The following is a 72,089-nucleotide window of genomic DNA, read 5'->3' as shown; positions in this document are numbered from 1 at the left end:
TTGCTTGCGCCCTTTTCTTTTTTGTTGACAACGCTGTTTGGCGTTGAGTTTTTGCGAGGGCTCCTGTCCCGTTAGGGTTGTCTCTTCATTTGAGGGTACGGAGTGGGTGGTTGGCTCTGCTGCGATTCTGGATGCTTCACTCCTGATGTCTCCTGCTTCAGGGTTAGTGGTGCCCATTTCTTTAATTGCGTTTCCTCTGTGTAGAGACTTTATATCTCCTATTAGGTCAGTTAGCATTGCGGGCAGTGAGGCTACTTTGTCTAATGCCTGGCTGCAATTGCAGCTCAGGTAGGTGTTTGTTTGTGCTCTCAGAATCAGGTTGTTTAGGTTGCCTAGCTTATCGTTGATGCCAGCTGTAAAAACTGCCAGTGTATTGAGAAGATTGAGTTGGAGCTCCATTTTCTCTGATTGGCATTGCAGGGTATCTACTGCTAGTTGGATTGTATTTAGCAGTGAATTCCACGTTCCGATGTTTTGTTCCTTTCTCCGCTCATTCTCTTTAGAGTCATTGCCAGGCATGTTTGGATTTTTAGCTGCCGAAGGTAGATCAGGGGCATGAGTCCCTTTGGGATCAGGTGTATAAGTGGCTAGCCTATCTTCCCATTCTTGTGTGTTGAGGTTGGACGCTAGTGCTCTTGCTTCGGCTTTGCTAATGGATTCGTCGTGAGAACTTACAGCCTCCCCACCATAGGCTCTTTTTGCTGGATTTTGAGTTTCCTGGTCTGTGATTGATAGAGCGCACTCAGCCGTTAGATAAGACTTGATGGGTGTGCTATGGGTAAGGCTCTTCAGTTGCAAGTCCAGCTCCGAACATGGTGCGGTTTCTATTGCTAGAACCGATGCTGATGTCTGTAGGCCTGCCCCAGGAGCCTTTTCAGTGGAACAGCTGTCTAGTTCGTCAGCGGGTATTTGGGCTAAAATGAGTTTCTCATTCTGGTTGGCTTTGAGGTCATCTAGTGGGGATGGTAAAATGTTTTCCTGGCTGCAAAGGACCAAACCAGCTGGGTATACGCACGGAGTCTTCTGGTTGTAGGCAGCGGAGTTAGAAGACTTCCTCCTTTCGCTTAAGGTCTCCAGAGCAGTGCTAGCGCTCCCGTGCCCCGCGGTGCTGCCCTGCGCAGGATCCGATGAGGGGCCACCTTGTGTCAATGAGCCTTCGGGTGCAAGCAGTGGTGGCGAAGGGCATGCTGGTCCCAAGACAGCCGGAAGCAGTGGTGATTGCAGACCGGACAGATGCCTATTGCTCGAGAATATTGCTGCACCCGCATCCTTTAGGAATTCAAACTTTGTGAATATTTTGGGTTGATGGAGTTTTTTGGCGGTTTGAGATGTGCTTGCTGCAGTCTCTGGTATCAAGGCCGTTGCCGATCCTTGCTCTGTTGTATTATAGCTCAGTTCCAGTTCCTGATCTGATGCGGAGAGATTCAGCACCGTGCTGGAAGTCGAGTTTGCGCTCATTTTCCTTTTCTTTTTCTTATGCCCCTTCCCGTTTCCCTGTTTTTCGTTCGTTTTTGCTGTAGGCTTTGGTTTGACTACCAGAGACCCCCTGGCCTTGCCTGACCTCATGTCGTTAGTGGCGATGATGGTTGACTCGCTAGTTTTCTGTCCGTGGGTAGGCTGGATGTGAGCTGGCTGCGTTTAGGGTTGAGCGGAGCGGAGCGCGCAAAGGGGCCGCAGGTCAGTCAGACCTAGTCAGACTGCCTGTCAGACCCCCTGGGCTCTTTCTTAGCGGCCGCCTCTACTGGCTCTACCGGCAGCCGCGCTTACGCTTATAGGTTCGCCCTATTGCCTTGGGCGAATTTAGTCCCAATGTTTACTCCTTGTGTCCTCTGCACATAGGCCTTCCCAGCCGAGCCAACCACAGCAGCCTGGGCTTCGCTGTCACCAGGCCCTCACACAGGCAGGCTGCCAATACGACTCTGTGCACCCTCAAGGATTTCCCTGATACCAGGCGGAAAGGGCAATGCCTGTTGCTGTCGCTGCTGTTTCTTTATCTAGGCTTTGCCCTTTGCGCTTCTGCTTTTTCGCTGCTTCCTTCCGTGGGGAGGGGGGGGGGTGTGGACTGCTGGGAGTTATGTCTAGCCCAGTGCCCAATGCCGTTGATGCGGTACCTGGTGAGTGCCGGGCTCCTCTTACTCCACTTGCAGCGTCTCCTTCATTTCGCTGTCTCAGGTCGTTCCTCCCACTGCACCGCCTCCTTGTCGTGGCTCGGAAACTGTTCCTGATGCCGCCGGTCTCTCCCGCTCTCATGCACTCTCGCACTCCGCCGGTCACCCACGGGTGCAGAAGCAGTCCGATGATGCCTTTGCCTTTGCCGGTGTGCCGTGGAGCGGCTCTTGCAGCTCACGTTGGTGTGCCCCTCACAGCTTCGGGGCACATCTCGCGGATGTTAGGGAACCAGCAGCGGAGGAATGTGTAAGCAGCTGGGGCAGTCCAGGCGGTTCGTAGAGGAGCGATTTCTTCGGCGTCCCCTGCTCCCGCCCCTGCTCTGCTTCTGCTACCGCTGAGGCTCGTCGGGTTCGTGCAAAAAGCAGGACTGGAGTCGATGTCCGTCAGAAAGGCTCCGAGTAACAGCAACTCTTTTTGCAAAGGTATTGCCGAGTGAAAGTTTGATCGAATATGAAGTTGAGGATTGCTTGAGAAGCAACTGACAGTATGGTTTGTCTATTTTTGTGTCTTTCAGATTGAGTTCATATATGGTCCTGAGGAGAATCCCACCAGCATTGGGGATTCGAAATGCGTCGACCTTTTTTCTAGGCCAATCATGACCTTTCTTTCTAGGCCAATCATTAGTTAATGGTGATGAGTTGAAAATTTGTATGATGGCCCATTTGTATCCTTATGAAGAAGCAATGTTTTGAGAATAACGTTCATTGTGATTTGTGCCCCTCCTTATTAAAACAGAATAAGTACAGGGACATTCACACATAGTCCTTTTCACTTTCTTCCCTTTTTTCTTTTTTGAATTGTCAATGATGATTGAATGGATTGTGCGAATGAATCATTGTATGCTAGTGATTGTTGAGTTTGAGATTGAAAGTATGTATGTATGATCCTTTATCTTTTATACTTTCTTGTCACAATCTTGTAGATATGCACACACAAGTTTTAGAATAAGGAGATCTTTTCCCCCTCCCCTTGCTAATGTGTTTGATAGCCTATTTTTGACTCAAATACATTGTCAAATATCCAAGGCCTTTGAAAATGTACAGAAATTAACTATATTCTATTTTTCGAGCAAAATAAAATAAAAAGTTTTGAGAGACAGTTCTAGACTGAACGTGTGGTCAATAGAGATAAGGCATTCATTGCTTATCTTGTTGTAGGTATTGAAAAAGTTTGTGCAGTACTGGCATTTGCTTTGTTGATTATATTGTTGGCGCAGCCTTACTGCGCTTAAGCCAAACCCCCTTTTGTTGTTTATTAAATGTGGCAAGGCTGGATTCAATTCTGTCCGTAGTGTTGATGCAAAGCTGAATTGAAGTTGAGAACCCTGTTGTACGTAGTGAAGATTGAAGGCAGTAGTCGACACAAAGATCGATGAATGCTATCTTGCACACTTAACAAAATAGTTAGGAATTAGCATTTAAAAAACCTTAGAAATTCACTGAAAAAAACATAGGTTTTAGGAATGTTATAGTTAACTGGAAAATTCACTCATACAAAACCATCGAAATTCCTCTGATATAGTTAGGTGTACTAACTGTAACTCTCGCGCCCGCAATCCACTGGTGATGATGTCACATATTACATCAATCATGACATGGTCCCAGAAGGACCCCCAGGGCCCTCATTTTTTTTTAGACCCGGCAGGAGCTTCTTTTATAATTAGCCCCCGGGGGCAAAGTTAATAAATGTAAAGGGGTCCCAGAGGGGCTCCCCAGCCCCGGGGACCACCACCTCCCGGAGCTACAAAATACATTTTGGGGAGGGGCTCAAAAGCCCCTCCCAGTATAATTTGTGGGGGACTCAACAGCCCCTCAAGCCCCGGGGACCACCACCTCCTGAGGCTTTGTGTATTGTGGGAGGGGGTCTGTATAGCCCCCATCCTAGAGTCCTCGAGGGTCCTGTGGACTGCCACCCCCCAGGGTGGCTCCTGCAGTGTCTTGGGGTGCCCACCCCAGGACACTGTTGTTTGCTATGAGAGGGCAGGAGTGTTTGGTGCACGACTTCTACGTGTTGGGTGCATGACTCTAACGTGTTGGATGCGCGACTCCAAGCAAACAAAAAAATATTTTATTTCAGATATACTTCAAGTTTATGTGTTTAGTTCTTAGGTGGCTCTAAAAAGAGCCATTGTGTTTATTGAGAGCTTTTGGTACCTACAAGTAAGTACCTATGCAGAGTCTAAAGTTCAAGAGGAAGACTCCGTTACCGTCATCTGTAAAATGTACACCATCTCTCCTATAGATGCCATCCACATTGAAACACAGATTGTTGTGATAAATGGACCCCATTCTATAGTCTCAGAGAAAAGCAGAAACAGATTTATTCACGTTTCCTAGCTTTCTCAATCTGTGGACAAAATTGATTGGACCAGTTCCATTTCTGCCTTTGGTATATGTTAGAATAGACCATAGGTACTCACAAACTTTTTCTCGGGGGCCAAATTTATAGTGTGGTTTGAGTCCGAAGGCTGCACCGCTGGGGGTGGGGCTAGAGCAACAAAAAAAAACTGTGACCATGAGGTTGAACACAGGTCCCTGCAGCAGACACCTTCATCCACTGAGCCACCAGACCCGGCATACACACACTGTTAGTCTCCCTCTGTCTGTCTCCCTCCCTCCCTCTGTCTGTCTCCCTCCCTCTGTCTCCCTCGGTCTGTCTCCCTTCCACTGTCTGTCTGTCTCCCTCCTCACTCTGTCGTCCTCCTCAATCTGGTGCCCTCCTCCCTCTGTCACCCTCCTCCCTCTGTCTGTCACCTTCCTCCCTCTGTCTCCCTCCTCCCTCTGCCTCCCTCCTCCCTCTGCCTCCCTCCTCCCACTGTCTGTCTCCCTCTCTCTCCCTCCCTCTGTCTCTCTCCCTCCCTCTGTCTCCCTCTGTCACCCTCTCCCTCCCTCTGTTTGTCTCCCTCTGTCTGTCTCCCTCTGTTGTCTCCCTTTGTCTCCCTCCCTCTGTCTGTCTCCCTCCCTCTGTCACCCTCTCCCTCCCTCTGTCTATCTCCATCTGTCTTCCTCCCTCTCCCTTTCTCTGTCTCCCTTTCACTCCCTCCCTTGCTCTCTCTCCCTCTCCCTCCCTTTCCTCCCTCGCTCTCCCTCTCTCTGCCTCCCTTTCCCTCGCTCCCTCCCTCGCTCTCCCTCCCTCTCCCTCTCTCACTCTCCCTCCCTCCCTGTCTCCCTCCCTCTACCTCCTTCCATCACTCTCCCTCTGTCTTTCTCCCTCCCCCTCCTTCCCTGTCTCCCTCCCTCTACCTCTCTCCCTCACTCTCCCTCTTTCTGCCTCCCTCCCTCGCTCTACCTCGCTCTCCCTCCCTTTCCCTCTTTCCTTCCCTCTCCCTCTGTCTGCCTCTGTCTCCCTCCCTTTCCCTCCCGCCCCCTATCTCCCTTCCCCTACTTCACCCTGCCACCCTCTGTCATCTCACCCTGCCTGTGTGTACCCGGGATAAGACAGCTTTCCGGGCATACACACACATACACACAGCCGCACCTGAGCACTTCACAGGTCTTTAAAAGACCATTTGCATGTTAATGAGGCCTTGTTGTATTTCACCTCTTAGCGCTCCTGCAGCTCCACTCTGACTATCATTGGAATGCCGGGCCCCCACAGAGCAGCAGAGTCTCTCAGAGTCGCACAGGTGCGATGTTTGCAAGGTCCGCGGGCCGCCAGGGAAGGCTTGCCGGGCCGCTGGCGGCCCGCGGGCCGTACTATGAGTATCCGTGGAATAGACAAAGGCAGTTTTAGGGAAAAGTGACATCAATTCTGCAAAGGTGTCCTTCATAAGCATTCCCAGACCTACCCCAGTCAAAGTGCCTAGGTGATTGCCACAACAGTGCACAATTATGAGGTCAGGGTGTTGGAGATGCAAAAAGGATTTAACCAATGGCATCAATTGGTGCCACTTTAACCCTCTCTGTCCAAGCCATTTAATGTCTATATTTGGTAAACCTAGGTATTTGTGAATTCCTTTGTTTTCTGCATACCTTTGGCTCCAGAAAATAAAGCTGTGTTCCACAATCCGCGTTCTAAGCATCTTGAAGGGAGGTCTGGATGCCCTCAGATGGTCTCTGTAAATGAAATGGCAGTTTGAAAACTAACATTTCTCTAAAATGGTGGATAAGATGAAAGTTTTGAAAAAAGACAAGAAATCATTGGTTGTTTCACAACATTCTAAACTGAGAAGCAGGGTGCATGTTTCTGTTTTTTAAAAGCATCTTTCTTATTGGTTAACAAAATCTGATTAAAAGGAACATTACATAGGATAAGCTGATATGTTGAAAAGTCAAGCACTTTTAATTAGCAACATTGTGTGATGAATGTTTGACCTGTGTGCTCAGTTAAGTGTTCCATGAACTGTTTCTATGGTAACAGGCAGAAGGCAGATTGGGGTCAGTGTTCAAATTTATGTCAATTGGAAAGGGTTGAAATGTGTAACCTATAGCAATGTGTATTTGCTTTTAAACTACTGTAGGAAGCAATGTGATTTGATGTTCAGGTGTATATGTGTTCAAAATGGCAGGGAAACTTTGCCATTCTTTGGTTCTGGTGAGAGCTGTACAGAACAAAGATTCCGAATAAGAAAATCTGGTGTGTGACTGACATACTTATTATTGTACAAAACAATTTGAAAGGTGAGTTATTAATTTGTGGGGGGATGTATGTGGTGCATTTTGATTTTAATCAGACTAATGTGTTTCTCCAGCTAAAGTGCAGGGAGTAGTTTTTTTCTCTTTGGAATTTTATTGTGAGTGTGTGTGTGCATTTAGAAACCATTCTGAGATAACATTTGTGTATTTCATGTATTTGCAGGCAGAGAACTATGCTGTTCTTATGTTTTGGTAGAATTAGAAACCAGTCATCTTTTATGTATTTGTAAAATGAGTCAAGTTTCTACACTAAAATGCAGTACTCCTAGACTATGAAATGTGTTTTGGTAAAATGCAAGGGATAGTGTTTGTCTAGAATCACATAGTGAGTCTTGTGTGCATTTGCGAATCGTTCTGATAGAATAACTCTATACTAATGTGTAGAAGAACATTTTGTGCAATGTGTACAGTCACCTAAAGTCTTGTAGACTAGTAAATGTGTTTTGGTAAAATGCAAGGGATAGAGTTGCTTGTCTAGAATCACACAGTGAGACTATGTGCATTTAGGAATCACTCTGAGAGAAGCATTTTGGTACTTCATGTGTTTCCTGACATGTAATTGATTAAAAACGTATTGTGTTCTCACATTTTGGTAGAATTAGAAAATAGTTGATGGTTATGTGTTTCCAAAATAAGTTAGCTTTAAGAGCAAAAATGCAGTTATGAAATATGTGGAATGGATGCGTGATGTGTTTGCAGACAAATAAGTACATGTACTGTTGCAGTGAGACAGGCTTTAGGGCACGCAGTGCTTGAAACTCCTATGCACTATGCATGTAGTAGTCTAACCACCTTCACACTTGTGTTTCAGGCCTACATTTTCCCAGTCAGTATCAGTACACTCCATTTATAAGACATACTGTTATTTGTCTAGAATCCCTCTGTGAGTCAGTGTCGATATGGGAAAATTGAGAAAGAAGGATTTGGTTGGTTGATGTGTTTGCAGACATATAAGTACATGTACTCTTGCAGTAACACTACCTCCAGCATGACCCCTTACACTACCCAAATACCACTGCACTACCCTAAACCCTAAAACACTAGCCCAGAACAACCCCTACACTATCCAAATATCACTTCCCTATATTAAACCCTAAACACTACCCCAAAAACAAAGAAGATGCCCGGACCCTCATATCTTAGTATGGAACTTATTTGATAAAGACCAAGTGCAACTTTATGAAACCTGGTAAGGTACTTTTAATTTATACCTCTTACTCTTACTCTTGTTTTTTAGAATTATTTTTTGAAGAAATTTTGTTTTTTGGCAGAAATAGATACACATTTACACACTATTTTACAATTTTGACAAGAAAAAGCAAATCAAAACAATATCACAGTAACAGAGAACAATATCCTAATAAAAAAGTTTCCGAGCACGACCCCCTACACTACTCAAACACCATTGAACTACCCTAAACCTTAAATCTACTCCAGCATGACACACTACACTACTCAAACACTACTGCATTTCCCTAAAACACTATCAGAGCATGATCCTCTACACTACACAAACACCACTACACTACCCTAAACTCTAAAATACTACCCCAGCACAACACCCTACACTACCCAAACACTATTGCACTATCCTAAACCTCAAACTTACCCCAGCACGACCCCTTACACTACCCAAACACCACTGTACTAATATAAAAGAGTACTTCAGCAAGATCCCCTACACTACATAAAACACCATTGCCCTACCCTAAACCCTAAATCTACCCCGGCACAACTCCCTACACTACCCATTCACCACTGCAGTACCCTAAACCCTACAACACTACCTCAGCACAACCCCCTACACTACCCACCAACCATTGAAGAAAGGTAAACCCTAAATCTACTCCAGCATGACCTCCTACACTACACAAACTCCACTGCACTATCCTAAACTCTAAATCTACTCCCAGCACGACCCCCTACACTATCCCTTCACCACTGCACTACCCAAAATCCTAAAAAACTACCCCAGCTCGACCCATACACTACCCAAACACCATTGCAGTACCCTGAACCTTAAATCTACCCCAGCATGACACCGTACACTACACAAGCACCACTGCTCTACCCTAAACCCTAAAATACCACCCCAGCACAACCCCCTGTACTACCCAAATACCATTGCACTACCCTAAATCTTAAACTTACCCCAGCACGACCCTTTACACTACCCAAACACCACAGTACTACCCTAAATGAGTAATTCAGCACGATCCCCTACACTACATGAACACCACTGAACAACTCTAAACCCTAAATCTACCGTTAGCACGACCCCGTACAGTACCCATTCACCACTGCACTGCCCTAAACCCTAAAACACTACCTCAGCACGACCCCCTACACTACCCAAACACCATTGCAGTACTCTAAACTTTAAATGTACTCCAGCACGACCTCCTACACTACACAAACTCCACTGCACTATCCTATACTCTAAATCTACTCCCAGCACGACCCCCTACACTACCCATTTACCACTGTACTACCCTAAACCCTAAAACACTACCCCAGCACAGCCCCTAAACTACCCAAACACCATTGCAATACCCCAAACCTTAAATCTACCCCAGCATGACACCCTACACTACTCAAACACTACTGTACTACCATAAACACTATGACAGCATGACCCCCTACACTACACAAACACCACTGGACTACTCTAAACCCTAAAACACTACACTAGCACGTCCCCCTACACTACCCAAATACCATTGCACGACCCTAAACCTTAAACCTACCCCAGCACGACCCCTTATACTACCCAAACACCACTATACTACCCTAAAAGAGTAATTCAGCACAATCCCCTACACTACATAAACGCCACTGCATAACCCTAAACCCTAAATTTACCCCAGCATGACCCCCTACACTACCCATTCACTACTGCACTACCCTAAACCCTAAAACACTACCCCAGCACAACCCCCTACACTACCCAAACACCACTGCAGTACTCTAAACCTTAAATCTACTCCAGCACAACCTCCTACACTACACAAACACCACTGCACTACCCTGAACTCTAAAACACTATACCAGCTCGACACACTACACTACCCAAACACCATTGTACTACCCAAAACCTTAAATCTACCCTAGCATGACACCCTACACTACCCAAGCACTACTGCACTACTCTAAAACACTACATCAGCACAACCCCCTACACTATACAAACACCAGTGCACTATCCTAAACTCTAAATCTACCCCTAGTACGACCCCTACTCTATATAAACCCTACTGTTCTACCCTAGGCCCTAAAACACTAACCAGCACGACTCCCTACACTACCCAAACACCACTGCTGTACCCTAAACCTTAAATGTACCACAGCATGATACCGTACACTACTCAAACACTACTGCACTACCCTAAAACACTATCACAGCACGACCCCTACACTACACAAACACCACTGCACTACCCTATACCCTAAAACAATACCCCAGCACGACCCCCTGTACTACCCAAATACCATTGCACTACCCTAAACCTTAAACTTACTCCAGCACGACCCCTTACACTACCCAAACAACAATGTACTACCCTAAAAGAGTAATTCAGCAAGATCCCTTATACTACATAAACACCAATGAACAACCCTAAACCCTAAATCTACCCCTAGCACGAACCCCTACACTACCCATTCACCACTGTACTATCCTAAACCCTAAAAAACTACCCCAGCACAACCCCCTACACTACCCAAATACCATTACAGTACTCTAAACCTTAACTGTACTCCAGCACGACGTTCTATACTGCGCAAACACCACTGCACTACCCTGAACTCTTAATCTACCCCTAGCATGACCCCCTACAGTACCCATTCAACACTGCACTACCCTAAACTCTGAAACACTATACCAGCATGACCCACTACACTACCCAAACACCATTGTACTACTCTAAACCTTAAATCTACCCCAGCATGACCCCCTACACTACCTAAACACTACTGCACTACCCTAAAACACTAGCACAGCACGACCCTCTACACTACACAAACACCAGTGCACTATCCTAAACTGTAAATCTACTCCTAGTACGACCCCTTACACTACATAAACACTACTGTACTACCCTAAACACTAAAACACTATCCAACACGACCCCCTACACTACCCAAACACCATTGCACTAACCTAAACCTTAAATCTACCCCTAGCACGACCCACTACAGTACCCATTCAACACTACACTACCCTAAACTCTAAAACACTATGCCAGCACGGCCCACTACACTACCCAAACACCACTGCACTACCCTGAACTCTAAATCTGCCCCTAGCACGATCCCCTACAGTACCCATTCAACACTGCACTACCCTAAACTCTAAAACACTATACCAGCACGAACCACTACACTACCCAAACACCATTGTACTACTCTAAACCTTAAATCTACCCCAGCATGACCCCCTACACTACCTAAACACTACTGCACTACCCTAAAACACTAGCACAGCACGACCCTCTACACTACACAAACACTAGTGCACTATCCTAAACTTTACATCTACTCCTAGTACGACCCCCTACACTACATAAACACTACTGTAGTACCCTAAACACTTAAACACTACCCAGCACGACCCCTATACTACACAAAGACCACTGAACTACCCTAAACCCTAAATCTACCCCCAGTACGACCACCTACTCTACCCATTCACCAGTGCACTACCCTAAACCCTCAAACACTACCCTGCACAACTCCCACACTACCCAAACACGATTACAGTACTCTAAACCTTAAATCTACTCCAGCACAACCTCCTACACTACAGAAACACCACTGCACTACCCTGAAATGTAAATCTACCCCCCAGCACGACGTCCTACAGTACCCATTCACCTCTGCACTACCCTAAACTCTAAAACACTATACCAGCACGCCCCACTACACTACGCAAACACCATTGCACTACTCTAAACCTTAAATCTGCCCCAGCATGACCCCCTACACTACCTAAACACTAGTGCACTACCCTAAAACACTAGCACAGCACGACCCTCTACACTACACAAACATTAGTGCACTATCCTAAACTCTAAATCTACCCCTAGTACGACCCCCTATACTACATAAACACTACTGTAGTACCCTAAACACTAAAGCACTACCCAGCATGACCCCCTACACTACCCAAACACCACTGCACTATCCTTGAACACTACCCCAGCACGACCCCCTATACTACACAAAGAACACTACACTACCCTATACCCTAAATCTACCCCAGTATGACCACCTAAACTACCCATTCACTAGTGCACTACCCAAAACACTAAAAGTCTATCCCAGTACGACCCCTACACTACCCAAACACCATAACACTACCCTAAACCTTAAATGTACCCCAGCACGACCTCCTACACTATCCAAACACCACTGCACTACCCTAGAACAGTACTCCAGCACAACCCCCTACACTGCACAAACACCACTGCACTACTCTAAACTCTACATCTGTCCTGTTGCAAAACCATAGTGACTGTTTATGTACCATGTAGTAATATATTTACTAAAGTAAAAGTGAACCAATTATGAATTCACTCAGTGTCTCTCCTTATAGTATTGTGATCATTTAGTTAATATGCATGTACTCATACAGTGCTTCAGGTTTTAGTGTTATGGAGTGCTTCCAACTGCTATCCACTATGTATGTACTGCTCTTACCACCTTCACAGTTGTGCTTCAGGCCTACAATTTGTTAGTTAGAATTTATATGGAATGTGTTTGTATAGTAATAAAAAGTATAATTTAAAAAGTTATTAATAATATACTTATTTATGATTTTTTTTTACTGATACTGTTTATCATCATTAAAATAAAGTTATCATGCCGGAGAAAGAAAGAAGAAGAAAAGGTCCGAAAAAGGATACTTACTTGAAAAAAGCTCAACCACAAGTATTGGTAGACCAACATAATGTGGCTAAAAGAGAAACATTTCTAGTAATACCACAAAAGACTTTATTAAAAGTATTACTTGATTCAGAAAAAAACTGGAAATGTCCAAAGCACTGAAAAAGTTTGAAGCACAAAAAAGTGCAAAGAATAGGAAAGGAAAAAAAGGCAATGTACATACAAAGGATACAACTTATAGTAAAAGAAGAGAAAATCAATATAGAGAAATCCGCAAAAAATATTTTACAACAGAGTAGTCCATAATTTGATGAAACATACAAAGAAATATAGAAAGAGAACAGTATTTTATAATAAAAGAAGAAGCATATCGAATCTATTGTTGAAAAGGCTTTAAAAGTAAAGAGGAAACTATTAATTTTAGTATTAAAGAGAATTTGATCACAAGATAAACCAATCCATTTAATGAAGGCCAAAAGTAAGAGGAAAAGAGTAATTAACAAAAGTAATTTTTGTGATATTTTCTTATGGCAATGGAAACACAGTTCAACTTCTGAGCTTTTTTTTAATGAAGATAGTTATTTACAGACCAATGATTTGTTGCATGCAGTTGACACCACTGGTCGAGCTTATGAGGTTAGAAATGGTTGTCCATTTGACAAAGAGCAAATAGTTCTTAGAAATGCAGAAGAAGTGATAGCTGATGAAGTTCTAGGCAGACGTCCTAAAGCCTCAGTGTACACTTCAGATTGTAGTAGTATTTGTAGTGTACAACAAGAATCTATTGATAAATTACGTAATTTCATACAAGCTTATTGTAAAAAAGGTGTTAAACAAAAGATTAGGGTGTTGCAAGGACTACACCCTTGTTGAGTGAGAAAACATACTGGTTTGCCTTCCTAGGAAAGTAAGTCAAAGTGTTTTTAACCATTTCAGGATGTTGGCAGTACATCATACTCAAAAGCGGAAGTTATTGAGAAGATTGTATTATGCAAAAAGCCCAGCACTAAAGTTAAATGAGTTGAACAATGCTCTTTTGCGTGGGTCAGTATCAGATGTGAAAAAGGTTTTTGATGATATTGAGTTTTGTTACTTTGGTCCTGAAGAAGAGAGTGAAGAAACTCAGACATTAATAGAAGGAAATGGTGTAGAGAATGTTGAACATAGTTGTACAAAATATTTTGAAAATGAAATTACGAAGTTTAAGGTGATTTCAGGTGGTTTTGAGGTGTTGGAAAATCTGAGGCCCATCTCACTCCTACCTTTTCTGTCCAAGGTGGCTGAGAAGGTAGTGAACACCCAAATCATGAAGCATGTAGAGGAGGTGGGTTTGCTCCACGATGCGCAGTTCGGTTTCAGACCGCGTCATTCCACAGAGTCCGCCCTTCTCATGGCAACCGAACATCTGAGACAGGGCGTAGACGAGGGGCAAACCATGGCCTTGATCCTGCTTGACCTCAGCGCGGCGTTCGACACTGTAGCACATTCCACCTTGCTGCAGTGTCTGAGCAAAGGTGGCATCGCCGGCACCGCGCTGAGGTGGATCCAGTCCTTCCTTACAGGAAGGAGCTTTCAAGTGAGGCAGGGCGACCATTACTCCAAAGGGGTACCTTTGGGCCAGGGCGTGCCTCAGGGCTCGTCCTTGAGCCCGACCCTTTTTAACTTGTATGTGGCACCTGTTGCATCGATTGTGGAGAGCCATGGCCTCCAATTGGTAACTTACGCTGACGACACGCAGCTGGTCATCTCCCTGTCGCACGCGCCCTGTCTTGCTGCAGATGGCTTCCAATCGTGCATGAAAGATCTTGCCGATTGGATGGCCATGAATTGTTTGAAGCTAAACGGCAGCAAGACAGAGGTGCTGGTGGTAGGGAGAGCCCAGTCAGTCTGGTCGTCCGCCTGGTGGCCATCCTGCCTTGGACCAACTCCTGTCCTTGTCAGGAGGCCAAAAACCTGGGCGTTTGGTTCGATGCGGCTTTGACCTTTGGGCCTCAGATCAATCGGGTGGCAGGTGTTTGCTTTGGGGTCCTGAAGAGACTAAGGAAAATTCTAGATCTTCTGCCATTGGAAGCCCGCCAAACCTTGGTGCATGCCCTGGTGACCGCAAGGCTCGACTATCTTGAGAACATGTGTCTCTATGAAGTGCTGCAAAACTACACTTTTAAACGAAATACTACAGAGAACATCAATGATGGAAAATATGCAGTCATTGGTTCCGAGGGATGTTTGGTGAAACAAACAAAAGGAAATTTGATTAATCACAGGAAGCTGAGTTGCGACACTGCTGATGAAAGGGAATTTTACTATTTAGCCCTTTTACAACTATTCAAACCATGGCATTCAGACTGGAATTACTTTTTCCAGAGCTATGAAGATTCCTTGAATGCTTGTAAAGACAGCATACAATGCAGTGCTTTTGCAAATTATGTGAAAATGTTGGACTATGAAATTGATCAAGAAGCTACAATTGCAGCTGAGATTGCTAGAGACAGTTCTCAAGACAGTAAAAGTTCTGCTGCGGTGGGTCAAGATCCACTAGGACAGCCAATTGTTGAAAATGAAGCAGCAATCACCATGAATGAGGTGGAAACAGCAATGCATCAAGCTCGAGAAGATGTAACAAACTTAGCAAACTTGGAAAAACAACTAAATGTTAAACAGAAACAAATATATGAGCAAGTCAGACAACAGATTGACCATGGATTACTTCATGAAAAGAAAAAGTGCTCATGCACGTCATTTCAACCTATCCGAATGTACGTGAGTGGAGAAGCTGGAACATTAAAAAGATTTTTAATTAAAGTAATTACAAGTTATCTACAGAAAACAACTGAGTAGCATTTGTCTTGTGTTGCCACTGCTCCAACTGGGTTGGCAACACACAACATTAACACGTTGAGTGCTCATGATGAGGTCGGCTCGTCATGAGCCACGGCGCTCCGGTGCTCATGATGAGCTGAGCTCATCATGACCGCGTCCGTTTGCTGGAACGCTGGCACGCTGGGCTGATTCCCCTGCTGTACTGAGCGTTCCATTGGAACGGGGGTGGTCATGATGAGCTTAGCTCATCATGAGCACCGGAGCGCCCTGGCTCATGATGAGCTGACCTCGTCATGAACACGGGGGTGCTGTGCACGCCCCCTGCCCCCCAGCACAGTGGGGGAAACAGCCCTGCAGTGAAGCGGTTAAAGGAATTACTTTACATTGTTTACTAATGCTACCAGTAAGGCATGAAAACAAATTGGAATACCACAAGCTATCTAGAGAAGCTTGTTGTGAAGTTTCAAGAGTCTTGAGGAAAATGAAACTTCTCATTATTGATGAGGTAATCATGGTATCAAACTTAATGCTTGCCTTTGTGCATTTAAGAATGCAGCAAATTCTTAAAACAGAGTACGACGTGTCATTTGGAGGAAAACATGTCAGAATATTTGGAGATCTACTGCAACTGACTCCTGTAAAAGGACAACCAGTATTTAAAACACGTGCGCATGAAGACACCAGAAAGTCTCTGGGTAGTGTTGGAAGCGTGAACATTTGGTCATATTTTGAATACAAAGAACTCATTACAAATATGCGACAAACAAATGATGTTGATTATGGAACTATTCTCCAAGATATAAGAATTGGACTACTGACTGAACATAGCAAACAAGCTTTGCAGACTCGATTACTTTCCAATTTTATTCCAAATGAAAACGTAGTTCCTGAGAAAATATACATGAAAATTGCAGAAAACAAATCTGTAATCTACTTAATGACCACATTGCGTGAGTGTTGTATATTCAACGAAGAACTTTTGAAACTGGAAAGTGAAGAAATAATAAAAATGGAATCCATCGATAAAATTGAGCATGAAGGAATCACTGTTATTTTGACAGAACAATTGAAGACAAAATTGGATTCTTTAGAAAAATCAATATCTAAAACTGCTGCTTTAGAAAAGAATCTTTATGCATGTAGAAACTGTCGAATAATTTTAAGGCGTAATTTGGACGTAAAAAAAGGTTAAGTTAATGGAGCAATGGGCAAAGTTGTGGATTTTGTTAATTATCAAAATAAAGATGGTATTGAGTTCCTAAAAATTTAATTTGATCATATTGAAGAAGTTAAACAAATTGTTCGTTGTTCAGTTTGTTTTTTGCTTGGTGCAGATTTATATGTCCGTAGAAAACAGTTTACACTTTCTTTGGCATATGCAGTGACTATTCATAAATCTCAAGGTTTAAGTGTTGACAGTGCTTTTGTGAACATTGGAAATACTGTGTTTAAAGAGGGTATGGCGTATGCTGCTTTATCGCGAGTCAGAACATTATCTGGTTTGTTTTTGTTTGATTTTGATGACACAAAGGTTACTGCAGATGCAAACTGTGTCAAAGAGTATATTAGGTAAAGAAGAACATATGCTCCTAATTTAGGTCAATATCCTGTATTTGAAAAGCTTGTGGTTGGTCGAAAAAGAAGGTATGCTAATATCTGTACTGAGGTGTAGAGAAGGGAAAAAAACAAGATAATGTTGTGATTGGAAGCAAAAAGAAAAAGGACACTGTTGAAGAGATCGTTGGTTATATGTTTGAAAATAGTTCAGGTGTCAACTGCTATTCTAATGTAGTGGTCAATGTTGTTTTTTTTCTTGAAGGTTTGCAACAGCAAATTATGGAGAATCGGGAAAAAAATGTTGTTCCTTGTTGCATTCTGTTTATGAAAAATTAAGAACTGATACAAGTAAAATACAAACCTTTTCCGATGTTCGTAATGTTTTGGATGTATGTTCTGGTTCTACACAATTTACACAAAATATCCAACAAGGTGCTCAGGATTTTCTAATGTATATGCTTATTGTATTGGAAAATGAAGGTGTAGACAAAGAGAATATTTTTGGCCTTTGTTATAAATGGAATCATTATTGTGAAAATTGTATGTATACATGTAGCACTAATGTAGACACTGAAAGGGTTCTATATTTGACATTACCGGACTGTAAATCAGTGTATTTCAATAAATTAGTTAAAGCTGCAAATCAAAACATGGAGTGTAGCCAATGCAAATCAGAAATGTTATCAACATTATTTATACAAAGATATGGACAATATATAATTTTAATGATGCAACGTTGTACAGCTGACGGAAGAAAATTGGACACTTTAATAAAACATTTTGTATCTACTCAACTATCAATATCAGAAAGGACTTTTGTAGCAGTAGAAATACTTTTCCATGATGGTCCTTCAACAACATCTGGACATTATACTGCCTATCTAAAAAGTATCGAAGGCTGGATTCTTTTCAATGATGCTGAATTGGTTTTCAAAGAACCTTTGCCTTGCGAATTACCAAATTCCTACCTAATATTTTTAAAGCCAGAGTTTTAGGAAGATAATTCAGCCTCTGAAGAAGTTATCATTATGATTTAATAGGATTACTATAGGACAATTTACATAAAAATGACTGCAAAAATACAATTTGGTTCCAAGGAAAGGTATTTCTTTGAATTATAGACTTTTTTTGCACATTGTCTCAGTGTATAATTTTAACCGACGACATTTACATTGTTTATAAATTTAAGTTATAAATATTTTTTAGCAGTAACCATTTTATATATGTGTGATGTGTATTATCCGTTATTTCACTGTGGATAGATTTTTTTTTTTTAAACAATCTAATTGATTGGTTTTTTTTGCCCGCTGTTATGTGATGAGTACGATTGAAATCACTGTTTGATGTGAAATTCAATATATTCTGAGAACAGCAAAAAAGGCAAATAAATTACTTTGTAAAATGTTAAAATTATGCTGCGCTGTTAAAAACGTATTATTACATGTTATAACTATTTTTTCTTTTCTTTTACAGATCCTGAATCTAAAATATGAAATTTACTATATTTTACATTATAAAAAACAACTGAATATAATGTGTATCGTTTTTTAGTTGTATTACTGCTGAGGTAAGTTTAAGTAAGTCTTAAAATGCACAATGGACTGTGTTTGCACACAGTTGAAACAAGCACTGGCGTTGCCAATAGGTCTCGCAGTAGGAACGTTTGAGCTATTGGTTTTGTAAATGACAAAGCCCTTTAAGTTTTAAAAATGATAAAAAAGATAAAAGGCATTGTTATTTGCACTAGTAATGGCTCCAACTTTCCTACTGCGATACCTATTGGCAACGTGAGTGGTGTAGCGTGTGTGAGTGGCGTTGCGTGTGTGAGTGGCATTGCGTGTGTGATTGGTGTTGCGTGTGTGAGTGGCGTTGCGTGTGTGAGTGGTGTTGCATGTGTGAGTGGCGTTGCATGTGTGAGTGGCATTGCATGTGTGACTTGCGTTGTATGTGTAAGTGGCGTTGCATGTGTGAGTGGCATAGCATTTTTTTTTTGGTGTTGCATGTGTGAGTTCCGTGTCATGTGTGAGTGGCGTTGCATGTGTGTGTTGTGTGCGTGTGCGAGTGGCGTTGCATGTGTGAGTGGCGTTGCATGTGTGAGTGGCATTGCATGTGTGAGTGGCGTTGCGTGGTTGAGTGGTGTTGCGTGCTTGAGTGGCGTTGCGTGGTTGAGTGGCGTTGTGCGGTTGAGTGGCGTTGCGTGGTTGAGTGGCGTTGCGTTGTTGAGTGGCGTAGCGTGGTTGAGTGGCGTTGGATGTGTGAGTGGCGTTGCATGTGTTAGTGGCGTTGCATGTGTGAGTGGCGTTGCGTGGTTGAGTGGCGTTGCATGTGTGACTGGCGTTGCATGTGTGACTGGCGTTGCATGTGTGACTGGCGTTGCATGTGTGACTGGCGTTGCATGTGTGAGTGGTGTTGCGTGGTTGAGTGGTGTTGCGTGTTAGAGTGGCGTTGCGTGTTAGAGTGGCGTTGCGTGTGTGAGTGGCATTGCATGTGTGATTTGCGTTGCATGTGTGAGTGGCGTTGCATGTGTGAGTGGCGTTGCATGTGTGAGTGGCGTTGCATGTGTGAGTGGTGTTGCGTGGTTGAGTGGAGTTGCATGTGTGAGTTGCGTTGCGTGGTTGAGTGGTGTTGCGTTGTTGAGTTGCGTTGCGTGGTTGAGTGGCGTTGGGTTGTTGAGTGGCGTTGGGTTGTTGAGTGGCGTTGGGTTGTTGAGTGGCGTTGCATGTGTGAGTGGCATTGCATGTGTGACTGGCGTTGCATGTGTGAGTGGTGTTGCGTGGTTGAGTGGCATTGCGTTGTTGAGTGGCGTTGCGTTTTTGAGTGGCGTTGCGTGTTAGAGTGGCGTTGCGTGTTAGAGTGGCATTGTGTGTTAGAGTGGCGTTGCATGTGTGAGTGGCGTTGCATGTGTGAGTGGTGTTGCGTGTTAGAGTGGTGTTGCGTTTTAGAGTGGCGTTGCGTGTTAAAGTGGCGTGGCGTGTTAGAGTGGCGTTGCGTGTTAGAGTGGCATTGCGTGTTAGAGTGGCATTGCATGTTAGAGTGGTGTTGCGTATTAGAGTGGCGTTGCGTGTTAGAGTGGCGTTGCGTGTTAGAGTGGCATTGCGTGTGTGATTTGCGTTGCATGTGTGAGTGGCGTTGCATGTGTGAGTGGCGTTGCAAGGGTGAGTGGCATTGCATGGTTGAGTGGCGTTGCGTGGTTGAGTGGCGTTGCATGTGTGAGTTGCGTTATGTGGTAGAGTGGCGTTGCGTGTTAGAGTGGCGTTGCGTGTTAGAGTGGCGTTGCGTGTTAGAGTGGCGTTGCGTTGTTAGTGGCGTGGCATGTGTGACTTGCGTTGCGTGGTAGACTTGCGTTGTGTGTTAGAGTGGCGTTGCGTGTTAGAGTGGCGTTGCGTGTTAGAGTGGCGTTGTGTGGTTGAGTGGCGTTGCATGTGTGAGTTGCGTTGCGTGGTAGAGTGGCGTTGTGTGTTAGAGTGGCGTTGCGTGTTAGTGTTGCGTTGCGTGTTAGAGTGGCGTTGCGTGTTAGAGTGGCGTTGCGTGTTAGAGTGGCGTTGCGTGTTAGAGTGGCGTTGCGTGTGTGAGTGGCGTTGCATGTGTGAGTGGCGTTGCATGTGTGAGTGGCGTTGCTTGTGTGAGTGGCGTTGCGTGGTTGAGTGGCGTTGCGTGGTTGAGTGGCGTTGCGTTGTTGAGTGGCGTTGCGTGGTTGAGTGGCGTTGGGTTGTTGAGTGGCGTTGGGTTTTTGAGTGGCGTTGCATGGTTGAGTGGCGTTGCATGGTTGAGTGGCGTTGCATGGTTGAGTGGCGTTGCATGTGTGAGTGGCGTTGCGTGGTTGAGTGGCGTTGCATGTGTGAATGTTCGTGCGGGAAAGGCGTGTTCTTCTTCCGTTCTTGTTGCTGCGTCGTTTGACAGGTAAGATTACATTTTAATAACATTTAGTACATGAAGCTGAATGTATTATTACTTGTGTTTATATACTTAATAAAGTAAATAATTATTATGATGTATTATTGATGTTTTTGTATTGCGACTTGTGTATTTTCTACCGTGTGTACTTAGAATAGAGTGTTGTAGTGTTCTAAACGATAGATGTTCTTTTAATTGTAATGTTTCTAAATGTTATATATAGCAATATATATTTTTGTATGTGTTATGTTTTTAAATTTCGAACGTTGTTATATTTTTTGTATGTACTTGCTTATTATGTTTGGAAATACTAGAAGTTCTTGAATGGCAAAGTTTTGATTATGTATTTATGCAGTATATGGTTATGTTATTTCCTTTTATTCTGTATTTTTGTGATGTATTGGTATTCCTCCCTTAGCGTATGTGCGAGTTGGTGCAACATAGTGTTATTATTTTAAAAAATGCATTTTTTTAAAGATGTTGAATGTATTGTGTTTTACTTGGTATTTTCCTTTATATCTGTTATTTTAATTATTATAGATTTTTTATGAATTTATTAATATTTTTATTACTCGAAAGTGCTTATCCTAATAGTTTTCGTCGAATATTTGAATGTAATACGTTATTTTTGTGGGACGTTTTTGACGTTAACGTCAGTTACGTATATCTTCTGTGTTTTTTGTGCAGGTAAGACCAATGATTATTTTTTGACGTAATGTGTTATGTGTTAATTTTTATTGTTCTATATATATATGTATTTATTTATTTTAGCGAAAGTGTTGTCCCGCGTTTACTATGTAGCCAATTGCAGCGCTAAGTTTGGTGACGTAGCGTTGTGTTTTCCGTGCGTCAACTGAAATTTCCAGATTGGTGTGAATGTTCGTGCGGGAAAGGCGTGTTGTTGTTCCGTTTTTGTTGCTGCGTAGTTTGACAGGTAAGATTACATTTTTATAACATTTAGTCCATGAAGCTGAATGTATTATTGCTTGTGTTTATATTGTTATTAAATGTATTAATTATTAGGATGTATTATTGATGTTTTTGTATTGCGATTTGTTTATTTCCGAGCGTATGTACTTGGAATCTATTTTTCTACTGTTCTAAACTATAGATGTTCTAATACTTGTAATCGTTAGAAATGTAATATATAGCAATGTATTCTTTTGTATGTGTTCTGTTTTATAAATTTCGATCGTTGTTATATTAGTTGTATGTACTTGCTTTTTATCTCTTGAAATAGTAGAAGTTTGTGAATTGCTAAATTAGTATTATTTATTTATGTAGTATATGGTTATGTAAATTCCTTTTATTATGTATTTGTGTTATGTATTGGTATTATTTCCTTTAGCGTATGTGCGAGATGGTGCAACATACTGGGAATTATTTATAAAATCCATTTTAATTTAGATGTTGAATGTATTGTGTTTTACTGTGTTTTTTCCTTTTAATCAGTATGTTTAATTATTTAAAATGTTTTAGGAATTTCGTAATTCTTATATTTGTCGAAAGTGCTAATCCTAATTGTTATTGTTGAATATTTGAATGTAATACGTTATGCTTGTGTGACGTTTTTGACGTAAACGTCTGTTACGTATATCTTCCGTGCTTTTTTGCAGGTAAGACCAAGTTTTGTTTGTTGATGTAATCTCCAATGTATAGTTTTATATATATATTTAATTTAATATACGAAAGTGTTGTTTCGCGTTTACTATGTTAAATAATTAATGTGAATACGAGCGTGCGGGGGGGATTTTTTTGTTACGTAAAGGTCAGATGTCTAGTTATTTTGCCAATTGATGCAGGTAAGAACACCTTTTATGTGAATGTAATATAATGTATTTTGTTTAGGATGTAATTTTTTAGTGGTATTCATTCGATGAAGTTAGCTTCTTTGTGCTCTGTTTTGACCGTTTGGGATTTTACACTTGTCCGTCTCTGCTGCTGTGAGGTTAATTCCCGTTATGTTTCGCCAATTTCTACCGGTAAGAGTAACTTTTGTCAGTTAATGTAATGTGTTTTTAGGATGTTTGTCAATCAGATACCTGTTTAATGTTTTTATTTTTAGCTGTTCATTGTTCGAGTCCTTTTTTGCTCCTGATTATGACATGTAGGTAAGTGTTAAAGTCTTGTTGTTGTGTGATAATGCGTTTCTGTGTAATGGAAGAATGTTTTATTTAAGCGGTATTTTTAATCTTTGTAAAATTTGTAAGTATGTAATGTATTTGTTTTGCTTGTGGGTTTTGTACACTTAATGTCGGAGTTGCTGCGAGATACAGGTACTAAAAATGTTTTTTTTGTTGTCACCATTTAGTTATATTCTGTATTATGTATTGCGTTGCCTTATAGCTGTAATTGCATTAGATATAATTTTTTTGTGATTTGTATGCTTTATATATGTGCCGAAAGTGCATTTCATAATTGGAAAAGGAGGAGTATTTTATTGTAATACGTCACGGGTGTGGCAGATGTTTTACGTAAATGCCAGTTACCGATATCTTTGGTGAAGTTCTCGCGGTAAGGCCAAATGTTGTCTGTTGGTATAATGTTTTCTTTATTTTTTCTATACGTTAATATTTTTTTTGTTTTTTGTTTATTTTCAGCTTTTGAGTGTACCGTTCCTGTTTGAGTCCATGAAAGCCACTTTCCGATGTTTGTGAAATTCTACCGGTAAGGTAACATTATGTTTTTTTAAATAAATGTAATAATGTTTGTGTTTGCGAAGTAGTTGTAATATTTTGTAAATGTGTTATTTTTTTTATGTTTGTGTCATTATTGTGATATTTCTCGACTTCAATGGGCGACTTGCTGCAACATACCGGTAAATGTTTTATTTAAATAAATGTTGATATTGAATTTGCATGTATTGTGTATTAATTTTTTTTCCCCTTTTTATCAGTTATTTTATTTATGAAAAATGATCTTCTAATTGTTAACTGTATTTAGGTGTCGAAAGTGCTATTCCTAATATTTTTTGGTGATTATCTGATTGTAATACGTAACTGTTGGGTGATTGTTTAGACGTAAATGTTAGTGACGTATATATTTTGTGAAGTTCTGCATGTAAAAACAACTTTTGTCTGTTGATGTAATGTATTGTAGGGGTTTTTGTACATGTTTTGATGTATTTTTTTTGTATTTACAGCTATTGACTTTTAGGGTCCTTTCCGTCTACCGCTGGTGACATTTGTATATTTCACGGACTTATTTCAAGCGACATACAGGTAATTAATGTTATTTTTGTTTGATATTTTCTGATGCAGATTTTTTTCTTCTTCTACTTTATTGTATCTCTTTAATTTTTTGGAATGTTGTTTTAATAATGTACATGCCTACTCTTAGCCTTTTCACCATTGTGTCTTTAATTAATTGCAATGTTTGTGTTAGTGTATGTTTTCCTATTTTTATTCTAAATGTTATTATGTTCTTTTCCGTATCGTCCCTCCACTTCAATGACTGTGCAGCTACGATCGACAGGTAATTGCTTTTTTGGATAATATATTTAAAGAGTGCCTTTGTGAAGTTTTACACTAAATTGTATACATTTCATTTTTGTGAATGTAATGTAATGATGTACTAGTCTTTTTTTTGGCCTCCCACTTGGCTTGTGTCCGGGTCGTCTCTGATTAGTGTCCTTTTTTAGGCTATCACTGGCTTGTGTTTAGCTCGTCTCTTCGCTATGCATTGGCTAATGTTTGCTAGTGTCGTCCTTGTATGCGGGTCCTGTAGTACAGTTTCGCCTGAGGTCGCACCCTGTTTTTTTTATTTTATCTCGCACCTGGGTCGTCTTTGGCTTGTGTTTGCCCCGTATGTGGCTTGTTAATGCTATCACTGGCTGGTGTTTAGGTCGTTTCTTCGCCATGCATTGACTTATGTTTGCGCGTGTCGTTCTGGTATGCGGGTCCTGTAGTGTAGTTTGGCCTGAGCTCGCACCCTGTTTTTTTTTTATTTCGCAACTGCCTTGTGTTTGGCTAGTGTCTGTCTCGTATCTGTCTATTTTTGGCCCTTTACATTGTGCTATTTTTGGTGCTGTTTTACTTTTTTTGTTCAACGTATTATGTATGCACTGTGTCTGTTTGTGTGTAGTTTTTCTTATCTCTATACTTCAGTGACTGAGCTGCTACGATCGACAGGTAATTGCCTTTTTGAATAAATATATTTAAAGAGTGCCTTTGTTATTTGTTACTCAAAATTGTATACGTTTTCATTGCTGTGAATGTAATGTAATTATGGAGTTTGCATATTTTTCGGTCGCACTTGCCTTGTGTCTGGGTCGTTTCTTCTTATTTATGCTATCACTGGCTCGTATTGAAGTTGTCTGTTCGCCATGCATTGACTCATGTTTGCTAGTGTCGTCCTGGTATGCTGTTCCTGTAGTTTCGTTTCGCCTGAGGTCGCACTCTTTTTTTTATTTTATCTCGTACTTGGCTTGTCTTTGGGTGGTGTTCGACCCGTATGTGGCTTGTCTCGCCGCTATGCTTTTGGCATTTTTTTGTTGCTGTTTTTTATTGTTTTAGTTAAACGTATTATGTATGCACTGTTTATGTTCTCTTTGTGTGTTGTTTTTTTTTAATCTGTACATTTCACTGAATGAGCTGCTACGATCGACAGGTAATTACTATTTTTTTAATATCATTAAAGAGTGCCTTTGTGAGTTTTTACACTTTTGGCTACGAATTTTATTTTTGTGATGGGAATGTAATTATTGTTATGTGTCTTTGTTTGCTCGCACTTGGCTTGTGTCCGGCTCCTTTATTGTGAGTGTGCTTTTTGATGCTATCAATGGCTGCTATTTAGTTCGTCTCTTCGCCATGCATTGAGTTATGTTTGCGCGTGTCATTCTGGTATGCGGGTCCTGTAGTCTACTTCCGTCTGAGCTCGCATCCTGTATTTTTTTTTATGTCGCTGTTGGCTCGTTTTCTCTTGTGTTTCGCCGTACGTGTTTTGTCTCGCCGCTCTGCATTCTCCTTTGTTTTCTCACATTAATTATTTTTATACGTAGTATGTATGCACTGTTTATGTTCTGTTTCTGTGACGTTTGTCTGGTGAGTAATGTTGTAGTGGTGATGAGTGGTGGTGATGAGTGCAGCAGTGTCGTTGTAGAGTGGTATTCAATGATTACCACCACAGCATAACTCTGCACCACAACAGTAGCACTTCTCCCAACAACAGCATCACTGAGCTCCAGCAATGCAACACGCAGCAATAGCACATTATCATTCTGCACCCCCACAGTACCATTGAGCAACAACACAGCATCACTCTGCACCACCAGAGCCGTATTTACCACACCAACAGTCTCATTCATACATACTACTGCAGTACTGTACAGCACCAAAGCATGCTTTTATAGCTGTAATTGTGTGTGCTACGTTAAAAAATGTGTAGAAAGCGTGCACTTACGGCCGGTGGTGTGTGTGACTGTTGAAAGCGTGGACTGATGTCTGTTAGTGTGGGTGTACGCCTATTGAAAGCGTGCATTGATAGCTGTTGGTGTGTGTGCCCGGTGAAGCGTACATGTTTTGTTTGTGTGACGTTTGTCTGCTGAGTAATGCTGTTGTGGTTATGAGTCGTGCTGTGGTGGTGATGAGTGCCGCTGTGTCGTTGTAGAGTGATAGTGTGTTGTTGCTGAATGATGCTGTTGCAGTGGTGTAGAGTGATGCAGGTGTGTTGCCGAGTGATGTTAGTGTGGTGCTGAGTAATGCTGTTGTTGTGATGAGTGGTGCTGTACTGGTGATGAGTGGTGCTGTGTTGGTGTTCAATGATTACCACAACAGCATAACTCATCACCATAATAGTAGCATTTCTCTCAACAACGGCATCACTGGGCTCCACCAATGCAACACGCAGCAAGACCACATTATCATTCTGCACCCCCACGGTACCATTGAGCAACAACACAGCATCACTCTGCACCGCCACAGTCGTATTTAGCACACCAACAGTTTCATTCATACATACTACAGCAGTACTGAACTGCAAAATAGCATGATTTTATACCTGTAATTGTGTCTGCTATGTTAGAATCTGTGTTGAAAGCGTGCACTTACGGCCGGTGGTGTGTATGCCTGTTGAAAGCGTGGACTTCTGTCTGTGTGTGTGTGTGTGTATGCCTGGTGAAAGCATGCACTGATGACTGTTGGTGTGTGTGTACGCCTGGTGAAAGCGTCCATTGATAGCTGTTGGTGTGGGTGCCTGTTGAAAGCGTACATGTTCTGTTTGTGTGACGTTTGTCTGCTGAGTAATGCTGTTGTGGTGATGAGTGGTGCTGTGGTGGTGATAGTGCTGCTGTGTCGTTGTAGTGTGATAGTGTGTTGTTGCTGAATGATGCTGTTGTGGTGGTGTAGAGTGATGCTGGTGTGTTGCTGAGTGTTGTTAGTGTGGTGCTTAGTAATGCTGTTGTTGTGATGAGTGTTGCTGTGCTGGGGATGAGTGGTGCTGTGTTGGTGTTCAATGATTACCACCACAGCATAACTCTGCACCACAACAGTAGCACTTCTCCCAACAACAGCATCACTCTGCACCACCACAGCTGTATTTACCACACCAACAGTGTCATTCATACATAGTACTGCAGTACTCTACAGCACCAAAGCATGGTTTTATAGCTGTAATTGTGTGTGGTCCGTTAAAAAATGTGTAGAAAGCGTGCACTTACGGGCGGTGGTGTGTGACTGTTGAAAGCGTGGACTGATGGCTGTTAGTGTGGGTGTATGCCTATAGAAAGCGTGCATTGATAGCTGTTAGTGTGTGTGCCTAGTGAAAGCGTACATGTTCTGTTTGTGTGACATTTGTCTGCTGAGTAATGCTGTTGTGGTTATGAGTTGTGCTGTGGTGGTGAAAACATGTATTGTTTGTGTGACGTTTGTCTGCTGAGTAATGCTCCAACAACTGCATCACTGAGCTCCACCAATGCAACACACAGCAACACCACATGATCACTCTGCACCCCCACAGTACCATTGAGCACCAACACAGCATGACTCTGCCCCACCACAGGCGTATTTATCACAACAACAGTCTTATTAATCCACACTACAGCAGTATTTAACAGCAAAATAGCATGCTTTTATAGCTGGAATTGTGTAAGCTATGTTAAAATCTGTGGTGAAAGCGTGCACTAATGCTGTGTGTGTGTGTGTATGCCTATGAAACGTAACTATAAATCAACAGCAATAAGACCATTGTACGTGCATGTAATCGAATGTGTAAAAGAACGTGCCGCTTGACACATTGTTTCTAAAGTTGCTTCCCTTGCTTTATGGTTTGCAGGAAAAAGGCGCCTTTCGGTCTCTTTAGTTAACATTTGCATTTCCCAGCGGATTGCCGACAACAGATTACAATCTTTACGACTGTGATGAAAGCAATTCAGTCTCCTGGGGTGGTTAGGCCCCAGACGTTTGGCTCTGCCCCCCTCCCCACCTTACAGAGGGGAAAATAAAGAAGAAAAATAAGTTGTCGTGCATGAATGTGAAAGAGTCTAGAGTGTTTGTTCTTTTAGTGCGTATTTGCGCGAGTAAAAGGCAGAAAGGTGCAGATGAATGAATGAGACTGAAGTTAAGACAGGGTGGGATAAGCTAAGGCAGGGTGGGTATGCTTGCAAGATGCACGTCTAAATGTTGTCAACGTGTGCGTGTTTCCGTGGATGAATGGAAAAGAGATAGTCTGAGGGATGTTTGTAACTGTTGTACGTGTGGACGGGCCTGATTGGGATAGGATAAGCAAGAGCCACGACCAGAAAGATGATTTTGGTGGACTGTTTGTGCAAGTTGCCTTGCGTGGTGAATGGAACAGAGAGATGATTTGGTGTAATTGTTTCAGCAATTGAAAGACAGGGTGTTATGCTTAAAAGTAATAAAAAAGTGCACGTCTGAATATGAAAGGTAGAAACATGTAGATGAATGAATGAGACACAAGGCAGGGGGGGTTTGCTTGCAAGATGCACGTCTAAATGTGGTCAACGTGTACGTGTTTCCATGCGTGAATGGAAAAGAGAAAGTCTGTGGTCTGTTTGTGCGTGTTGTGAGTGTTGGCGGGCGTGATTGGGATAGGATAACGAAGAGACACGAACATAGATGTTTTTTGTCGTGTATGTGTCCCAGCAAGTGAAATACTGGGAAATTATTTGATAGTATGGATTCCTTAGGCCGGTGTCACTGCACCTGCTGCACGAACGGAAAGCGTGTCTCTGAAAGAGTGTGTGCAAGGGAGAGCGGAGAGGCATGGTGAGCTGTGCTTGGTGTTTACTCAGAAGGACCCTGTAGGGCGTTGTAGGTGACAGCCCAAGTCACCACAAGATATATATTAAAAAGAAATGCGCGTCCGCCATTATTTACTGTTAAAACAAAGACAAAGATGTGTCTGAAACGTGCTCGAGGGAGAGGTGGGGGTAGGAAGCGACAGTAGCAGGGGGAGTTTGCTTGCAAGATGCACGTCTAAATGTGGTCAACGTGTGCGTGTTTCCGTGCGTCAATGGAAAAAAGAGAAAGTCTGTGGGCTGTTTGTGCGTGTTGTGCGTGTTGGCGGCCGTGATTGGGATAGGATAACCAAGAGACACGAACAGAGATGTTTTTCCGTGTATGTGTCCCAGCAAGTGAAAGGCAGGGAAATTATTTGATTTTATGGATTTCTGAGGCCGGTGCCACTGCACCTGCTGCACGGACGGAAAGCGTGTCTCTCAAAGAGTGTGTGCAAGGGAGAGGGGAGACGCATGGTGAGCTGTGTTTAGTGTTTACTCTGAAGGACCCTGTAGGGCGTTGTAGGTGACAGCACAAGTCACCACAAAATATATATTTAAAAAATATGCGCAGACGCCATTATTTACTGTTAAAACAAAGACAAAGATGTGTCTGAAACGTGCTCGAGGGAGAGGTGGGGGTAGGAAGCGACAGTAGCAGGGGGAGTTTGCTTGCAAGATGCACGTCTAAATGTGGTCAACGTGTGCGTGTTTCCGTGCGTCAATGAAAAAGAGAGAAAGTCTGTGGGCTGTTTGTGCGTGTTGTGCGTGTTGGCGGGCGTGATTGGGATAGGATAACCAAGAGACACGAACAGAGATGTTTTTTCGTGTATGTGTCCCAGCAAGTGAAAGACAGGGAAATTATTTGATTTCATGGATTTCTGAGGCCGGTGCCACTGCACCTGCTGCACGAACGGAAAGCGTGTCTCTGAAAGAGTGTGTGCAAGGGAGAGGGGAGACGCATGGTGAGCTGTGCTTAGTGTTTACTCTGAAGGACCCTGTAGGGCATTGTAGGTGACAGCACAAGTCACCACAAAATATATATTTCAAAAAAATGTGCGGACGCCATTATTTACTGTTAAAACAAAGACAAAGATGTGTCTGAAACGTGCTCGAGGGAGAGGTGGGGGTAGGAAGCGACAGTAGCAGGGGGAGATGGTACACCGAGCAGGAGGAAGGGAAGGCAAAGAAAGCAAGCTGGGTCAAGGAAGGGGGAGAAATGAGCGCTGGGACATGAAAAGACACGGAGTGGGGTATGGCAGAGATGTAAACAAACAAGATGCGCGGCCGCCATTATTTACTGGGAGGTGCTGGTGTGGGAGGAGTGCTGCTACGGCAAGGCTGTGTTGGCGGGGAGAGAGGGGAGGTGCTGGTGTGGGAGGTGCTGGTGTGGGAGGAGTGCTGATACGGCAAGGCTGTGTTGGCGGGGAGAGAGAGGGGAGGTGCTGGTGTGGGAGGGGGGAGTTGCTGGTGTGGGAGGAGTGCTGCTAGGGGAGGAGAAGCCCTGGCCATGAATGCTCGTGCATGTTTGTTCACGTGATTCACGTGAACTGCAAGAAAACCGCGGCTGAAAGCCCTTAGTTTGAAGAGAAAATTGCCGACTTGAATTCTCCCCATTTCCCATTTCTGCGGAATGGTAAAGGCGAGACCTAAAAATGGAAGATTGATGGACTAGATTTGTGCCAGAGAGTTCCATTGCAGACAGGTGTCAAATAGGAGACAGCTTCAGAACATCGGTCTACAAGATAAATGGTATAGTACACAATAGAGACATATGGTGGTCTTTGTACTTTTAGAATTATAAGAAATAAAACTATTTAACTTAAAGCACATCACTAAGTATTTTTTTACATGTGACAGTAGGCCCTATACCTTCTCTTCAGTCATATATAAATATGTGCTATAAGTTTCGTAAAACATAGGGACTTATCAATGTATCTTGTTCTCTGTTACTATTACAAAAATGTACTCCTATAATAAGAATTGGCCTAGATTGTAAGTCTCTTTCTAATTGCAAGGTGAGAAAAAGACATTCTATATACTTTTTGTTTTCCATGTAAAGATAATCTCATCATATACAGCAACTTCCGTTGAAAAGGTGTTCTATAGGTTTTGCTGTTCGTGTTTGCACAGAACAGTCATAGAACAAGACATATATCCAGTTTTATAAAAAATTATAAATCTGGCCATGTTTGTGAATGGTGCACCATCCTCCAATTGGTGTAGCAAAGCACAACAAGGAGAATGTTTTTCACTTCTCCTCATTTTTTCTCTTTCAATATTTGCTACAATGCACATCATATATTGAAGGAGAAAAATGTCTTTACTGATTGTTTTTGTCCAGGAAGGTGTCCTTCCTGCACAAAAACAATCTCCGCATGACACGGACATCCTTGCACCATCCTGCAAGGGTGCCTGTGTCACCACATGGCTGCTGTTTAAGCAGCTGTGCAGAGGGAAGCACAGACCTGCAATATATTTGTATACATATGTTGCATCCCTGTGCTTTGGAAGTACCATAGAATGCTGTAATTAAACATTTTACAGTGTCATGCTGCAGCACTTCCTTATAATTCTGCACTATGCATTCACCACACATCACAAATGCATTATTTTAGGCAATTATGCACTACACATACATTCATCTAAACTTTCACACACTAGCATACAAGTTTAGCTCTTTTTTTACCCAGAGTAGGTAGTTCTGAAAATAACTTTTTTTTGGTAAAGTAGTTTTGTATTTTTATTTTGGTTTTTTGAATGATTTTTGGGGTTTTTAAAAAAAGAAAAAACTGAACAGGACGAACAGAACAATGAACTTTAATGCAAAAAAACAGTCTAACAATGATGGTTCTCCAGAGCCCTGCAAACCAATTCAACTGATTGCTCCCCATAGCAAAGCAACCTATTGCATTCTATGCAAGGAATTTTTGCATTTGCTAGTTGGGGCCGGATGTCCAAAGTAGAAGTTGAAGTGGACACCCCAGAAGTGCTTGCATCTTGAGGTGGTGGTGGTACAGTCTGTTGCAGTCTCTTGCACTCCTCTCTTGCCGGATTGATAGGATGCAAACTGTGCAGATGTTTAAACATGCCTACAGTTCCACAAGAATATTTTTTGTTGGGGTCTCCTCAGTTATGCCTTGCAAATTTTGCTGGTTACCTTTGTGGTATTTGTTTTCTTCAATCCTTCTGGGAATGTAAAAATCTCCAGACAATTGATTCAAATCTCTTGTGGCGTGGTGGTTCAGGAACAAATCCCTCTTCATTGGACTGCTCTGAATCAGAAGAAGGCAGATTTGAAGTCATTTTTGCAATGTTAAGATGAAACAGCCCTGTAATCAACAAAAACAACACTTCTTGGTAGCTCAGGTCTTCGCCCAAGAAAGGTCTAACACAAGTGATTGAAATGGGTGGGGTCCTTCATTACTTACAATAGGAATTGTAATGAACCAATCAAATTTCTTTTTTTCTGGTCACATGTGGTCTGCGTAGGGTGCGCGCACGCAGCTCGCACCCAGCTCGACTTCGTGAAATTACATTTAGAAGTAGTGTAACTTTTTTGAAAGTTAAAGAATATTATTTTTATAATTAGCTCAGATAATGTCTTATCTTAATATTTATATTAAACATATATATATATAAGTTTTTGAACATTAAAAAAATGTTGCCGGGTCTTGCACCCACCGCAGCTGATGCTCGTATGACATCACATGCAACTGCGCGACCGTCGTGTCGCGTAATACGTACATGTTGCGTATGCACTGTAGGTCGCGTACCAATTGCATAGCGTCCGCGTTTGGAAAACCGTACTCGTCGCATACCCTGCGCGGATCCCACACTGCAATCCTAAAATGCCGGACACGTTCCACGCAGTGAACGAGAAGGGTGCGCGCTGGGTGCGCGACTCCGAAAAGAATAGAAAAAATATATAGAAAATAATATAAATATATTTAAATGAACAAAAAATTATAAAGAAATTTATATTTTTAATTTTGAACAAAATATATTTTTATTAAATATGTTTAATGTAATTTAAAAAATAAGATAGCTAAAAAATTAGATTACAATTTTTTTGTAAAACAATATGAAAAAAATGATAAATTGTCATTATAAAAACTTTAGAAATTCACTGAAAAAACCATAGGTTTCACACATGTTATAGTTAGAAATTAGCATTAAAAATACCATTGAAATTTCCTGAAAAAAACATAGGTTTTAGGGACGTTATAGTTAGGAATTATCATTTAAAAAACCTTTGAAATTCACTGAAAAAACCATTGGTTTTAGGAGTGTTATAGTTAGCTGGTCATTTCACTTGTACAAAACCATTGAAATTCCTCCGTTATAGTTAGTTGTACTAACTGTAACTTGCACACCCGCAATCCACTGCTGATGATGTCATATATTACATCATTCATGATATAGTCAGTGACATCACTGATGACATCATCCATGTGACAATCTGATACAGATCATCATACACTAATAATACCTGTCAACACTAATTATAAAATATGGAATACCATATTTCAAATCATTGACACGTCAATACAAGACTCTAAAAGCGTACTCAGTGATTCGTACATCTTTATACGCATCTAAACACTTACCTGTAGATTCACTCATTCATGCTAACAAAGATCAATATAAAATATTATATATACTTATACACCTACATTGACATTTCACAGCAGCACACATCCTATTCTCTTATACCGTAATCCTACTCACTTATGCAAACAATTGATCATACCTACATTTAATCAGCTACACACTTATACAAACACCACTTTATTTACTAACATAAATAGTAACTCATACTTAGTGTGTTATAAAATCACTATTATAAGTATACAGTTTTTAACCCCTTCGCTGCGGCGGAAATTCCGCCGCAGCGCTGGGGGGGGGGGGGGCGAGCGGCGCCCGCATGCTCGTGACAGAGCCGCTTCGTTTCGAGCCGCGGTTGCGCTGTGCTCATGATGGAGCGGTTCCGTCATAACCCCGCCCGCTCAGTAGAACGCGCCGCACAGGCGCGAAATCAGCCCTGCGCTGGCGCGGCGGCAGGGCCATGACGGAACCGCTCCGTCATGAGCACAGCTCAGCCGATGCTCATGACGGAGCGGCTCCGTCATGAGCATGGGAGGGGTTAATACAGTCACTGATACAGTCACTGAGTCTTATATATACTTATATATAAACAACAACTGTCACATACAGTACCTTTTATATTTCTACTTTGTTGGATATTTATCATTGAGAAATATATTTACTCATTAGCACACCCATAAAGAGATTCAGTCACCCAAAAAAGTGGTTTCACGTGCAGTTTTAACCTCATATACCTAATAAATCAACTATTTACACATCTTTGGATAGTCACACACCTCCCACTCAACCACACACACACATTCACTATGCCACACAAATACTTAATTAACTAATTAATACTAATATAAACTTACACACACCTAGTAATCAACCTATGTAGTAGTTTACACAACAGATAAAGTAAAACACAGATCGACACAATTGAATCACTTTCCCATATATTTATTGAGACACTTTAAATTAGTCACTTAGACAGCAAATGACAGTGCTACTAAATCCACCATCGAGACACTAATACATCTACTCATTCTTCAATGCACATTGTTATATATATAATACTTATTTAAATATCGAACCAAACAACATTCACTGTATGATGTCATCAGTGATGTCATCAGTGATGTCATTTGAGATGTCATCAATGATGTCACTGACCATGTCATGAATGATGTATTATATGACATCATCAGCAGTGGATTGCGGGTGCGCGAGTTACAGTTAGTACAACTAACTATAACGGAGGAATTTCAATGGTCTTGTACGAGTGAAATGACCAGCTAACTATAACACTGCTAAAACCTATGGTCACCAGTAAGTAGTTATAGTTAGGATTTTTTTCAATGCAAAATCTTAAAATTCTATTGTGAATAACTTTGGCGCAGGTTGACGAATCTGCCTGAAAATTTTCTTCAAATTTGCCTTGCGAAGCTCCGGTCCTTCCTTGAAAGTTTGGGGGGGATTTGTCAAGCGGGGGCCAAGATAAAAGGGGGGTCCCAAAACGTGTTTTCCCCATGTTAATTTCCATTGGGCATCGACCTCACTTTTAGCCCGAACGGCTGAATGGATTTCCACCAAACTTGGCAAAATTGTAGGGACTGGTAGCCCGATGTGCCTTTGCTAGGTCTCAGGAAATGTGCTCCAGTGGTTTTTGAGTAATTTAGGTTAAAAAAAAGTATATATATATCTATGGCCACGTCCCGGTACGCGCACCGGGGCGCGTACCGGGCGCGCCACGCGAGGTGCGCACGGAAAGCTGATTGGCTCTCGGGTGTTTGTAAACATTCGAAACAGTCCGGAGCGGCCGCCATCTTGTGTCTCGGTAAAATCGAGACACAAGAGGTGGCAAAAACAAAGGGGGAAATGACCATAAGGGGGCAGAGTAGACCTCCCCTGACCCCCTAGGTTTGATGTGGGGTCATAAAAGGGCCTCGCGGGGCAAAAAAAACATTTTTTTTTTATTTTCGCGGGGGGAGCGCCCGGTACGCGCACTGGGGAGCGTACCGGGGAGCGTACCATGGGGAAAAAGAATGACAGTTTTTAAAAAACGATTTAGAAAAGGGGGTGGTGATGAACAGACTGTCTGAATTAAGCAGACCACTCTTACCCAGTCCAAAGATCAGGGCTTGATCCATCACCGTTATTTATCTCACTGCCCCATCCCAGCTCAGAACCTGGCTATATGCAAATCAGTCTGTCCCTGGCCCAGTGCATCATGGGAACAGGGCAGACTAAACTACCAAGCCAATTCTTCACCAGAAAGGAGACAATTCCCGGGGACCGGTTTCTGGCATTTCAGCCGTCTTCGGCCCGGCTTGCTTGAATCCTGATGGAGCAGTGAGAAAGGGACTCATGTCTAAGTATACCCTGCCACACCTATAGTGGCCAAAAACGATTTAGAAAAGGGGGTGGTGATGAACAGAGTGTCTGAATTAAGCAGACCACTCTTACCCAGTCCAAAGATCAGGGCTTGATCCATCACCGTTATTTATCTCACTGCCCCATCCCAGCTCAGAACCTGGCTATATGCAAATCAGTCTGTCCCTGGCCCAGTGCATCATGGGAACAGGGCAGACTAAACTACCAAGCCAATTCTTCACCAGAAAGGAGACAAGCTACCGGGGACCGGTTTCTGGCATTTCAGCCGTCTTCGGCCCGGCTTGCTTGAATCCTGATGGAGCAGTGAGAAAGGGACTCATGTCTGAGTATACCCTGCCACACCTATAGTGGCCAAAAACGATTTAGAAAAGGGTGTGGTGATGAACAGAGTGTCTGAATTAAGCAGACCACTCTTACCCAGTCCAAAGATCAGGGCTTGATCCATCACCGTTATTTATCTCACTGCCCCATCCCAGCTCAGAACCTGGCTAAATGCAAATCAGTCTGTCCCTGGCCCAGTGCATCATGGGAACAGGGCAGACTAAACTACCAAGCCAATTCTTCACCAGAAAGGAGACAAGCTACCGGGGACCGGTTTCTGGCATTTCAGCCGTCTTCGGCCCGGCTTGCTTGAATCCTGATGGAGCAGTGAGAAAGGGACTCATGTCTGAGTATACCCTGCCACACCTATAGTGGCCAAAAACGATTTAGAAAAGGGGGTGCTTAATTCAGAGACTCTGTCCCTCACCACCCCTTGTTGTAAATAGTTTTAAAAAAAAGTAGCTGTTTTAAAAAAAAAATCTTTTTTTCTTTAAGTACCTACATGTAGGTACCAATGCAGAGACTTAAATTTAATGCACACCGTCTCCTCTGTAGATATCTTGCATGTTGTTATAGAAGTTATTGTGGTATATGGAATCCATAACATAGTCTGTCAGGAAAGCAGAAACAGATCCTTTAAGCACTCCCTGAGAAGTCCTAGGAGATCATGGGTAGTCTATCCTGCTCCCTTATGATGAAAAAGAGATGTAAAATACACATTGGAGATAATATAGTGGGAGAAAGGCAGTAACCATGAGTAAACTTACTATGTAACACAAAAAAGTTGCACAGTATACTATAAGTCTCATTTTATAATATCATCATTTTGGTACTACTTCATGAATTACATATAAAAATGAATATTGTCTCAAATAATTTTTAATTATTAAATATAAATTTATTCTTCTGATTCTTTTTCAAAATTTAATAAAACTTCTAACATAATATTGTCCGGAATATCCTCATAATTATTAGTACATGATTCTATTCTTTCCAAACATTCTATTAACTCGTGGTCCAAAGATTCATCTATGAAATCAAGTTCTTCTTTTTGTTCTTCTGGATTTTCCACCTTTATTTCGAAAGAAATAACAGTTGATTGTTTTTCTCCTTCCATATTCTTTCTGAAAATTGCATAAAAATTAAGTATATTAGTAGGTTAGGGTACTGTTGGGTTTAAGTTGAGACAGGTCCTTCTGAGTTTTTAACAGTGAAGTAATTTTTGGGCAGTGTATGGTTTCAGGCAGGAAGTAGAACTATTAAAAAGTGCATGTAATGAAGCCTAATTAAATTCATAATTATACCAGAGAAGTCTAACTCAATCCATATTTATAACAGAGAAGTCTATCTCAATCTCTAACTCTTACAGAGGGACAGTATATAACTATCAGAAAACGTTTTCCTAAATTAACTTAAAGTGCAAACATAGTTCCCCTTCCAAATTAACAACTTACCTTTTTCAAAGTAGTTGAAGTTTTCTGTCAAAATTCTTTCAAAATGTACCTCAGGTAGTATTAGTCAAAATGGCTGTGTTTCCCTCTCATTTTTCATATATATTCATGTACTTAACCAATCAAATGTCAGCACATAAAAGTACAAAATGTAAGTAACATTTTAATTGGTTGTAAATTCCAACAGTTTCATATGTGTTTTTGTCATGTAATTTACCTCAGGATATTTAGACAGGGCTATAGCCCAAATGGCTCAATGGAATACCATCAAATGTGGGATAATGGTAGGGACTGGTATGTAGTAGGGTCTATTCTATATTTGGTGAAAGTCTGTCCAGTGGTTTTTATGTAATTTCGTTTCCCACAATTTTTGGGAGCGCTTACCGGTGCGCGCCCCGGTACGCATACCGGGAGCGCTACGGGAGACCACCATTTTGTGTTTCGGTCGAATTGAGACACAAGATGGAGGACAAACAACGTTGGGAATGGGTAAAAAGGGGCACAGTAGACACCCCCTGACCCTCTAGGTTTTCTGAGGGGAGTTTAGGAGGGGCATATATGCCAAAAAATAAATAAATTTAAATTTCGCGGGGGGAGCATACCCGGGAGCGTACTCTGGTGAAAAATTGTGAAAAAAGTTAGAGAAAGATAATCATTTTGAGTGATCAGAGGTAGGGTAGCTCTGAAAAGAGCTTTTGGGTTCTGTGGCTGATTTAGGTACCTACAAATAGGTTCCAATGCACAGTCTTAAATTCAGGAGGAATATTCTATTCCCCTCATCTGAGAAGTGCACACCATCTCCTCTGTAGATATCTTGCATGTTGAAACGCAAGTTATTGTTGTATATTGAACCCATTCAATAGTCTCTCGTGTAAGCAGAAACAGATTTATTCACATGTTTCCGTGCTTTCTCAAATTGTGGACAAAATTGGTTGGACCAGTTCCATTTCTGTCTTTGACATATATTGGAATATACCAAGGCAGTTTGTGGAAAAAGTGTCATCAATTGATCAAAGCTGTCCTTTAAAAGCATTTCCAGACCTACCCCAGTCAAAGTGCCCAAGTCATTTCCTCCACAGTGCACTATTAAGAGGTCAGGGTTTGGCAGATGCAAAAAGGTTTTTACCAATGGTATCAATTGGTGACATCTCAATCCTCTCTGGCCAATCCACTTGATTTCCACATTTGTTAAATCAAGGTTGTGAAAATGTCTGCTAGCTGCATACCTTTGAGCCCAGTGGATGTAGCTATGTCCAATAATCCACACAGAATACATGGTGAGAGAAGGTTCTGGTGCAGTCAGATGAAGTGTGGGAATAAAATGGTAGTTGGAACAGTAGGAGTTTACAAAAAAATAATTGTGGAGTTTCACTGCTCTTGAATCACAAGCAATGATTGGTGGATTCAGATAGTTGAAAACTAAAAGTTAGGGTGCATGGTTGTGTTTTGTGAAAGCAGCAATTTGAATTGTTAAGAAAAAGTCATTTAAAGAAACATTTCATCGGATAAGCTGGTGTTTCGAGAGGTCAAACATCCTTGCTTAGTTCATTTGCAACATTGTAGAATAAACTTTTGAACCTGAGAGTTAAGAAAGGAGGGAGTTGCTATGATAACAGATAGAAAGGGCTGAGGGGGGAAGGGTGTTGGTTTGAAAATAGTGAGGGAAGAGTTTTGATTGGTTGAAATGAGGCATATCTGTGTAGAATTAGAGGTTTTCTGTGCCAGTCATGGTTGCAGTGTGTGGAATGCATACCTTTTGCTCTGCTAAAGAAAAATTGATGTGTGTGTCTGACATTGCTCTCTACCTTCCAAAGCATTTGTAAAGGTAAGAAATGATTCATTTAATTTAGATAGAGACTTGTATGCTCTATGGAGAAGATTTTGAAGCAGATTGTTTTTTTTAAATGTTGTTTTGTGTCATGTTTTTTGATAATGCTTGGTTAAAACATTTTAATGCATAGGGGAATTGCATTATGTAAAATTGAGAAGTTTCTCTAGTGACATGGAATGCTTGTACATAGGACCTGTGCTGTGTTTCTAAAATGTTATTTTAAAAACGATTTTGGTGTAAATGAATGCCTTTTATATTTTTGAGAAGTATATTATTAGTGTTTGCCTCATTAAATAAATATATTTGAACCTTTTACAATGATGTCACCTGCATTACCTCAGATTAGGATGCAGATTGAGCTTCTTTCTGGTTGGTTTGTGTCATGTTTTTGGATAATGCTTGGTAAATAGGTTTTGCAGCATAGGGGAATTGCATTATGTAAAATTGAGAAGTTTCTCTAGTGACATGGAATGCTTGTACATAGGACCTGTGCTGTGTTTCTAAAATGTTATTTAAAAAACGATTTTGGGGTAAATGAATGCCTGTTGTATTTTTTAGAAGGAATTATTAGTGTTTGCCTCATTAAATAAATATATTTGAACCTTTTACAATGATGTCACCTGCATTACCTCAGATTAGGATGCAGATTGAGCTTCTTTCTGGTTGGTTTGTGTCATGTTTTTGGATAATGCTTGGTAAATAGGTTTTGCAGCATAGGGGAATTGCATTATGTAAAATTGAGAAGTTTCTCTAGTGACATGGAATGCTTGTACATAGGACCTGTGCTGTGTTTCTAAAATGTTATTTAAAAAAAGATTTTGATGTAAATGAATGCCTTTTATATTTTTGAGAAGGAATAAATAGTGTAGATGAAGTGAGGCCTGTCCAGGGGTATAGATGAGGTGAGGCCTGTCTAGGTGTGCAGATGAGGTGAAGCCTGTTTAGGGTTGTAGATGAGGTGAGGCTTGCACAGGGGTGCAGAGTAGGTGAGGCCTGTGTTCAAGAGTGTAGTGGGAGAGAAGTCTGTTTAGGGGTGCAAAGGAGGTGAAGTCTATGTTTTAGTATGCAGTGGGGGAGAGGCTTTTTGAAGTCTTGTCCATTGCACTCTTTGACACAGGCCTCACCTCCTCTGTTCTCCTGGACAGGCATCACCTCATCTGCACTCCTGTTCAGGCCTCACTTCATGTGCACCCTATCACTTTTAATTATACCCAATACATTGCGGTCTTTCAAGGGGGCACAGAGGAGGTGAGGCTTGCCCAAGGGTCAGATAAGGTAAGTCAAGTCCATTGCACTATTGGACACAGTGCTGAATTCTTTTGCACCCCTGGATAGGCCTCACCTCATCTGCTTAATCTGTTTACTAGTCTGAGGAAACACAGGTGACATGATTGTGAAATGTGTTAATATATTTATTTAATGAGGCAAACACTATTAATTCTTTCTCAAAAATATAAAAGCCATGCATTTACCCCAAAATCGTTTTTTAAATAACATTTTAGAAACACAGCACAGGTCCTATGTACAAGCATTCCAGGTCACTAGTGAAACTTCTCAATTTTACATAATACAATTCCTCTATGCAGCAAAATCTTTTTACCAAGCATTATAAAAAAAAATGACACAAACCAACAAGAAAGAAGCTCAATCTGCTACCTCATCTGAGGTAATGCAGATGACATCATTGTAAAAGGTTCAAATATATTTATTTAATGAGGAATACACTATTAATTCCTTATCAAAAATATAAAAGCCATTCAATTACCCCAAAATCGTTTTTAAAATTACATTTTATAAACACAGCACAGGTCCTATGTACAAGCATTCAATTTCACTACTGAAACTTCACTATTTCACAAAAGACGATTTCTCTATGCAGCAAACTGTTTTAACCAAGCATTATAAAAAAACATGACTAATCTGAGGAAACATAGATGACATGATTGTGAAATGAGCTAATATATTTTTTGAATCATGCAGATACTATCTAATCAACCTTTTTCTTCGTAATATTCTAGCCTTGAGTTACTCCCTATTACACCTTTTGTCTGTTTTATACCGTCTCTCTCTCTCTTTCTGACTTTTTTTCTCTCTTCCTGTTACACCCTCTGTCTGACCTACTTCTTGTAACATCCTGTCTCTGATTTACTTCCTCTTACACCCTCTCTCAAACTTACTCTCTGTCTCTTCCTTTACAGGCTCTCTCTGTTTTAGTCTCTTTTACAACCTTTTCTCTTCTAACACCCTCTCTCTGTGTTACTTCCTGTTACACCCTCTCTCTGTTTTACACCCTGTTACATCCTTTTTCTGACTTACTCCCTTTTTTGACTTACTCCCTCTCCCTATTACATTCTTTTTCTGTCTTTCAACATATTATACACTCTCTCTGTCTTAGTCCTTTTGTAAGTTTTACTCCCTCTACCTGTTTCTTTGTCTGAGTCTCTCTGTGTTTTTGTGTTACTCCCTCTAGTTGTTTTTCTTTGTCTTACTCCTAGTTATATAGTTGCTGTGGTATAAACTTAGATATGTTGCAAATTATTGTTTATATCGTTTGCTTATTGTCATTGCTTTGTTGTTTGCTAATAGTGGTCTATAATGTGTTATTTTTCTCTTTACCACAGATTGAAATCAACATTTCAAAAGTAAGCAAAAATGCCGTCAAGGCAAAGGAGAAGAAAAAATACCATACGGACAAGAACAAAATCAGCAACGGAATTAAAGGAATCCTCTACAACAAGTACTTCAAAAAACACCAAAAAAGCTCCTGGTAAGACAACTAAGTCTTTTTTTCACAACATATGTAGAACAAAAACAAATATTAACGGGAATGTGAAGATCCAGAAGGAGAGAACAAATTTGAAAAGGAAGGAGAGGCCCTCAAAAAATGTTTCTACTGGAGCAGGAGAGAATAGTATGGATAGCAATAGAAGGCAAAATAAATTTAGGGACATTCGTAGACGAATGTTTCACAATAGGGTAGTTTTAAATTTGCTAAAAAATGAAAAGAAAGGTAAACAGAGAGCTGCTTTTTACAAGAAAAAGAAAAGTGTAGAGAAGATTGTTGATCAGGCTTTTGAAGTTAAGAAAAAAATATTTATTTTAGTAATCAATAGAATTAGGATACTTAAAAAGGCAATTGATGTTTTCAAATCGAACAGTAGATGGAAAAGAATAATTAATCGGACTAATTTTTGTGAAGTATTTTCTGGAGAATGGATGCATAGTTCAAGTTCTGAGCCATTTTTTAATGAGGAGAGTCACTTTCAGGAAAATGATTTGGTGCATGCAGTTGAGACCAGTGGTCGAGCATATGAGGTGAAAGATGGTTGTCCGATGGAAAAAGAGAAACTTGTGACTAGAGATGCAGAAGAGGTGTTAGCTGATGAAGTTTTAGGGAGACGTATTAAGTGTCCAGTGTACACATGGAAGTGCAGTAGTATTTGTAGTGTGCGACAGGATTCAATCAATTTGCTTCAAAATTTCTTACGTACATATAGTAAGAAAAGTGTAAAACAGAAAATGAAGATGTTGCAAGAGTTAGATCCTTGCAGAGTGAGAGAAAACACAGGTTTGCATGGGCATTCACTGGCTTGTCTTTCTAGAAAAGTATGTCAGAGTGTTTTTCATCATTTTAGGATGTTAGCTGTGCATCATAATAAGGTGAGGAAATTAGTGAGAAGGTTGTATTATGCAAAAAGTCCAGCACTTAAGCTTAAACAGTTAAACAGTGGTCTTTTGCATGGATCTGAAGTAGATGTGATGACTATTTGTGAAGAAATTGAGTTTTGTTATGTTGGGAACAAAGAGAACAGTGTAGAAATGGATATAGTAATGGATGGTAATGTGGAAGACAATGTACAGATTTCAAGTATAGAAAAGTTTGACGAGGAAATTACCAAGTTTAAGGTGAAATCAAGTGAAAGGCCTAATTTAACTTGTGTGTGTTGTCGACGGACTCATTATAAGATTCAGACTAGGTTAGTTGATTTATATGCAAAATGTGAATTGGAAAATAATAGTGAATGGAAGGATTTTGTAAGTTATTTGTTGGTGGAGAATTCTTTTGATTTGAGTTTTGATCAGCGTATTTATAATTATTGTTTGAAAAAATTTAATTAAAATAGAATGCCTGCTAGAGCTGTTCATAATAATCTTCAGTTGGTAGATATTCCTTCTAAATTGATAGATTTGAATACTTATGAATCTATTTTGATTCAATGTGTCCATCCTTTTCAGGCTATTGTTCGCATGGAGCCTAAGATAAGGAAATTACCTCCTACAGATTTACAAAGAGGATTAAAGGGAAGAGTTGTTTATTTGCCTCTAGATGTCAAGAAAAATATTGATACAATTGGTGTAGAAAGAGTAGAATAGGATCCTCTGGTTATTCTAGTTAATGGGGTTCCAACAAAGAGTAAGAAAATCTGGCAAGATTTAGTGGATCTTAGAAAAGTCAAAAAGGCAACGTTGTATTTGGTCAAAAACAATGAGTACTACAAATATGTAAGTGTTGGAGCAGAGGAAACAGCTACAGAAGAAGACAGTGATTGTTCAGTTGGCCAAATTGAAAAAGTTGATGTGTCTAGAAGTGAAGAAATATGTGAACATTATACTGTTCATCCTTTGCATTCCCAAGAAGTAATGGGGAATGCAATTGACTTGTTTCAAATGAAAGCAGCAAAAGGAAGTCCTATTAGTGTATGGGAAGAAAGTTTGGAAGCTCGTTGTTTTCCACAGTTATTTCCAACAGGTCGAGGTGTACGATATGACGATCGACCAGTTCAAATTCCTGCAGCTGAATACCGGACTTTAAGATTATATGCTGAAGATCCAAGGTTTCGTCAATGCATTCCGTATTTGTTTCATCTACTGTATGAAAGTGATTTGTCTGGGCTTTCTTATGCAGTTAATCATATACTGAAAAGTGGAGCTCATCTGCAAAATGTTTCAGCGAGGGACTTTATGGAGAAAGTCAATCTGCAAGACAGTATTTTGGAATCTCAGCTAATCAATCTCATGGCATGTCAGCGTGGAACAAACGAGTATTGGTTCCGTCGTCATGGAAATTGAAATGTATGCTAAGAAACTTAGGAACTCCTACATGGTTCCTCACTCTTAGCTGTGCTGAGTATGCATGGGACGACTTACTTCAATTTCTACGACAGGCAAATGGAAACATACAAAATATAGAATTGAAAACACCTGGAGAACTGTGTTCCTTGGATCCAGTGAATGTTTGCAGATATTTTAATCATAGATTTGAAGCTATGATGTCTTTTATTACCAACAAAAAAAATCCTCCCCTTGGAGAGGTTTTGGATTTCTTTTGGAGGAAGGAGTATCAAGCGAGAGGTGCTCCTCACATACATATGTTGTTATGGATTAAAGATGCACCCAATTTTGGAACTGCTTCGGATGACACAGTGATGAGTTTCATTGAAGAATATTCAACATGTGCTGTTCCGAAAACTACTGAAGAAAACAGTTTAAGGCAACAAGTTTTACGTTTTCAATCCCATCGTTGTGGAAAGTACTGTCGTCAAAAATTTAAAAACAAGGACAAATTCTACACGAAATGTCGTTTCGCGTTTCCACGACCAGTGATTTCTAAAGGAATAATAAATAATTTGATGTCTTCTCTGCGACATACTGTGACAAGGAAATCACCAAAAAATACATACAATTTTTAAAAAAACGAAGAGTCCAAGTATATCAACGACTACAACCCAGTGATTTTATCCATGTGGAATGCTAACATGGATATTCAGTTCGTTGCTGACAACTCTATTGCTGTGGCTCGATATGTGACATCTTACATCACAAAAAAAGAAAAGACTGAACTGAAGGAAATGTGGGAAGACATTTCACATGAAAAGAGTATAAGTAAACAATTATACAGTTACAGTCTGAAGATGTTGTCGCATCGAGAAATTGAAGCATATGAATGTTCTGATCGGTTATCATCAGCAAGTCTCTATGCCAAATCAAGAACAATCATTTGGGTGAGTCTAGGTCTTGCTGCAACACGAAACCGAGTTTTGAAATCTGTACAAGAAATTGAATATTTGGCGGAGAAAGAACCAAACAGTACAGATATTTTGAAGACAAACATCTTGGATATACTATCCAAATAGAAGTACTCACCTTGAGAACACTTGTTTGTATGAAGTTCTGCAAAACTACAGTTATAAGAGGAACATCAAAGAAGATATCAATAATGGAAAATATGCTGTCATTGGGTATGAAGGTTGTCTGGTGAAGCAGAGAAAAGGCCATTTGATTAATCATTGAAAATTGAGTTGCGAATCTCCAGACAAAAGAGAATTTTACTATTTAGCTCTTTTGCTACTCTTTAAGCCAGGCGTACAGAAGAGGAACTACTTGGAGATTTTCTCTGTTATGAAGACTCTTTTAATGCAACCAAGGATACCATAGAATGTCCTGTTTTTCCAAATTATCTGCAAATGTTGAACGAAGAAATAGAACAAGAAGCCACAATTGCTGAAGAGATTGCTAGAGACAGTTCTCAAGACAGTCAGAGTTCTACTTCATTGAGTCAGGATCCACTAGGAGGACCAATTATCCAAAATGAAGCTGCAACTGCCATGGATGAGGTGGAAAGAGCTATGGAACAAGCTCAAGAGGATGTAGTTAAATTAAAAGATTTGGTAAAGCAACTAAACGTTGAGCAGAAAAAGATATATGACGAAGTCACAGAACAGATTGAACATGGATTCAGACATGAGAAAAAATAGTGCTCATGTACATCATTTAAGCCTGGCCGACTGTACGTAAGTGGAGAAGCGGGAACAGGAAAAAGTTTTCTGATTAAAGCCATTGCAACTTATTTGCAGAAAAGGACTGAATCACTGCTGTCTTGTGTTGTAACCGCTCCAACTGGACTGGCAGCACATAACATTAAAGGGATTACTCTACATCATTTACTGATGCTGCCAGTTGAGCATGATAATAAATTGCATTACAACAAGCTATCTGGAGAGGCGTGTTCTGAAGTTTCCAGAGTCCTGAAGAAAATGAAACTTCTTATCATTGATGAAGTAAGCATGGTCTCAAATCTAATGCTTGCTTTTGTGCATTTGAGAATGCAAGATATTCTTAGAACGGAGTATGATGCGTTATTTGGAGGAAAACACATTATTGTTTTTTGAGATCTACTGCAGTTGACTCCAGTAAAAGAACAACCAGTGTTTAAAATGCTCACGCATGAAGATACCAGGAAGTCCCTTGGAAGCATTGGAAACGTTAATATATGGTTACATTTTAAATATGCAGAACTGCTTCAAAATATGCGACAGGCAAAGGATGAAGATTATAAAAATATTCTACAAGATGTAAGAATCGGAAAAGTAAGTGAGCTTGGGAAAGAAGCTTTACATGCTCGATTAATTTCAAATTTGTATCCAAATGAAAACATTCTTCCACAGAATATTTTTAAGAAAATTACTCAGAAGAAATCTGGGATATGTTTGATGCCAACTCTGCAAGAATGTTCCATCTTCAACAACAAAATGTTAAAGTTAGAAAATGAAGAGATTGTGAAACTGGAAGCAATAGATACAATAGAGCATTTGGGTGCAACAATTGTTTTGTCAGGAAATTTGAAAACAAAATTGGATTTATTAGAGAAAAGTATATCTAAAACAGCTGGTTTTGAAAAGACTCTGAATGTGTGTTTAAATTGTCGAATCATTTTGATATGGAATTTAAATGTTGAAAGAGGTCGGGTAAATGGAGCAATTGGTAATGTTGTTGATTTTGTGAATTATAGAAATAGAGATGGAATTGAATTTTTAAAAATAAAATTTGATGGCATTGAGCAAGTACAACAAATTAGTCGTTGTTCTGCTAGATTTTTGCTTGTAAAAGACTTATATGTTCGCCAAAAACAGTTTCTGTTTGTTTGGCATATGCAGTGACAATTCATAAATCTCAAGGTTTAAGTGTAGATAGTGCTTTGGTGAACATTGGAAGTTCTGTGTTTAAAGAGGGTATGGCATATGTGGCATTATCACGAGTCAGAACTTTATCAGGATTGTACTTGATTGAGTGTGATGAGACAAAGATTTGTGCAGATCTAGATTGTGTTAAAGAATACAATAGGTTAAGAAGAGAGTATGCTCCACATTTGCCTCAATATTCTCTGTTTGAAAAACGTGTGGTAGGCCGAAAAAGAAGAAATGAGAATAATTGCAGTGAGGTAGTAGCAAAAAGACAAAAAGTAGATGAAACTGTAATTGTAAGCAGAAAGAAAAAGGATTCTGTTCAAGATGTTGTTGGATTTCAATTTGAAAACAGTTCTGGTGTCAACTGCTATGCTAATGTAGTGGTTAATGTTGTTTTTTATCTTAAAACTTTACAAGAACAGATTGTTGAAAATCGGGATCAAAGATTCTGCGGTTTATTGAATTCTGTGTTTCAGAAATGTAGCAGTGATAGAGCAAAAATAGAAAGTGTTTCCGAAATTCGAAATCTTTTAGATATATGTTCAGGTCAAAAAAAAATTTCACAAAATATTCAGCAGGATTGTCAGGAATTTTTAATGTATATGTTTGGTGTATTGGAAGATGAAGGTGTAGATGTAGAAAATCTTTTTAGACGTTCTTATCAATGGCAGCATGACTGCGACAATTGTAGTTTATCATGTAGTACTAGAATAGACACTGAAAGATTTATATATTTGACTTTACCAGACTGCAAATCAGTGTCTTTTAATAATCTACTTAAAGCAGCTGATCATAATATGGTTTGTTCCCAATGTAAGTGTCCAATGCTGTCCACATTATTTATACAAACTTATGGACAGTATGTCATTTTAATGTTTCAACGATGTAGATCTGATGGAACTAAATTGACAACTTCTATTAAAAATTTTGTGGCTCAGTTATCAATTTCAGGAAGAACCTTTGTAACTGTAGCTATTATTTATCATGACGGTCCTTCAACAACATCAGGGCATTATACAGCTTATTTAAAATGTCGAAAAGGTTGGTCTTTCTGTAATGATACTCATTTGACTTTCAAACAACGTTTGCCTTTTGACTTAAAAAATTCTTACCTAGTGTTTTTAGAACCGAAATTTAACTAAAGGTAATTAGCCTATAAAGACAGGAGCAGTTAATAAAAGTTAGTCTGCTATTTTAAATTATATTGTGAGTAAAAGTGATGAACATAATATAAAAAATCCAGTTCTCATATAGGTACTGTAAGTGGATCTCATAGTAAGTGATATCAGTATTATAGGAAATGTTGAACATGAGTGATCCAGAGATGGGATATGAATAGTTATACATTGTGAAAATGTGGTATGAACTTTTCTTTCAAAACATCGGATAAACGGTAATTTCTGAGTTTGACAATAGACTGATAAATCTGACACTATTTGGCCGTAAGGAATGGTGTTGGAATTAGGAAAGAGTCATAACTTTACAGAACGAGAAAAAGAAAACATTGAGACATATTTCAGATGTTCTTAGAGTTTTTTTTTATAGAAAGTCGATGAAATGGAAGTTTTAGAGAACAGCAGAGTTTTTCCAATGAAAAGGACCTTCACGATCTACTATTTGGCCTCAAGGAAAAGTAAGTGAATCAAAGATTAGTGTAAATATGTGATTTGTAAGTTTATATGATTTTTTTTAAACACAATCTTTTAGATTGTGTTTTTTTTCCCGCTGTCATATGATGATTAGTTTGAACTCACTGTTTTTAGTGAAATTCAATATATTCTGAGAACAGCAAAAATAAACTATGTAACATGTTGTAGAAGTTATTCTATAGTTTGTTTTGTGTAATTTATATTGTATTCCCATTGTCTCACACTCACTTTCCTTTTTCCACCCTTTTTCAGCTCTCTTTACTCACTCACACTGCCTTTCTCTCACTCTGTTTCATCCCCGTTCTTTTACTCCACTTTTTTCAGAACCCCTCATTTCCATTTCAACTGTCTGCCTCCCCTCTGTCCCTTGCACCACTTTTCAGCTTTCAGTATCTCTGCTTTATTTGCCTTTTCCGTCTTTTCCTCCTTTGCTCTTTTACTAATTTCTCTTTACTCACTCCTCTCTTTTTTCGTACTTTGCCCCTTTTTTTGTATTTTACTTACCTTCACTTCATTTCTCTCATCTTCTCTTCCTCTTTGTTACTGAATGTATCTGCCTTACTCTTAGTAATTTGCTTTTCTTCTATTTCTTTTTCACTCCTTTTGTCCTTCTACATTACTTTATTTCCCTTTCTGTATCCTTCACTCTTGCTTTATTTCTTTATACACTTTTATGATTTTTAACCTCTTGACCTGTCTCTTTTATTTTAAAATATATATTCTACTAATTATAACTTATTTTTTGTTCTCTCTTTCACAGATACAAAGTGTAGAAAAAAATATAATTAAGTTTATATTAATTATATGGTAAGTGTGACTAAAAAAATGTAGTTTGTCATGATCCTTTGCTTTAACCTCACTACTTTTCTCTCACCCTACGTTACCCCTGTTTCCTTACTCTGCTTCCCTCACTTATTCTTATCCTCCATGTTTATTTCCCTTTTCCTTACTTTCCCACCACATTCAACTTCTTTCAGTCTTCCTGCTCACCCACACTCCCTCACTTTCCTTTCTTTTCTGGTTCACGCAGCCCCTTTCTGTCACTCCTTCCTTTTCTCTCTCTGTCCTTTCTCTCTGTCACTCCCCATGTCTTTCCTTTTCTCAGTTACTTCCTCTAACACCTTTTTTTTGTCTTACTATGTATTACACAGTCTCTCTATGTTCCTCCCTCTAGCTCTCTTTCTCTTTACACCACTCTTTCTGTCCCCTTTCTTTATGCTCACTCCTTCATTATTTTTTTTCTTTTTTTGGGGGGGTGCGCTAACGGGACACGCCCCCCTGTACGCGCACTGGTGCGCGCCGGAATACTGCGCTTCATGGTGCGCTCACCGGTACGCGCACCGGGAGCGCTCCAAGACAAAAAAATAAAAATAAATAAGAACAGTATACCTAAAAAAAATAGTATTACATAAATACATAAATATACAATATAGGATTCATTTAAAAAAATATTACATTACATAGCTATAGAAATTTGCTATTAAAAAACCTTTGAAATTCACTGAAAAAACCATAGGTTTCAGACCAGTTATAGTTAGGAATTAGCATTTAAAAAACCTATTAAATTCACTGAAAAAAACGTAGGTTTCACACCAGTTATAGTTAGCTGGAAATTTTACTGACATAAAACCATTGAAATTCCCACGTTATAGTTAGTTGGACTCACTATAACTTGTGTGCCTGCAATGCACTGCTGATGACGTCACATATTACATCACTCATGACATGGTCAGTGACATCACTCATGTGAGCAAGGCACCTGTGTGCCGAAACGTTATGAAGCCAGGCAAGCGAATAAATATTTGAAGCACCGCAAACCTTTGGTCCGTGCATCTGTGTTTCTGGGGGAAGCTGTGTCAAGCTGCAGTGCTCCGGAAAAACTTTGGTTCTAAATATAAATATATATATATATATATATATATATATATATATATATATATATATATATATATATATATATATATATATTGCAACGCTCCTCTCCCACGAAGAAAAGCTGCTCACTCACGGGTGGGTGCTGTCAGCGGCTCGCGGGACGCCGCATAACATAACGCTCCAACTTCTCTTCCCATTCGAAGAAAACAACAGCACTCGAGGGGTACTTTCAACCATGCAAGATTTATTTTTGCAGGCGCTCTACACAGACGCGTTTCAGCGTGCTGCCTTCGTCAGTGTGGATAACAACAATCCATACATCACAGTGACTTAAATAAACATTTTTTTCTTTCTCTTTTTTGTCATAGAAACAGACAGAGGACAACCCCACTATGGTTACTCTGGGCGCCATCTTAGAATGGTACAAATACAACCCTAAATTATTGACCTCTTCGTAGGCTGGTGGGAGGAGCAGGTGCCCAGGAGCTGTAGGGTTGGACAGGAGGTGGGTACTACCGTGTGTTGGCATCGTTACATCGATGATCTTTTCATCGTTTGGAACGGTAGCGCTGAAACAGCTACAGAGTACATCAAGATATTAAACAACAATAACCTCAATTTGCACTTTTCAGGCTCGATTAGTCCGGTGGCAGCGGAGTATCTAGACCTGAAGGTGTTTGTTGAAAGGGGACAGCTACACACGAGTCTACTTAGAAAGGAAACTGCTGGCAATTCCATACTCTTTGCCAGCAGCAGCCACCCACCACAACTCATCAACAGTATTCCTTACGGAGAGCTCTTGAGACTCCGAAAAACTGTTCTAGAGACTCGGATTTCGAGGCGGCTGCCTTGGAATGCATTTCCCGTTTTAAGATCAGGGGATATGGCGAAGATCTACTGCAAAGCACGCTTAAAAGAGTCAAAAAGATCCCAAGAGGTACCTTATTCACTGCCAAACCTGAGGTGGCTGGCCGTGACAAGGATATAACCACCAACAAAAATAAATTCAGGATGATCACCCCCTACTCTTCTGGGGCCAATGATTTGAGAAGAATGTTAAAAAAAAAACTGGCACATTCTACAAACCGATACTGTACTAAAAGAGGATTTACCCCCAAATCCATTACTAACATTCAGTAAAGCCAGGTCTGTGGGAGACATGCTCGTTACCAGCCATCTAGAAAAACCCCTGCCCAGGACGAACACCCTAAGGGATCAAAAAGGGTTTTATCCCTGTGGCAGGTGCAAAGCTTGCGCGAGCAGTAAGAGGTTCTCTCATATACAATACCAGACACAGGAAAAAACATGCCCATCAAAAAATTCATCACCTGTAGCACGCAATATGCGGTTTACTGTTTGCACTGCCCATGTGGCCTTTGCTACATCGACAGTACAATAAAAGAGTTAAAACTAAGGATATTGGAACACCTCAGGGCCATCGACAAAGCCGACCCCAGTTATCCAGTGGCCCGCCATTTAGCTGAAGTACACGGACGGGACCGCAAACAATTACAATACTATGGTCTTGACACCATACCTCCCAATGTGAGGGGCGGTGACCGCCTGAGACGACTTCGTAGATTAGAATCCAGATTTATTATAGATCTTTCTACGAAGCATCCTAGGGGCCTGAACAGCGGGGAGGAGATGGCGTTCCATTTGGGTAAATAAAGAACATACTATCAGGGTTATACAGTATCTAGGGAGCCCATTTTGACCACAAGAAATCATTTTTATATCTTTTTGTAGGTCAAGGTGATCAAACAGTTTGCATATGATTTTGTGATGTGATGTGGAATGTGACTTGAGTTACAGTAATTGCTTTTAACTGAATTGATAAGCATGACTCGTTTACCGATACAAGTATTTTGCGTTGTTGTATTTGCTTTAATGAGCAACACTTTGGAGAATATGGCATTCGAGTAATAATGATTTCTGCGAGGTTATTCGGCTGTTGCTTAATGTTACTTTCAAAGTATTATCAATACTGTTTTGGAAGTATTCTGTATGTATAATCAATATATGCTAGGGAATATAAAAATGAATTGTTTAAGTAATTTTGAATTTATACCCAGATATGCATTTTGATGGACCAATGTTCGAGCTTTGGTTGTACAGTTCAGTATAAACAATGATATGTATAGATATGTATGGTTGTATGTATCTACACACAGGGGGATCATTATATGATGAATTAGGATAGAGGACCTTAGCCGATCCACGGCTTTATTTTCTGTTTGTTTATATCTTAAACACTTTAGATGTCATCAATACCCACTTTTTGTATGGATTTGCCCATTTATGGGCTTAATTGCGCAACCTGTCAATAATTTAGGGTTGTATTTGTACCATTCTAAGATGGCGGCCAGAGTGACCATAGTGGGGTTGTCCTCTGTCTGTTTCTGTGACAAAAAAGAGAAAGAAAAAAATGTTTATTTAAGTCACTGTGATGTATGGATTGTTGTTATCCACACTGACGAAGGCAGCACGCCGAAACGCGTCTGTGTAGAGCGCCTGCAAAAATAAATCTTGCATATATAGTTAGGATTTTTTCTCTATGGGATTTTTTAAAATTCTATGTCTAATAACTTTGGCGTTTGTGGACGGAATTGGCAGAAATTTTCAGGAAAATGGCACATTTTGTTTCTGAGCAGCCCCTGAAAATTTGGGGGGGTTCGTCAAGGGGGGGCCGAGAAAAAAGGGGGGTCCCAAAACGCGTTTTTCCCATGTTAATTTCCATAGGCCGGTTGGCCTCACTTTTAGCTCGAACGGCTGAATGGATTTGCATGAAACTTGGCAAAATTGTAGGGACTGTTAGCCCGATGTGCCTTTGCTAGGTCTCAATATATGTGCTCCAGTGGATTTTGAGAAATTAACATTCAAAAAAATATATATATCTGTGACAGCGCTCCGGGTAGCGCTCCGGTTCGCGTACTTGACGCGTAACGGAACTTCGCGAAGCGAAGCTGATTGGCTCTCCGGTGTCTGTCAACATTCTAAACAGTCCGGACCGGCCGCCATCTTGTCTCTCAGTAGGATCGAGAGACAAGAGGAGGAGAAAAACGAAGGGGGAATTTAATGAAAGGGGGCAAGGTAGACCCCTCTTGACCCCCTAGGAATGATGTTGGTGTTATTAAAGGGTCCCGTGGGGCAAAAAAAAAAAATTCGATTTTTCGTGGTAGAAGCGCTTCCCGGTACGCGAACCGGGTCGCTCACCTGTAGCGTAACAGGAGTTCGCCATTTTGTGTTTCGTTTTAATTAAATCACAAGATGGATGAAAAACAATGTGGGAAATGGGTATAAGGGGGCACGGGAGACGTATCCTGACCCCCTAGGTTTTCTGAGGGTGGCTGAGGAGGCTCATATATGTTGATACATGTCTTCCAGCGGCTGCGCGTGAGCGGAATTTCTTTTGTTGCTGCGTGACGTCTGTTAACGTTCGATTCGAAGGAAATCAGGAAGTGTTGACTGCCATTTTGTCACTGCGAGTAAATATATTGTTCATTTCAAACGTTGGAACATGGAAAAGGGAGAAGGTAGAGATTGTCTTGCTCCGTAGTTTTTCTCAGGGTGTGCAGTAAGGCCCTGGTTGTTGTTATACTCACGGTGGGGTCTTCGAACACTTTAGCAAATGATGATCGAAGCTGAGGCAAAGGAGGGTGTCAGTCGGGGGGGGAGCAATGGTGATTCTCACTGTAAGATAGGTAGTGCGGACCCTTGTCCCCCCTTTTGTAATCTGTAATGCCTATCTTCTCCCCACTGATTGGTAATTGGTTCTACTCGGACCATTTATTAGAGGTAGCTCGTCCGGCCCCACCGGAGGGCACCCCTAATAAAGAGGACATATATATAAAATACGGATTAGCCACGGTACCTTCCTAGCAAATTATCGCAAAACGAAAGGAATCGAACAAAATCAGTAGGCCACTGATAGGATCCTTTCTGACCCTGATAAAACAAGAAACACCAGGAAATAGCCCTCCGCAAAAGTATGAAACCAGGGGGAGGAGCCAAGCTCGCGGTCGGGATGGCCACGAGGTAGTTCGGCTCCGCCGCCCTCGCTGCCTAAGCATACCTGCCCTACCACCCACCCCGCCCAATAACCGACAAACCCTATACAAATGAAAGTCTGCTGATACCCACTATCGGCGTCACAAGATTGGATTAGATCACGCACAATTGGACTATGTCTTTTTCTGGTTATACAGTAACATCTTTGTGCTTGTTGCCACATTACAAATATATAGCACTCCAACAAAGTAGTAGGATTATAACACTTTAATAACTTATAAATATATACAACGCTCCAACAAAGTAAACACGTTAAAAAAACATTTTAAACAACTATTTACATGGCAGCCTGCTGCAACATCCATCTCAAAGCATTCACCGTCCGCTTGACACTGTCCCTGCCCTTCCCTCCCCGGAGTAGCAACAATGGGCTGCTTTGGGCTGTCTTTTAGTTGGCTTTTGGCTATAAAAAGCCTACAAAATCCGTCGGCCTGTGAGGTGGCGTCAGTAGCGGACCGTTGTGCGAATAGGCCGAAGGCAGCACAACACGCCGAGATCCGGACGGCACCGAGGTGGTGTCCAGCAAGTTGCCGCACTGGTCTGGCCATACTACAATGCTGCGCCGAAAAACGGCATGGGGCGCCCGGGGGGGGAGGCGGCGCGAACGGGCCTCCCCAGGTGGAGGCTCCTCAGCTGCAGTGGGGCGCCCCTTGGCGTTTCACTCACCATCCAGCAGAGTTGCGCCCGCTCTTGCGGCACAGTGCCTCACCCGCCATCCAGCTGAGTTGCGCCCGCTCTTGCGGCACAGTGCCTCACCCGCCATCCAGCTGAGTTGCGCCCGCTCTTGCGGCTACAGCGTCTCGCCCACCATCCAGCTGAATTGCACCCACTCTTGCGGTGCAGCGATAGGCGGCTGCCACAAGACTCTCAAAATGGCAGCCGGCTCTTCGGATTTGGGCCAGGTCCACTAAAATGGCACTGGGACACCTTGGAACTCGGACGCTTGCCAGCTAGGGCATGGGCCCCATTCCCGAAAGCGTCCCCTCAGCCTTGAAGATTCTACAAAAGTCACCGGGGCCCCCGACTCCCGCAGGCTTCCGGTGGGGAGTGGCTGCCATGATTGCTTGCGGAATGGCCAAGACGGAGTCACGAGATGGTGGTGCTCTCATGCTGACGCCAGCTTCAGTCTGAAACATCCAGAAACACTGTAGACTACCAATTCGATCAGTTCCGGTGGAGCCCCAACGTGACCCGGTAGGGAAGAACTTGCCCTCGCCTCTTTTGACTGATGGTTCTTGTTGCCTATCTGTTCTGTTGTCATTTAACGGAACCTTTTTTGACTGCCGAAAGGGGTTCTGGTCCGACCGCTGGTTGGTGGAGACATTTTGACTATATCCTGGACCTGCCCGGCCTCGCCCAAAATGGCGCCGGTATAAATGGGACTCGCAACTCCTTGTTGTGTACTGGTTGCCCAGCCTTGATATCACGAGATACGTATGCAGTTTTGAAGCACATGGCGGGCCGGGACGAGTACTGATTGAACATTTGGACATCCCTATTGATATTAAGTTCTGATGTGTTATTGATTACTGTACTATTGAAAGTTCGAATTAACGTCACCCATGGTACTTGCCCGCAAATGTATATCTAGATAATTTTATAGTAACTGGCCCTGTCGTACTTTAATTATAAAATTTACGTCCACCGATTCCGCAACTGTTAGACACCTTAGTTCTTGCAACCTAATGGCCCGCCCGTTACGTTCTTCTACAGTGTAAATGTCCCCTCATCATATACGATTCCAGTTTGCTCCGTGGCCGGCCCACGTGGTTATAGGCCCGTATTTGTATACTGACATTTTCACAATAAAGGTTTTTAAAACAAAACATGGTAGTAGTACCTAGATTGGTAAAGTTTTGAATAATAGCCACTGTTTTCGAATCAGTAAAAGGCAAGTGATATTAAGCAGCCCGATTACATGACGGTTAAAAGGTATAATACGCAGGAATGCTGTAAAGATAAATGGTCAAGGGCTGTTGTGTTTTCCACTCCTGCAACATAAAGTGATCGATAAGAATCCGATATTCAGGCCTATCAGCGACTAAGACAGCTGGCCGAGCCTCTTTTGCTCAACGGCTCCCTCATGGGAAGAAGAAACGCCCTTTTTCTCGAAATAGGAATATTTTACTTGCAGGACAGTTGTAAATTTCCCGGGAAAATACATTAGCCTGGAACATTGTTAGTGATAAACTGTAAATGCATCTGGGTCCTTTGCTTTACAAGTCAGAGTGAGAAAAAAAAGGTGGGGCTTTCATCATTTGGGAAAAAAAATGTTCTAAACCAATGAAAAGTGTTATTTTTAGGTCATATGACCAAGCCTTCCATCATTAGGAAACCAAAAGTAAAATGAACCAATGAAAAGTTTTATAAACAAGTCACATGACCTGTTATGCTTACGTTACGCGCACCACGCCGTGCCCCGGATCGCTTCCGGGTGCGCTTACGCGGCGCATCATAAGACGCATTACGCGGTAACGTGATACGTTGCGCTTACGCGACGCGTCACAAATCCGTCGGCCTGTGAGGCGGCGTCAGTAGCGGACCGTTGTGTGAATAGGCCGAAGGCAGCACAACACGCCGAGATCCGGACGGCACCGAGGTGGTGTCCAGCAAGTTGCCGCGCTGGTCTGGCCATCCTACAATGCTGCGCCGAAAGATGGCGTGGGGCGCCCCGGGGGGGGGGGGCGGCGCGAACGGGCCTCCCCCGCCTCCCCAGGTGGAGGCTCCTCAGCTGCAGTGGGGCGCCCCTTGGCGTTTCACTCGCCATCCAGCAGAGTTGCGGCCGCTCTTGCGGCACAGTGCCTCACCCGCCATCCAGCTGAGTTTCGTCCGCTCTTGCAGCACAGTGCATCACCCTCCATCCAGCTGCGTTGCGCCCGCTCTTGCGGCACAGTGCCTCATCCGCCATCCAGCTGAGTTGCGTCCGCTCTTGCGGCACAGTGCCGCACCCGCCATCCAGCTGAGTTTCGCCTGCTCTTGCGGCTACAGTGTCTCACCCGCCATCCAGCTGAGTTGCGCCCACTCTTGCGGTGCAGCGATAGGCGGCTGCCACAGGACACTCAAAATGGAGGCCGGCTCTTCGGATTTGGGCCTGGTCCACTAAAATGGCCCTGGGACACCTTGGAACTTGGACGCTTGCCTGCTAGGGCATGGGCCCCATTCCCGAAAGCGTCCCCTCAGCCTTGAAGATTCTACAAAAGTCACCGGGGCCCCCGACTCCCGCAGGCTTCCGGTGGGGAGCGGCTGCCATGATTGCTTGCGGAATGGCCACGACGGAGCCACAAGTTGGTGGTGCTCTCATGCTGACGCCAGCTTCCGTCTGAAACATCCAGAAACACTGTAGACTACCAATTCGATCAGTCTCGGTGGAGCCCCAACGTGACCCGGTAGGGAAGAACTTGCCCTCGCCTCTTTTGACTGATGGTTTTTGTTGCCTTTCTCTTCTGTTGTCATTTAACTGAACCTTTTTTGACTGCCGAAAGGGGTTCTGGTCCGACCGCTGGTTGGTGGAGACATTTTGACTATATCCTGGACCTGCCCAGCCTCGCCCAAAATGGCGCCGGTATAAATGGGACTCGCAACTCCTTGTTGTGTACTGGTTGCCCAGCCTTGATATCACGAGATACGTATGCAGTTTTGAAGCTCATGGCGGGCGGGGACGAGTACTGATTGAACATTTGGACATCCCTATTGATATTAAGTTCTGATGTGTTATTGATTACTGTACTATTGAAAGTTCGAATTAACGTCACCCATGGTACTTGCCCGCAAATGTATATCTAGATAATTTTATTGTAACTGGCCCTGTCGTACTTTAATTATAAAATTTACGTCCACCGATTCCGCAACTGTTAGACACCTTAGTTCTTGCAACCTAATGGCCCGCCCGTTACGTTCTTCTACAGTGTAAATGTCCCCTCATCATATACGATTCCAGTTTGCTCCGTGGCCGGCCCACATGGTTATAGGCCCGTATTTGTATACTGACATTTTCACAATAAAGGTTTTTAAAACAAAACATGGTAGTAGTACCTAGATTGGTAAAGTTCTGAATAATAGCCACTGTTTTCGAATCAGTAAAAGGCAAGTGATATTAAGCAGCCCGATTACATGACGGTTAAAAGGTATAATACGCAGGAGTGCTGTAAAGATAAATGGTCAAGGGCTGTTGTGTTTTCCACTCCTGCAACATAAAGTGATCGATAAGAATCCGATATTCAGGCCTATCAGCGACTAAGACAGCAGGCCGAGCCTCTTTTGCTCAACGGCTCCCTCATGGGACGAAGAAACGCCCTTTTTCTCGAAATAGGAATATTTTACTTGCAGGACAGTTGTAAATTTCCCGGGAAAATACATTAGCCTGGAACATTGTTAGTGATAAACTGTAAATGCATCTGGGTCCTTTGCTTTACAAGTCAGAGTGAGAAAAAAAAAGGTGGGGCTTTCATCATTTGGGAAAAAAAATGTTCTAAACCAATGAAAAGTGTTATTTTTAGGTCATATGACCAAGCCTTTCGTCATTAGGAAACCAAAAGTAAAATGAACCAATGAAAAGTTTTATAAACAAGTCACATGACCTGGTATGCTTACGTTACCTCTCCGCGCCGCGCCCCGGATCGCTTCCGGGTGCGCTAACGCGGCACGTCATAAGACGCATTAGGCGGTAACGTGTTACGTCGCGCTTACTCGACGCGTCACAATGTTGATTTCTAACGCGGTAGTTGCGCTAACGGAACGTTTACCGGTTCGCGGACCGGATCGCGGAAAAAAATGAAGCTAACGGGAAGCTGCCCGGTTTTGCGGACCGGCAGCGAAACATAAAAAAAAATTATAAAAAAAATATATATTACAAAAATATAAAATATATTTTTGAATTAGAATAAGAATACATTTTACAGCTTTTGATATTTGCTATTAAAAAAACATTGAAATTCACTTAAAAAACCATAGGTTATAGACCATATATAGTTAGGGATTAGCATTTACAAAACCTTGAAAATTCACTGAAAAAACCATAGGTTATAGACCATATATAGTTAGGGATTAGCATTTACAAAACCTTATTTTACTCGCACAAAACCAATGAAATTCCATATATAGTTAGTTGCACTAACTATATATTTCGCGCACCCGCAATCCACTGCTGATGATGTCACATATTACATCATTCGTGACATGGTCAGTGACATCACTGATGACATCCCTGATGACATCTCAAATGACATCACTGATGACATCTCAAATGACATCTCATTTGACATCATTGATCACATCACTGATGACATCATTCTTGTGCTAATACGATGAACCTCTTCAGACTCTAATATAACCTTAGATACACTCAGTGTATACAGACACTCACACACTGTCACTCATCCATGGAGTTACTCACACACCTAGTCAGTCATGCAAAGAAACAATCTCACCTCCATTTCCTCAACTATATAATTATACACACCTTACTTATTCAAACATATAGTAACACATATTTACTCTCTTATACAATCCCTGATACAAGTTCACAATGATCCTTACAGTCACTCACACATTCACTGGCTCTCATACACAGTTATTTATATATGCCAACTCTCACATGTACTGTGTTTTACATATGTACTTACTATGACATGTAGCATTCAGATATCCATTCACTCATCAATACACTCATGCACACAGTCAACCGCCCATGCTGCTGTTTCCACATGCACTCTTGAACTCATACACCTAGTGAATCAACTGCTCACACATCTCTGCACAGAGTCACACACCTCCCAGCCACCCCCACACACACTCAGTCAGACAGTTTAGTCACTAACCCATGCATTTAGTAAGACACATTTATTCACTCACTCATACAGTCAGTCACGCACCTACTAAATCCTTCATCCAGACACTTATACATCCACTCATTCTTCAATATGTAAAACATATTTAAACTTTACGGAAACACACAGTCACTGGATGAAGCCATCAGTGATGTCATCAGTGATGTCATTTGAGATGTCATCAGTGATGTCATCAGTGATGTCACTGACCATGTCATGAATGATGTAATATGTGACATCATCAGCAGTGGATTGCGGGTGCGCGAAATATATAGTTAGTGCAACTAACTATATATGGAATTTCATTGGTTTTGTGCGAGTAAAATAAGGTTTTGTAAATGCTAATCCCTAACTATATATGGTATATAACCTATGGTTTTTTCAGTGAATTTTAAAGGTTTTGTAAATGCTAATCCCTAACTATATATGGTCTATAACCTATGGTTTTTTCAGTGAATATATATATATATATATATATATTCACTGAAAAAACCATAGGTTATAGACCATATATAGTTAGGGATTAGCATTTAAAAAACCTTATTTTATTTGCACAAAACCATTGAAATTCCATATATAGTTAGTTGCACTAACTATATATCGCGGACCCGCAATCCACTGCTAATGATGTCATATATTACATCATTCATGACATGGTCAGTGACATCACTGATGACATCACTGATGACATCTCAAATGACATCACTGATGACATCACTGATGACATCACTGGTGACAACACCCAGTGACTGTATGTTTCTGTAAAGTTAAAATATGTCTTACATATTGAAGAATGAGTGGATGTATAAGTGTCTGGATGAAGGATTTAGTAGGTGCATGACTGACTGTATGAGAGAATGATTAAATGTGTCTCACTGAGTGTATGGGTTAGTGATTAAAGTGTCTTAATTTGGCAATCATTATTTATGTTGTTCTGTAAACTGCTGCATGTTTAAATCAGTAGCTATATCAGTAACTATATGGGTTATTGAATGGTTGCCCAAGTATTTGTATGGGAGACTGAGTATGTGTGTGGGTGGCTGGGAGGTGTATAACTCTGTGCATAGATGTGTGAGCAGTTGATTCCCTAGGTGTATGGGTTCAAAAGTGCAATTAGAAACAGCTGTATGGACAGTTGACTGTGTGCATGAGTATATTGGTGAGTGAATGGATATCTCAGTGCTACATGTCAAAGTAAGTACATATGTAAAACACACTCCATGTGAGAGTTGACATATATAAATAACTGAACATAAGAGCCAGTGAATGTGTGAGTGGCTGTATGAATCATTGTGAACTTGTATCAAGGATTGTATAAGAGAGTAAATATGTGTTACTATATGTTTGAATAAGTAAGGTGTGTATAACTGTATAGTTGAGGAAATGGAGATGTGATTGATTCTTTGCATGACTGACTAGGTGTGTGAGTAACTCCATGGATGTGTGACAGTCTGTGAGTGCCTGTTTACACTGAGTGTATCTAAGGTTATATTAGAGTCTGAAGATGTATTATCACATAAATGATATCATCAGTGATGTAATCAGTAATGTCAAATGAGATGTCAGTGATGTCATCAGTGATGTCATTTGAGATGTCATCAGTGATGTCATCAGTGATGTCATTTGAGATGTCATCAGTGATGTCATCAGTGATGTCACTGACCATGTCATGAATGATGTAATATGTGACATCATTAGCAGTGGATTGCGGGTCCGCGATATATAGTTAGTGCAACTAACTATATATGGAATTTCAATGGTTTTGTGCAAATAAAATAAGGTTTTTTAAATGCTAATCCCTAACTATATATGGTCTATAACCTATGGTTTTTTCAGTGAATTTTCAAGGTTTTGTAAATGCAAATTCCTAACTATATATGGTCTATAACCTATGGTTTTTTCTGTGAATTTCAATGGTTTTTTAAAAGCTAATATCTATAGCTGTAAAATATATTCTTTATTAAGTGACGTATCACGTAGCCCGTGAGACGCCTCATGATGCATCGCATAACCGTGACGTATCGTCTCTGCAGCGCAAACCAAACCCAAAACGTAAGCGCGCCAGAACACGCTTAAAGATATATATATATTTTTTTAACCTTAATTAGACAAAATCCACACGTGCACATATCACAAACGTTCAAAAAACACAATATGTCGTACTCCCGTTACGCTGCCGGTTAGCTGCCCGGTTAACGTACCAGGAAGCACCTTTACCGCGAAAAATCGCAATTTCTTTTTTCTTTTGCCCCGCAGGGAACTTTAATAGCCCCCTCATCAATCCTAGGGGTTCAGGAGGGGTCTGCCTTACCCCTTTCATTCATTTACACCTTTTTTTTTTCCACCTCTTGTCTCTCGATCCTACCGAGAGACAAGATGGCGGCCGCTCCGGACTGTTTACAATGTTGACAGCCAATCAGCTACTCCTCAGACTCCCATTACACTGCCGGTTAGCTTCCCGGTTAGCTGTCCGGTTAGCTGCCCGGTTCGCGTACTAAGACGCGTCTCTACGGCGAAAAAATCGGATTTTTTTTTTTTTTTTTTTTTTGGCCCCGCGTGGCTTTATAATATCCCCCTCATCAATCCTATGGGGTCAGAAGGGGTCTACCTTGCCCTCTTTCCTTCATTTCCCCCTTTGTTTTGGTCTCCTCTTGTCTCTCGATCCTACCGAGAGACAAGATGGCAGCCGCTCCGGACTGTTTACAATGTTGACAGCCAATCAGCTACTCCTCAGACTCCCGTTACACTGCCGGTTAGCTTCCCGGTTAGCTGCCCGGTTAGATGCCCGGTTCGCTTACCAAGACGCGTCTCTACGGCGAAAAAATCGGATTTTTTTTTTTTGGCCCCGCGTGGCTTTATAATATCCCCCTCATCAATCCTAGGGGGTCAGAAGGGGTCTACCTTGCCCCCTTTCCTTCATTTCCCCCTTTGTTCTGGCCTCCTCTTGTCTCTCGATCCTACCGAGAGACAAGATGGCGGCCGCTCCAGACTGTTTAGAATGTTGACAGACACCGGAGAACCAATCAGCTTCGCTTCGCAAAGTTCCGATACGCGAAAAGTTCGCTAACCGGATCGCTACCCGGAGCGCTGTTACAGATATATATCTTGTTTTAAACGTTAATTTCTCAAAATCCACTGAAGCACATATATTGAGACCTAGCAAAGGCACATCGGGCTAACAGTCCCTACAATTTTGCCAAGTTTCGTGGAAATCCATTCAGCCGTTCGGGCTAAAAGTGAGGCCAACCGCCCTATGGAAATTAACATGGGAAAACCGCGTTTTGGGACCCCCCTTTTTTCTCGGCCCCCCCTTGTCGAACCCCCCCCAAATTTCCAGGAGCTGCTCAGAAACAAAATGTGCCATTTTCCTGAAAATTTCAGCCAATTCTGTCCACAAACGCCAAAGTTATTAGGCATAGAATTTTCAGAAATCCCATAGAGAAAAAATCCTAACTATATATACCTACTGGCTATCGCCAGTAGGTAATATATATATATATATATATATATATATATATATATATATATATATATATATATATATATATATATATATATATATATATATATATTCACAGAAAAAAACCATAGGTTATAGTGGATATATAGTTAGGAATTTGCATTTACAAAACCTTGAAAATTCAATGAAAAAACCATTGGTTTTAGGCTATATATAGTTAGGAATTAGCATTTACAAAACCTTATTTTACTCGCATAAAACCATTGAAATTCCATATATAGTTAGAAGCGCTAACTATATATCGCGCACCCGCAATCCACTGCTGATGATGTCACATATTACATCATTCATGACATGGTCAGTGACATCACTGATGACATCTCAAATGACATCACTGATGACATCACTGATCACAACATCCAGTGATTGTATGTGTCTGTAAAGTTTAAATATGTTTTACATATTGAAGAATGAGTGGATGTATAAGTGTCTGGATGAAGAATTTAGTAGGTGCATGACTGACTGTATGAAAGAGTGATTAAATGTGTCTCACTGAGTGCATGGGTTAGTGACTAAACTGTCTTAATTTGTGCATCAGTATGTTTGTTGTTGTGTAAGCTGCTGCATGTGTTGATCAGTAGCTATAAGAGTGGCCATATGGGTTATTGATTGGTTGCCCAAGTATTTGAATGGGAGGCTGAGTGTGTGTGTGGGTGGCTGGGAGGTGCGTGACTCTGTGCATAGATGTGTAAGCAGTTGATTCACTAGGAGTATGAGTTCAAGAGTGCATGTGGAAACAGCTATATGGGCGGTTGACTGTGCATGGGTGTGTTGGTGAGTGAATGGATTTCTCATTGCTACATGTGCAAGTAAGTACGTATGTAAAACACAATACATGCGACAGTTGAGATATATAAATAACTGAACATAAGAGCCAGTGAATGTGTGAGTGGCTGTATCGATCACTGTGAGCTTGTATCAGGGATTATATAAGAGAGTAAATATGTGTTATTATATGTTTGAATAAGTAAGATGTGTATAACTGTATAGTTGAGGAAATGGAGGTGTGATTGATTCTTTGCATGACTGACTAGGTGTGTGAGTAACTCCATGGATGAGTGACAGTCTGTGAGTGTCTGTTTATACTGAGTGTATGTAAGGTTATATTAGAGTCTGAAGAGGTTCATTGTATTATCACATGAGTGATGTGATCAGTGATGACAAATGAGATGTCATCAGTGATGTCATTTGAGTTGTCATCAGTGATGTCATCAGTGATGTCATTTGAGATGTCATCAGTGATGTCATTTGAGTTGTCATCAGTGATGTCATCAGTGATGTCATTTGAGATGTCATCAGTGATGTCATCAGTGATGTCACTGACCATGTCATGAATGATGTAATATGTGACATCATCAGCAGTGGATTGCGGGTGCGTGATATATAGTTAGCGCTTCTAACTATATATGGAATTTCAATGGTTTTATGCGAGTAAAATAAGGTTTTGTAAATGCTAATTCCTAACTATATATGGCCTAAAACCAATGGTTTTTTCATTGAATTTTCAAGGTTTTGTAAATGCAAATTCCTAACTATATATCCACTATAACCTATGTTTTTTTCTGTGAATTTCATTGGTTTTTTAATAGCAAATATGAAAAGCTTTAAAATGTCAAGTACGTGATAGATAAAAACATTTTCGTATTCATGCACGCTGATGTGCTTTGAACGCTGCACCCCCCCCCTCCCCTCTTTTGTCTTAGTAGTACTCTCTCTTTGCAGATACTGAAGGGTAGTTAACGCAGGCCTTTACCCCCGTTGTAATCCGTCGTGCCTCCTTGTCTCTCCATTTGATTGATTGTTGTCCAAGCATTTACTGTTTTAGAATTGGTTCTCTTTGGATCATTCTCTATTTACAAACAAGCACAAAGTCGCAATACTCTGTTTAGTCTTTGCAGATAGTGAAAAATCGTGTAAAAAAATAAAAGTAATCGAGCAAAATCAGTAGGCCACTAATTGGATCTCTTTTTGACCTCGCTAAAATAGAAATATTAGGAACAACCCTTCATGAGAAATACGAAAATAGTGAGATGAACTGAGCTCCACACCATGAGGGCTGCAAGACAGCTCGGCTCCATCACCCATCCCGCACAAAATAACGACAAACCCTATGCAAATATTAAAAATATAGACAACACACCAGCAAAGAAACAGGGTAAAACATTTTATTAAAAAACTATTTACATAACGTTAGTTTATAAGATGATGTCAGTAGTGGACCGATGTGTGAATAGATCGAAAGCAGCACAAGGCTCCAAGATCCGGATGGCAAGCTCCTGGATGTTGGGTGCCATAGTTTAGAGTTCTGAATTTCAGCCTTTTTCAATGCCTGTGCTTTGTTGAATCAAAATGGCGGCTTGACACAAAGCTGACTCAAGCGTTGCTACTGATGCTATGCAGACCAAAACTGGTTTTCAGTTTGTACATTTTTCTAGATTTTTCAATCCAAGTTTGGTTGACTTTGTAGAACGATGGCTTCAGATTTTCAACATACGGTGTGGTGGCGCTGACTGGGAGGGGGCGCTTCGCTCCTGCCCCCTCCCCAAGTAAGATTTTCATACGTGAAAGTACGTTAATGGTTTTGGTCCCTGAGATGCTTCGATGTCACTGCCATTCTCAAATAGCATAAGTTCTGGATGTTGGGTGCCATAGTTAAGAGTTCTGAGCAGTGCTTGTAACACTGTCTGAAGCTTATTTCCACCTACTGCAGCTTCACTATTCTCAAAGTAAGTGAGTGTCGTTTGTGGACCTGACTGCATTAGAAAACAATGTGATATGTTACCTTCCTAAACAGCTTGACGGAGGCCCCTGAGGGGCGGTGTGATGGCCATGGACTCGGAGAAGACGCTTGGCTCCGACACCCTCCCCAAGTCTTATAGCACTGGTGTAGCCTGAGATCGCCCCCGACATAGGCGGCCGGCTCCCGGGGTCCGGCGGAACTTTTTGCCTTTTGATGACTCTTCAATTCTGGACCTTGTCCCACAATCCGTTTGACCTGAAGACAAGCTGTAGTGGGGCGCCCCTTTATCGTTTTAGTTGCCATTCCGCCCGCTTTTGCTACACTGTGCCTCTTCCGCCATTCAGCTGTTTACCGCCCGCTCTTGCGACTACAGCGTCTCGCTCACCATGTAGTTGAGTTGCGCCCGCTCTTGCGGTGCAGCGATAGGCGGCTGCCACAGGACTCTCAAAATGGCGGCCGGCTCTTCGGTTTTGGGCCTGGTCCACTAAAATGGCCCTGGGACACCTTGGAACTCGGACGCTTCCCTGATAGGGCTTGGGTCCCATTCTCGAAAAGCGTCCCCTCAGCCGTGAAGATTCTACAAAAGTCTTGGGGGCCTCCGACTCCCGCAGGCTTCTGGTGGGGAGCGGCTGCCATGATTGCTCGTGGAATGGCCACGACGGAGCTACGAGATGGTAGTGGTCTCATGCTGACGCCAGCTTTAGTCTGAAACATCCAGAAACACTATAGACTACCAATTCGATCAGTTCCGGTAGCGCCCCAACATGACCCGGAAGAGAAGAACTTGCCCTCCCCTCTTTGACTGATGGTTCTTCTTGCCTGTCCCCTCTGTTGTCATTTAACAGAACTTTTTGGACTGCTGAAAGGGGTTGTGTTCTGAACGCTGGTTGGTGGAGACATTTAGACTATATTCTTGACCTACGTTGTCGCGTAATGCGTTTTATGACACGCCGCGTTAGCGCACCCGGAAGTGATCCGAGGCGCGGCGCGCAGCGCGTAACGTAAGCATAACAGGTCATGTGACTTGTTAATAAAACTTTTCATTGGTTCATTTTACTTTTGTTAATTTAATGATGAAAAGCTTGGTCATATGACCTAAAAATTACGCTTTTTATTATTTTCGAACAATATTTTTTTTTCAAACATATGTTATAATATTCCAGGCTAATGTACTTTCCCGGAAAATTTACAACTGTCTTGCAAGTAAAATATATTCCTTTTTCGAGAAAAAGGGCGTTTCTTCCTTCCATGACGGAGCCGTTGAGTAAAAGAGATTCGGCCTGCTGTCTTAGTCGCCGATACGCCTGATTATCAGATTCTTATCGATCACTTTATGTTGCAGACATGAAAAACACAACTGCCCTTGACCATTTATCTTTACTGCGTTCCTACATATTATACCTTTTATCCGTCATGTAATTGGACTGCTTTATTTCACTTGCCTTTTACTGATTCGAAAACAGTGACTAAAAGTAAAAACTTTACCAATGTAAATACTACTACCGTGTTTTGTTTTAAAAACCTTTATTGTGAAAATGTCAGTATACAAATACGGGCCTATAACCACGTGGGCCGGCCACGGAGCAAACTGAAATCGTATATGATGAGGAGACATTTACACTGTAGAGGAACGTAACGAGCGGGCCATTAGGTTGCAAGAACTAAGGTGTCTAACAGTTGCGGAATCGGTGGACATACATTTTGTAATTAAAATAGAACAGGGCCACTTACAATAACATTTTCTAGATATACATTTGCGGGCAAGGAGTTACGAGTCCCATTTATACCGGCGCCATTTTGGGCGAGGCCGGGCAGGTCCAAGATATAGTTAAAATGTCTCCACCAACCATCGGCCAGACCAGAACCCCTTTCGGCCCTTTATGCTACAAGATGGTGTCTTCCATTCAGAAAATATTGTTGGCAGCATTTTGAAAGGAAACAGAAACAGCCGTTCTCCTAGTGAGTTTCACATTGTTACATTTAGGAAGAATGTTGAAGAGTAGTATGTGGAAAATCTGAAGCCATTTTTCTACAAACTCTCAATCAGACTTGGATGGAAAAAAAAAACCTGAAGAATGTACAAACTGAAAACCAATTTTTGTCTGTATAGCACCAACAGTAACGCTTGAGTCAGCTTTGTGTCAAGCCGCCATTTTCATTCAATCAATAGCGTCCCCCTGCACACATTCAGGGACCTGGTCGTGTCTTCAGATGAAACGGATTGTAGGAAAAGAAGCAGAAAGGAAAAGGAAAAAAGTTCCGCCGGACCTAGTGAAGCTGCAGCAGGTGCAAATAAGCTTCAGACAGTCTTACAAGCACTGCTCAGAACTCTCAACTGAGGCACTCAACATCCAGGACTTGCCATTCGGATCTTGGCGCCTTGTGCTGGTTCCGACCTATTCACACATCGGTCCACTACTGACATCACCTCATAAGCCAACGGGGCACCCCACGCTGACTTTCTGCGCAGCATTGTAGGATGGCCACACCAGTGCGGCAACTTGCTGGACACAACATCGGGGCCATCCAGATCTCGGCGCGTTCGACTCACTGTACCGCAACAGTGACCGCAACTCAGCTGGACACGCCGTCTTTCGGCGCAGCATTGTAGGATGGCCACACCAGTGCGGCAATTTGCTGGACACCACCTCGGTGCCATCCGGATCTCGGCGCGTTCGAGTCACTGTACCGCAACAGTGACCGCAATTCAGCTGGACACGCCGTCTTTCGGCGCAGCATTGTAGGATGGCCACACCAGTGCGGCAATTTGCTGGACACCACCTCGGTGCCATCCGGATCTCGGCGCGTTCGAGTCACTGTACCGCAACAGTGACCGCAACTCAGCTGGACACGCCGTCTTTCGGCGCAGCATTGTAGGATGGCCACACCAGTGCGGCAATTTGCTGGACACCACCTCGGTGCCATCCGGATCTCGGCGCGTTCGAGTCACTGTACCGCAACAGTGACCGCAACTCAGCTGGACACGCCGTCTTTCGGCGCAGCATTGTAGGATGGCCACACCAGTGCGGCAATTTGCTGGACACCACCTCGGTACCATCCGGATCTCGGCCCGTTGTGCTGCCTTCGGCCTATTCGCACATCGGTCCGCTACTGACGCCGCCTCACGTGCCAACGGATTTTCTACGCTTTTTGTAGCCCTATGCCGCATAACAGGTCATGTGACTTGTTTATAAAACTTTTCATTGGTTCATTTTACTTTTGGTTTCCTAAAGATGGAAGGCTTGGTCATATGACCTAAAAATAACACTTTTCATTGGTTTAGAACATTTTTTTTTCCCAAACGATGAAAGCCCCACCTTGTTTCTGGATCATTCAGACTGAAGCTGGCGTCAGCATGAGAGCACCACCATCTCGTGGCTCCGTCGTGGTCATTCCGCGAGCAATCATGGCAGCCGCTCCCCACCGGAAGCCTGCGGGAGTCGGGGGCCCCCAAGACTTTTGTACAATCTTCACGGCTGAGGGGACGCTTTTTGAGAATGGAGCCCAAGCCCTAGCAGGCAAGCGTCCGAGTTCCAAAGTGTCCCAGGGCCATTTCAGTGGACCAGGCCCAAAACCGAGGAGCCGTCCGCCATTTTAAGAGCCATGTGGCAGCCGCCTATCGCTGCACTGCAAGAGTGGGAGCAACTCAACAACATGGTGAGCGAGACGCTGTAGCCGCAAGAGCGGGCGCAACTCAGCTAGATGGCCGCCACCTGGGGAGGCCCGTTCACGCCGCCTCCCCCACGCCCCCCCCCCCGGGCCGCCGCACGCCAATTTTCGGAGCAGCATTGTAGGATACCAAAACCAGTGCGGCAGTTTACTGGACATCACCTGGGTGCCTGTCGTACATATTGTGTCAGCCATGTGACACTGGACACAGACCGCTACTGACGAGGCCTCCCCCCGCACCACCCGGGACGCCCCACGCTGTTTTTCTGTGCTGCATTGTAGGATCCCTAAACCAGTGCGGCACCCAGGCGACATCACCTGGGTGCCGTCCAGAACTCTGCACGTTGTGCTGCCTTGGGACTATTCGCACAAAAGACAGCTTCTAACCATTGTTGCTTTTTGTGTTGAGAAATGTTTAAATGTTTTTAGTTTTTGTTCCGTTCGTTAAAGTTAATAGTTAATAAAGTTTTATAACCTTACTTTGTTGGAGTGTTATCTATTTTTTTAAAAACGGGTGAATGGGGCCTTGAATCGGGTTATTGTCATGTGTGGGCTTTGGAAGTGTGCTGCTGCAGGATCGGACATTTCAAACTCAAATGCACGTTCTTTTTCTTACCTTTCCGAAGCATGGAGCGCAATAGCAAGCAGAGAAAGGGTGATGCACGTGTTGAACACTACCTGACCTGGCAAGTTGCTGGCAGTGCCCCCCCGCCCGCTCCTGAAAGAGGAAACACACACACCGCCGCTCCGAGTACTTCACAAATCTTTAAAAGACCATGCGCTTGTTCATGAGGCTTAAATGGTTTATCACCTCTTCTAGAACCCCTGCATCGACCCTCTGACGTTTCCTGGAAAAATTACCATGTAACACAATACCAAGCCCTGTCAGCTGAAACCCCCAAGGAATCGTGGGGCATATTATCAAGGGGGTTTATCTCCGCTTTTTTGGCTTTAAAAGCCTTGAAAGCGGAGATAAAATTATCTCCCTATTACCAAGCT

This window comes from Lissotriton vulgaris, chromosome 8 (assembly GCF_964263255.1).
Source record: "Lissotriton vulgaris chromosome 8, aLisVul1.2, whole genome shotgun sequence".
NCBI classification, from domain to species: Eukaryota; Metazoa; Chordata; class Amphibia; order Caudata; family Salamandridae; genus Lissotriton; species Lissotriton vulgaris.
The sequence above is the reverse complement of the archived record's forward strand: the minus strand, read 5'-3'. Positions refer to the sequence as shown.